At 37.9% G+C, this 72089-nt stretch overlaps 4 protein-coding genes across 6 annotated transcripts; 1 reads left to right on the top strand and 3 right to left on the bottom strand.

The window, feature by feature from the left end:
* Positions 1 to 19137: 19137 nt before the first annotated feature.
* gtpbp1l (GTP binding protein 1, like) lies at positions 19138 to 36580 on the bottom strand. Of its 3 annotated transcripts, none has more exons than XM_036137340.1 (14): positions 36473 to 36580; positions 36008 to 36192; positions 35251 to 35362; positions 33614 to 33794; positions 31474 to 31657; positions 30135 to 30299; positions 29884 to 30007; positions 28542 to 28656; positions 27386 to 27530; positions 24815 to 24997; positions 24483 to 24618; positions 24215 to 24393; positions 23956 to 24093; positions 22052 to 23566 (listed from the first exon to the last, which is right to left on the bottom strand). In XM_036137340.1, the coding sequence occupies exons 2-14, from the start codon at positions 36188 to 36190 to the stop codon at positions 23399 to 23401; spliced, it is 2013 nt and encodes a 670-aa protein (XP_035993233.1). In that variant the 5' UTR covers positions 36191 to 36192; positions 36473 to 36580; the 3' UTR covers positions 22052 to 23398. The 3 variants fall into 3 exon arrangements, with proteins under 3 accessions (XP_035993236.1, XP_035993233.1, XP_035993234.1); XM_036137341.1 differs by having other exon boundaries at positions 36399 to 36492; XM_036137343.1 differs by lacking the exons at positions 22052 to 23566; positions 36473 to 36580 and adding an exon at positions 19138 to 20679 and having other exon boundaries at positions 36008 to 36190.
* A 2484-nt stretch (positions 36581 to 39064) lies between these two features.
* lgals2b (lectin, galactoside-binding, soluble, 2b) lies at positions 39065 to 42216 on the top strand. Its single transcript, XM_036137345.1, has 4 exons — positions 39065 to 39201; positions 40722 to 40795; positions 40964 to 41135; positions 41826 to 42216. Exons 1-4 carry the CDS (start codon positions 39199 to 39201, stop codon positions 41970 to 41972), a joined length of 396 nt encoding a protein of 131 aa, XP_035993238.1. The 5' UTR covers positions 39065 to 39198; the 3' UTR covers positions 41973 to 42216.
* A 1470-nt stretch (positions 42217 to 43686) lies between these two features.
* On the bottom strand, positions 43687 to 45840 carry LOC105937059 (urotensin-2 receptor). Its single transcript, XM_036137344.1, has 2 exons — positions 45295 to 45840; positions 43687 to 45210 (listed from the first exon to the last, which is right to left on the bottom strand). Exon 2 carries the CDS (start codon positions 45081 to 45083, stop codon positions 44010 to 44012), a length of 1074 nt encoding a protein of 357 aa, XP_035993237.1. The 5' UTR covers positions 45084 to 45210; positions 45295 to 45840; the 3' UTR covers positions 43687 to 44009.
* A 631-nt stretch (positions 45841 to 46471) lies between these two features.
* Positions 46472 to 70069, bottom strand: zgc:92360 (ArfGap_ADAP and PH1_ADAP domain-containing protein). Its single transcript, XM_036137339.1, has 11 exons — positions 69898 to 70069; positions 63980 to 64110; positions 61084 to 61175; positions 59521 to 59603; positions 59324 to 59436; positions 56227 to 56373; positions 54628 to 54711; positions 54404 to 54466; positions 51855 to 51926; positions 49587 to 49818; positions 46472 to 47922 (listed from the first exon to the last, which is right to left on the bottom strand). Exons 1-11 carry the CDS (start codon positions 69983 to 69985, stop codon positions 47894 to 47896), a joined length of 1134 nt encoding a protein of 377 aa, XP_035993232.1. The 5' UTR covers positions 69986 to 70069; the 3' UTR covers positions 46472 to 47893.
* Between the last annotated feature and the right edge of the window lie 2020 nt (positions 70070 to 72089).

Raw genomic sequence — 72089 nt, 5'->3', positions numbered from 1 at the left:
TAGGAAATCCTCACCCAGTCTTTATGCACAAAATCCAGGTTTAACAAAGGAAGCATAGGGTGCGTCAAACAACTTGAGCACAAGCTAGTTAAATACAATATTAGAATGATACACAAGGACAAAAAACATAGAAGAAACAAAACTCCAACAAAATCCAAAGCATGCCCTACCCAAGATTCACAATGAGACAGCCATGGCCTGTGATGTGATCCGTCAGCTAATCCATTAGGATCCCCTGGCTTAAGGCTTCAGTAGAAAAATCTATTTGTTTTTTCATATAAATCCAAAGTTATATGGTGATTTTGGGAGACAAAATTTTAATGCTACTGACAAGGCGAAATGTACATTAATCAGGGTCGGGAAGATATTATGTAAATGTGCTCAAATCAGCGGAAAACACACTTTTCACAGGCTGTCTGTTTGCCTTATGGCATTAGACATCTGGCAATACAAAGAGTACCATCCTGTATCCCGTACTTCATCCTTTCATGTCCATATCCAACCTAAAGTTTTACATCATGTAACTTAAACCACAAACAGAACACCCAGTTTTCTCAGATAAAGATGAAACAGTATTTTACTGACATTGTTCTGTGTCAGTGTTGTATCTTGAATTTATATCAAATACACTTTGAACTAAGCATATCTGGTAAATATAATTCTCTACTGAAAGCAGCTGACAGCAGAGTCAGAGCTTTTTGATGCAATGGGAGAATCCCTCTGAATGCAGTGTCAACCTAGAGGAATTACAGGTTTAAAGTAATTGAAAAAAAAGGACAGATTAATTAGCTTTTTCCCAGCATGCTTACAAGCTTATCAAAAACTTGAATCAATTGTCAGACAGGAGCATATTACATGATAGAGAACGCTGATTGATGTCAGAAAAATCTTGCTTTTAATAATTCCTTCCGTATCAAACTCATACCTCAAACTGAATTATGAATGTTCTTTCAAAGTGATGAGAGACAAATTTGATCTGTTCAAAAAGAATCTACAAACTATTGAATCATATACTCAATGGAGTACAGCATAGACACATTTCAATAAATTAGAAAATCTCAAAAAAGCAAATGTCTTTCAGTAAATACAGAAAAATCATACAATATGAAGATTTATTATAAAGGCTTTTTTTTCTTCAAAATGTTGGCATACAGAAAAGTATTTCTATGTACCCCACAGTATATGCACCCAGTAGTTGGTTGAGGTTCCTTTTGCATGTATCAGCAAAATGGTGAGGCATGGAGATCGCCTCCATGCCTCACCAGCCTGTGGTTATGTTAAGGTTTTAAGCTTGTCTGCTTTGATAGTACCCTTCAGTGTATCAGCATTGTTGGGCTTGTCGTCTTACATACTCCTCATTACAATACTCTATAGATTCCATGTGAAGCTTAGGTCAGGCGAGTTTAGCCAAATAAATAACATTGAAAGCATGGTCAATGAGTGACATTGCATTATTTTAGATATAATTTAAAAAAAAATTGTTTGGTGAAGAATTAAAGATATCTTTTTAGATGGAATATGGTATGATGTCACCCACTGTCTCCCTGTGTTGTTCTCCAGTCTCTTGTTTACATAGCCTGGCCGGCAGAGCATGCATGTACGTCCATGTGAACAGCTGCCATTCAGGATGTAGTCACTCCTTGCCCATAAAATGCTGCCGTCAGAGCAGTGTAGCGTAGGACACTAGACATGTTCCGCCGAAAGGTGATGCTGTTTTGCTGTGTATTTATCCTTTGCAAATATGTGAGAAGGGGAGAGGAAAGGGGCAGCCGGGTTGTAGCTGGAGAGGAGGGAGAGAGTCATGGGTTGTCACGCCACAGACATATAAAGAGTAGACCCCATACTGACTGTTGCGGAGCATAAAATACAGCTGCCTTCTTGGAGCGGTCGTCCTGCAACCTTCTTGGTTGAAGCAAAACTGCACAAGGATAGCTGAGAATCAGATCCCACAGTCTTCACATGATTTCTCATGGACTTGTCGATAAAATGACGCAATCATGTCAGGGTTGTTGCTTTATTTTTTAACCTGCTACTTAAAAACAAAATAACAAACTAAACTTTGTTTGTTTTTGTAATTGCCAAGAGAATCAAATTCTTCATTTGAGTCATATCCACGTTAACCTGATGGATATCAGTCAGTCACCAATCACCACGTTCCAACACATCGTCTTTATGAATATTTATGATTTATAAATTATAAATAATTTTGCATTATTGATATGAAAGGATGAAATCTAATTCTGCTGGCCACGTAAAAACGTGGTTCCTGAAAAGATGAGAGCATAGCTAATTAATCTGGTAAAACATAGATTATAACGACATAATAATAACATTTGAGTTTAATCTAACTGAATTCTCCACCCCCAAAAGAGGGTTCCATTATAGTAGATTTTTATCGGATAATGCTGTATCAAAACTTAAAGAGTCTGTCCCCTTCTTAATATCCTCAGTATTGCAGAAATGCCCTGTAGATGGCAGCATTGCTGTTTCTTCCCATTCACAAATCGATACCTTTGCTAACAATGTGACTTCCTCATTGCGTTCCGCATTAGACAATGTAGCTCCCTTGAAAAAGAAGGTGATTATTCACAGGAAGCTGGCTCCTTGGTTTAATTCAGAGCTGCGTTCCTTGAAGCACAATGTTAGGAAATTGGAGAGAAAATGGCGCTCTACACACCAAGAGGAATCCTACTTAATCTGGAGGGACAGACTATTGTTGTATAACAAGACCCTCCGCAGAGTTAGAGCAGCATATTTTTCATCATTAATTGAAGAGAATAAAAATAATCCTAGATTTCTCTTTAGTACAGTTGCCAAACTTACCCAGAGCCACAGCTCTGTTGATCCATCCATTCCCTTAGCTCTCAGTAGTAATGATTTTATGGGATTCTTCATAAATAAAATTGATGCCATTAAAAATAAAATAATTGGCATCCTCCCAAACATGATTACCTCGTCCTCAGTAAGTGAGGCAGCATTGGAGGAATCTTTAGAATCTGCGCAGTGTTTGAACTGTTTAAAAGCAGTAGAGCTTTCTGAGCTATCTAAAATTTTAGCTTCATCTAAACCTTCTACCTGTATGTTAGACCCAATCCCAACCAAGTTGTTTAAGGACATATTCCCTTTGATCAGTGGCACTATTTTAGACATGATTAATCTATCCTTAGTAAATGGATATGTACCACAGGTTTTGAAAGTAGCTGTTATTAAACCTTTACTTAAGAAACCTTCTCTTGATCAAGATGAGTTAGTAAATTACAGACCTATATCTAATCTTCTTTTCTTATCTAAAATTCTTGAGAAAGTAGTTGCTAATCAACTTTGTGAACATTTACAAAGTAATGACCTACTTGAGGAGTTTCAGTCAGGCTTCAGAGCTCATCATAGCACTGAAACAGCTCTGGTGAAGGTCACTAATTATATTCTCATGGCCTCAGATAATGGACTTGTGTCTATACTTGTCCTGTTAGATCTCAGTGCTGCGTTTGATACAGTTGATCATAATATTCTCCTACAAAGACTTGAACATACTGTAGGGATTAAGGGGAAAGCATTAGGCTGGTTTAAATCTTATCTGTCAGACAGATTCCAATTTGTTCATGTTAATAATAAATCTTCCTCAAACTTTAGGGTCACCTGTGGAGTACCACAGGGTTCAGTCCTTGGACCAATTCTCTTTACTATATATATGCTTCCGATAGGCAAAATTATCAGACAGCATGGGATTAATTTCCACTGTTATGCTGATGATACTCAGCTATATTTATCCATAAATCCTGATGAATCCAATCAATTACTTCGACTGCAGTCATGTCTTGATGACATCAAAAGCTGGATGACTTTAAATTTCCTGCATCTAAATTCTGACAAGACCGAAGTTTTAATCTTTGGGCCAGAGTCCTCAAAAAATAAACTTCTTAACCAATCACTTAATCTGGGTGGCATTAACCTGGCCTCTGGTAATAAAGTAAAAAATCTTGGTGTTATTTTTGACCAAGACATGTCATTTAAATCCCATATTAAACAGGTTTCCAGAGTTTCCTTTTTTCACCTCCGGAATATCGCCAAAATTAGAAACATTCTGTCCAGGAGTGATGCTGAAAAACTGGTCCATGCATTTGTTACTTCAAGGCTGGACTATTGTAATTCTTTACTATCAGGAAGTCCACAAAATGCAGTTCAAAGCCTTCAGCTGATCCAAAATGCTGCAGCAAGAGTTCTGATGAAAATCAACAAGAGGGATCATATTTCTCCAATTTTAGCTTCCCTTCATTGGCTTCCTGTTAAATCAAGAATAGAATTTAAAATTCTTCTTCTAACGTATAAAGCCCTTCATAATCAAACTCCATCATATATCAGAGCTCTGATTACCCCGTATGTTCCTAACAGAGCACTTCGCTCTCAGACTGCAGGTCTGCTGGTGGTTCCTAGAGTCTCTAAAAGTAGAATGGGAGGCAGATCCTTTAGCTATCAGGCTCCTCTCCTGTGGAACCAACTCCCAGTTTTGGTCCGTGAGGCAGACACCCTGTCTACTTTTAAGACTAGGCTTAAAACTTTTCTTTTTGACAAAAATTATAACTAGTGACTCATGTTACTCTCAGCTACCTTTATAGTTTTACTGCTATAGGCTTAGGTTACTGGAGTATATCAGGATCTAATTTTCTCACTATATTGAGTTCTACTGTTCTTCAATTATGCATTATGTGTTGTCATTTCTGCTTTAACTTTCTGTTCTCTCTCTTTTCTCTTCATAGTAGGTACACCTGGTCTGGCGTTCTGTTAACTGTGACATCATCCAGAGAAGACGGCTCACCCGCTATTACCATCTAATGTAGAACAGATTACTAGATCAATGTGTGCTTCTGTGCTTTTTTGTTTCTCTTGTTGTGTCTCTGTTCTGTCTTCTGTAACCCCAGTCGGTCGAGGCAGATGACCGTTCATACTGAGCCCGGTTCTGCCGGAGGTTTTTTTTCCCGTTAATGGGTGGTTTTTCTTCCCACTGTCGCTTCATGCTTGCTCAGTATGAGGGATTGCAGCAAAGCCATGTACAATGCAGATGACTCTTCCTGTGGCTCTACGGTTCCCCAGGAGTGAATGCTGCTTGTCGGGACTTTGATGTAATCAACTGGTTTCCTTATATAGGACATTTTTGACCAATCTGTATAATCTGACCCAATCTGTATAATATGATTGAACTTGACTTTGTAAAGTGCCTTGAGATGACATGTTTCATGATTTGGCGCTATATAAATAAAATTGAATTGAATTTAATTGAATTGAATTAATACCAGGTTAGTGACAGTTCTAGTCACTAATTTGTGATCGTTAAAGTCTTTTGTGTTTTGTTTAATCAGTTTTAGCAAATGCATTATTTAATGCATTATTATTTACTTTACATATTCCTCTATCAAAGATTCTGTCACTAAAGTATGCAAACATATTCCCTCTCTTTAAAGGTACATATTCACGTAATTTGGTGGGAGGGGGGTGGGGTCATAAACAATTTACTTATCAGGGAAATAGCATTCTAATGCGTTTAATTTGTGTTCATTACAATGGAAAGATTTTAAGCTTTGACTTTTATTTATGACATTGAAAAAGGTCTGACTGTGGTGCTGTGTCGTTGTTTGTGTTTGATAGGAACTGTAGTTTTCCTCCATGTTGTGGAAGGAGGCTCAGGGAAGGACTCACTGGAACTTGAAATATGAGTATGTCGGGTTGGTCATCGACCACGTGGTGAAGACAGCACAGGGAATTGTGGGATGCCGTCTGCAGGAATTGGTTTATGTTGCACGAGTCCGGAGAAGGGCCAGATTCATTGCCACTGATCCCACCCACCCAGCCAATGCACGGTTTGCCCCTCTTCCATCAGGCAAATATTTCAGGAACATCAAATCCAAAGCTCAAAAACAGCTTCTTAACAAAAGCTGTGAGGGTTATCGCCCCCTGCTAAGAAGACACATCACTGTTACATATCACAATAACACTACTGTGAACACATAATTTCTGCACACTCTTATCAGGAATGTTTCGTTGCACAGTTCTGTATATGAATGTTTAAGACTATTGCACAAAATTTACTGCAAGCGTGAGTGTATCATCAAAGAAGCTTTGAGTGATTAATTCATGCAACACAGTAAATCACATGGTTTAAAAACTGACTTTTATTTCTCACTTTCTGACATTAAATCAGACTAAACATTTCTATGTTAGGGCATTTAGGCAGGAACAAAAACTATTTCTGTTTGCTAAACCCCTGAATATTAAGAGAATTATTTTAATTTTATTATTAATTTCTGCCTTTAAGCAATTTGACAAATCCCACAGGATCTTGTCATGGCTTTGTAAGATTCTGGCTTAATTTGCTTTTAGGTTAAGCGTCACAGAGTCCTAGCAGACTCTAAAGACTGTTTTGCACGCTTGGGCTTCTCAGCAAGTGTGGTTGACCAATGTAGCTAAGTGTATGGCACCTCTGATACTGCCTCTGGTTTAGGAATACTTTAGCTTAAAACAAGAAATGCAACAGTTGTAGTCCATGTCTTATATATCTGCATGTGGTGCCTCTTGAAGCACTATCTCCATCCACAGTCAAACTTCACAAATATGTTTCAAACTATTGAATGGAATTTGCTTCATTCTCCTCAAATGGCAGTGATTATTTCTTCTAATTAAGTTTTCAATGATATGCTTGAACACAGTCCTTTGTGAAGAGCCAGCTACTTCAGCAATTAGAGGGTCAATGAGTCTTTGCTTAAAAACTGTCGAATACGCAGACTTCCCCATTACTTCCTTGATCATAATGTGGCTAAAACAGTAAATTTCTGCATTGATTTCTGCATTCATAAATCTTTTATTGATCTTTTGTATTCTGATTATCTGAGAAACTATAATCAGCTTTGATTATAGTATATATATATATATATATATATATATATATATATATATATATATATATATATATATATATATATATATATAAGCTGTGAGTTTTAATCATCAAAACTAATGGAAGATCATTTAAATATATCACTGCGTGTAATGACTTTGTATGCTTAATTTTTTGAATGGAGTTACAGAAATAAATTACCCATCCAATCTTAATGCACCTGTATTTCATAATCAGGTATGGTCAATGTTCACACATTTTTTCCCCCACATACTAATATTACTATTTTTAAAGATGAACAACTTGTACTGTGACTTTTTGTAACTAACTGTTTAACTGTCTTGTTGTCAGGATACTCTAGCAAAAGAGATATTTGATCTCACTGAGTCTTATCCTGGTTAAATAAAGGTTTGATAGATAGATTAAATTAAAGCTAAATACCTTTGAGTTTTCCTCAATTTAATTTTGAAGGTAACAAACTCTCTCCATAAGATCAAATGAATAAGGTCTTTTATATGACGACTGTTTCTAGACTTGAAAGCACTTAATGCTTGTCTGTTTCACATTTTCTGTGAGACTGGTCTAATTCCTTCAGTTGGATAAAAAGTCTGACACAATTTACACTGATAAAATATAGAATCATATAAAATAAAGCCAATCTGTAGGTGTGATATGTGAGCAATGATATGCTACTTTAATTAAATATAATTTGGCATTTTTTATGCATTTGGTCAGTATTAAAAAAACAGAATGTTCTTTAATTGTAAAGAATAGGTAGTAACAATTTTGTATTACACAATCTTGAGACACATTTTCTTTCATATTATGGTGATAATCTTGAAAGCATAAACTCATGCACAGAAAGGTCCAATGTGAGTCGTCAAATTGTCAAATTCTGGTAACCTCTTTGATCCTGTAAAGGGGCTGATGACCAGAAAAGTAGCTGCAACAGTTCTTGCTTCTAAAGTAACATTTTGCTGCAAAGAAACACACTTAAACAAAATTATTTACAGCCTATTCTGTAAAGTATGTTAAAAAAAAAAAAAAATATATATATATATATATATATATATATATATATATATATATAGTACCTGCCAAATCATTGTAGTTTAATGTAACGATTGAAGTCAAGTAGTACAAAATCTTAAAATTTCACAAAGTATGTTGGGTCTTAAATAAATGAAAAGAAGAACGGCAGCTGTATAGGCTATAGTTGATGCTGATGCTTCCAAAGCATAATGCCATCAGGACCCCTGGAGGCATTATTGACACACATCTTTCAAAATGTGTTGCAAAGGTGTGTTTTTTTTTTTTCGTGTTTCTTGTAGCAGGCCAACTACAACTCATCTATCATAGGGTATCTCTTGAGAGCCTCCAGGGTAGAATAAGTAAACTAAGTTCACAGTCAGCATTTATAGACAGGAGGAGAAGAGACTGTGTTCTGACACTATGGCTCTTGTCTTGAATTTAAAAACACAAGAAACTATATTTTATAAAACTAATGAAATAAGGTCGTAACTTTTGTGTAAAATTCCTCATTTTTCTATAGTTCAACATCTTATCAAAGGAATGGTTAGTATAATAGATTAACAAAGAAACTAGCAGGTGGCTGGATTTGCAGGATTTTTTTTTCCAGCCATTATATCCCTCACCGCTTACCAACAAGTCAGAATCTCAAAAATCTGAGTTTTTTTCTGATCAGTGATTAAACACAAACAGGCCACCCTGAGAACAAGCACCTTTGGTTTGGGTGCTGTTAGTAAATAAATGAGACTCAAAGTTTAACTTTTCTGTATCCGTAGGATGTTATCTAATTAAAGCTGCAGAAGCACAGATGTGAAATAATTTTTTTTTTGTTTGTTTTTTTAAATAAACTGTGTTTTCCACATTTAATTTCTTTGGTCCATTCAGACAATAAGAGAGAAAGACTTTCAGCAGATAACAGAAAGCCAAACGGAATAAAACAAAATTTGCCCTTTTTAACCTTTTGAGTTGTCACTGCAGACTGATTACCTTTAAAATATACTTAAACAAGTTTTAAATGCCAGCTTAATTTTTTTCTAATTTTAGTAAAATCCCATTTTACACCACCTGTTCTCTCCAAATATTGGCCCCTAGTATTAAGAAAATGGGACGACTCTCAACAGTAAGGCTAAAAAAAACTTTGTTACGCATGGGATACTGTTACGGTACCATTTTATGATATCCTTTTACAAGAGAAGTTGGAATTGAATAAAATCTCTATTGCAGGACAAAAGCCTTTAAAAAATGGAGATTGGAAATCCACCAGAAAATTCCAATCAATCTATCTCTAATTATGAACCACTAAATAAGATAAGATAAGATAGGCTTTATTGATCTCACATTGGAGAAATTCACATGTCACATCGGATAAAATAAATAATAATTACATAAATAAATATATTATTACAGTTAAGCCCAAAATTGCTGATACCGATGGCAGATTTATTTTTTAAACAATTTTGAAACAGTCAAGAAATTTGTTTCTGATAGGAAATGAGACACACATCAGTCATGCGATAGTTAAACAATAAAAAAGGAGTAACAACTATGAAATCAATATTTGTTCAGATGTTAATTTTAGCGAAAACTGTATAATCAACTTTCATGAGCAACACAAAGAAAAACTGCTTTTATTTGATGATTTCGACAAAAGCTTTACAAATCAACTTGTGAAAATATAATTGCTCCCCTTGTTAAATTATGAATTTATTCTATATTACCAATTTTTTGGTTAATTTCCACTAACCAGGTCTGTAGAATCGAGAAATCCCTTAAACAGAACATGTCTGGTTCATAGTGTTTCTGTTAGGATTTGTGGCAGTGTGATTTAATGCAGTTTTCTTTTTTTAACTATTTGTTTAATGTAAATATTACTTATTGGCTTTACTGCCATAACATTATGACCACTGACAGGTACAGGTAATAACACTAATTATCTCTTTTTCGTGAAACAGCTTAGTGGGTTGGATAAATTGGACCACAAGCGAACATGTTGCTCAGAGTTGATATGTTAGCAATATAGTTGCAGCAACAAAGAGGAAGCAAAAGAATTTTACCAAGTTTGCCAACGGCCTAAATGTGACGGCTAGACATTTGGCTTGAAGCATCTGCCATGTTCCCAGTCTGCATTCATCAGGATCTATTAAAAGTGGTTTATGGAAGGGAAAGTGGTGGACCAGTTCCAAAAAACAAACTGCGATACCTGAAGGTGCCAATAAATTAATCCTGGTTCTCATGAAAGCGTGTCGGAATAAACAGTGAATCACAGTTTGTTGCATTTGGGATTGCATTGCTGCAAACCACTCTGGGAACCCATGCTAATCCTTGTCGACCACTGAAAGTGCCAAAAATCAACACAGAAGCAGCAGAACAGGACCTTTTCTTTTGCATCACGTAAATGACTGAGAGCGTGTGTCACTCACTAGGGGAACTCATGGTACCAAGATGCTTTATGGGAAAATGACATGGTGATGGAGGCAGTGTGATAATTCAAGTAATCTCCTTGGAAAGCTTGGGGCCTGCCATCCATATGGACATTACTTTTGACATTTCCCATCTACCTCAGCATTGCTGCAGACCATTGACTCCATTTCATGGATGTCTGTTCCCTGTTCAAAAGTTTGAGGGGCAAAACAATGACTGAGTAGTTGACTTGGCTTCCAAAATCCCCGGATCTCAAACCGATCTAGCCTCTGAGGGATAAGCAGGACAAACAAGTCTGATCCATGGTCCTACCTCATAACCTACAGCACTAACAGGACCTGCTGCTAACATGACGGCAGATATCACAGCATACCTTCCAGGGTCTATGGAGTCCATGCCTCAACAGGTCAGGGCTGTTTTTCTGGCAAAAAGAAACCATAATGTTATGCATAATTGGTGTAAAGGCAGCAATTGAACTACAGTCAGAGAAAGATCTTCTTTTTTTTTTATTCAGCTTCATTATGTTGCTAAAATGAAGGAGAAACATTAAATACTCTTTCTCTTTCCTATAACCGTACCTCTGGGTCTTTTTTTTCTTTGCTTATTGCAGCCACATTCACAAAATTAAATGTTCATCACCTGTCATAATCAACGGGGAGATGCCAGATTGAATAGGTGACTTGGTGGATCATCACTGAGATGGATATCAATAAATGCTTACACAACAATGACACCTACTGGTGACTCCGGACCCTGTACTATCATAGAATACACTTTTCAAAAGACTGATGATAGTAATTTATCACAAAAATATTTATTTGTTGTTTCTTGATAAACAAAAGTAACAGTGGCTTTTGATGCCCGTCAATATCTGCTGTGCTCTCTTTTTCTGAACGTCTGTTTATTGCTCTGCCATCTCAGCCATCTCCTGATTTTATTTTCTGACGTTCGGTCCTGCTGCTCCTGACTAACTACCTAATTGGAAATGGTTGTGCTTGATTTTAAATTAGGGAGTTGTAAACCTTTGCAAATGAAGAAACCTTGTAGCTGCAGTAGGGGAACATTTTTTTTTTCTGCAAGACTGATTATCAGCTCGGCAGCCTACTTTAAATACTGTCAAGCCAGGAGCTCTGATAAGCATAAATTATTCAACTTAGACAAGCCAGATCTTTTAACCTTATAATCAAGTGTTTAATATGTAAATAGTGATCATTTAAATGTGATTCTTAAGGTTTTTATTTTTGATAGAACCGCTGAGGGTGTAAAAGCTTTTTATTTTTGAAAGCTGCTAAATTTTAGCAGCAATCTAGGTGTAAAAAAAATGCTTAAAAAGATGTCAGCCATAGTGGACTCTTTGAAGAAGAACTCTAAACAATGAAATTCATCAGAGGTTACAAACTCTTTAAGTCCGGATGACTTGAAATCATAACAAATCCTCTTAACGGGACAAAGGAAAAGCTCAATGGATGGTTATAAAATCCTTCCTTGTATGAGAACCAAGTCTGTGTCCTTGACTGTGTGAATTTGACTCTCTCTGGTTTTGTGCTGAGTGGCTCATTTCACAAGCTTTTATCTCCTTTCATTCGGCTATTCTTCCCAAATCAGCAAGTTTAGCTTCATTGGCTGAAGTGATACACCTGCTAAAGATTAGAGAAAATGTTTCCCAGGTGTTAAAAATCACAATCCCACAGTTACAAGACATCTTTTTTCCCCAAAGACAGAATGTAAGAAGATACTTTTTGAATTTGTGCAAAAAGAAAACCCTGTGTACGACATGAGATCTCACAGGATTTCCTTGGATTGCGCGCTGACTTTCTCGCGGGCTCACAGCAACATCAAACTGGCATTTACCAAAGACAGATTTCCCCTTTTGAAATGCTGGAAAGTACGTTTGAAAGTCCTCTGAATGATACACATTGACAGAGGCTTTGTTTGTATACTTAAAGATGGCCGGGTAACTTGAGAATCAGTTTGATTCCATTTTAGAAGTTATCTCAGAAGTTTGTTCTATTCCTTTGGCTTTGACAGACCTTTTGCTCATTCATAAGGCTTCAAATATTGTCAGTGTGTCAACATAGTGTTACAAATGATTTGTAGATTTGTGAGTGAAGTATAATTACTCTCAACTTCATGTCAAGTGGCTTTAAAAAGATGTAATTTGGCTTTGGTTTTCATCAGCATTTTTAGATAAATAACAGCTTGGTGAATGTATACATTTTCTCTAAATATGCATCAGAGGGGCTGTATGAGTAGATCCTTATATACATACCACAGTTATGCTTACTAGACTTTTGTTTTCCAATATATCTAGCCCAGTGATGCTTATCGGGTTGGGTTGTATTTAATTCAATTAATTTAAATTTTATTTATATAGTGCCAATTCACAACACAGGTCATCTCAAAACACTTCACAAAGTCAAATTCAATCAATTCATACAGACAGATTGGTCAAAATGTGTCCTATCTAAGGAAACCCAGCAGATTGCATAGAGTCTTGACGAGCAGCATTCTCTCCTCAGGAAAGAGTGCAGAGCCACAGGGAACAGTCGTCTGCATTGTCCATGGCTTTGCAGCAATCCCTCATACTGAGCATGCATAAAGCGACAGTGGAGAGGAAAACTCCTCTTTAACAGGGAGGAAAAACCTCCAGCAGAACCAGGCTCAGTGTGAACGGTCATCTGCCTCGACCGACTGGGGCTTAGAGAAGACAGAGCAGAGACACAATAAGAGAGACACAAAAGCACACATTGATCCAGGAATCCTTTCTACTTTTAGAAATTCTAGGAACCACCAGTAGACTTGCAGTCTGAGAGCGAAGTGCTCTGTTCGGAACATACGGGTTAATCATATCTCTGATATATGATGCAGCTTGATTATTAAGAGCTTTATACGTGAGACAGAGAATTTTAAATTCTATTCTTAATTTAACAGCAAGCCAATGAAGGGAAGCTAAAATAAGATAAATATGATCCCTCTTGTTGATTTTCATCAGAACTCTTGCAGCAGCATTTTGGATCAGCGGAAAGCTTCGAACTGCATTTTGTGGACTTCCTGATAGTAAAGAATTATAATAGTCGAGCCTTGAAGTAACAAATGCATGGACTAGTTTTTCAGCATCACTCCTGGAGAGAATATTTGTAATTTTGGCAATATTACAGAGGTGAAAAAAGGAAACTCTGGAAACCTGTTTAATTTAGGATTTAAATGACATGTCTTGGTAAAAAATGACACCAAGTTTTTTTTTTTTTTTTTACTTTATTACCAGAAGCCAAGTTAATGGCATCCAGATTAAGTGATCGATTAAGAAGTTTTTGTTTTTGGTTTGATGTCATCAAGACATGCCTGTAGTCAAAGTAATTGATTGGAATTATCAGGATTTATGGATAAATATAGCTGAGTATCATCAGCATAACAGTGGAAATTAATCCCATGCTATCTGATAATTTAGCCAATCGGAAGCATATATATAGTAAAGAGAACTGTCCCAAGGACTCAACCATGTGGTACTCCACAAGTGACCCTAGAGTTTGAAGAAGATTTATTATTAACATGAACAAACTGGAATCTGTCAGACAGATAAGATTTAAACCGACCTAATGCTTTTCCCTTAATACGTACAGCATGTTCAAGTATTTCTAGGAGAATATTGTGATCAACTGTATCAAATGCAGCACTGAAATCTAACAGCACAAGTACAGATACAAGTCTATTATCTGAGGCCATGAGAATGTCATTAGTGACCTTCACCAGAGCTGTTTCAGTGCTATACTGAGCTCTGAAGCCTTCAAATAGGTCATTACTTTGTAAATGTTCACATTTACAGTACCTTTGAAATGCAATGATTCCTCTAGGAGTTTTCCACATTTGGTCAAGTTGCAACAGGAAAGTTCAAATTATTTCGTTGGGATTTTATGTGATACCAAGGTGTAGTTTTGCCCACAAATCTTCAGTGACACTGAGATGAGAGTGCAGCTCTGAACACTGGAAAATATGTCTGGTTCCTAGGTTTGGTAGAAAAGGAATCAAGTATAAACAAAGTGTGATTTTTATTTCTGTGTTGTGTTTGAGTGGTCATTTTAGTAAATGATGCTCGAAAAAGAGCTACTTTATTGATTGGAATTAAAGCTTTGAGAGGTGGCATGGATATGCTGTAAAATTGTAAAACTGACACGGGATCAACTTCTTTAAAACCTAGTTAATGGTGACTGTTAGTCCCATGTAACTGTTTATCTTTGATCTTACCTAATTGGTTTGCTTTTAGATTTTTGGGTGTTTTTTTATGCACTAAAGCTTATTAGTTAGTTAGTGATAAACACTGAGAATGCTTGGAAAATGTCAGAAAATATATGAGATATTCTTCAAACACATCTCAGAACAAAAATATTTTGCAAGGTAAAACCAATAAGTTCTGTCACAGCTCTGTAGGGTGAGGCTGGGCTCCAAAGACATCTTATTACCTGTGAAAGATGAGGAAAAGGCACTTAAAAACTAAAAAAACTAATCAGGTAAAAACTCTTAATTCCCCACAGCACCAGTCCCACAGCAAACAGACTCATTAAGTAGTTTTGTGTTGCCACTGAGCTAAATCTGTAGTTCAGTACATAAACAAGGTCACAGTCTTAAATCACAGTCCTCCTGAGTTTTGTTTCTTTTAAGTTTCTTCCTCTGTTACCATATATATTCTCTGACCTCAAATCTGCAACCATATTGCACTCCATTGTTCTCTTCTCAATCTCATTCATTGTCTCATTGTCGTTCTCCACTCCCACACAGTTTTCGAATCAATACACTTTTTGTTCTGCCCCTCTTGTTGCCAGTCTGTTTTTCTCCATCTGTCTGTCTGCCTGTTTGAGCTTCCTCTCTGCTCAACTTAAACAACAGTTGGTTTACCCACACTTCATCCCTGTTGCTCATCTCTGGCAGATTGTTGTGTTTGTCATACAAACAGTTGCTGAAAGCTGCTTTTTTTATGGGAGTCAGAAGTCACAGCAGAAACCATTAAATCAAGAGGCAATTAATGATAATGGGAATATGCCTTTCTAACAAGAACAAAGCGATGAAAGATCTGTGATTTATTGAGAATCTTCTTGGCAATATTTTTTTTAAAATCAAAATCAAGCATAACGTGCCAAAAAAACAGAAAAAAAAAAACAAAACACTGGAAAGAGGAGTTCTCTGGAGCTAAATCTATTGCAGGGCTTTTTTTTGCTGAAGCCACTTAGAGACGACGTACGCTTTGATTGCCCAAAGCACAAAACACAGATCAATACTCAGCTTTGAGATTGTCAGTGAGTGATAGTTTGCACCCCTGGATGTCCGGGAAGGACAGAATAATGGTATGTATTATACCCTCCTAATAGCTTGTATGTTTGCACAATCTGTTTAGATGATAGCCAAAAAAGGGTTTTTGCCCACATAAAATAGTAATTCCATGGATATACTACTCAAACTGTGGTACAAAGACCATTGGTAGAACTTATGTTGCCTTAGTGGTACTCTGAAGAAATTTCAATGTGAGCTATTTACATGGTAAAAACACAGTTAATTATGGTTTTGAGCCTGGACAGCGTTAAATACTTGTGAATTGTTTAGGCAAAATAATAAAGAAAAAAGAAAAAGGAAAGAACAAACACAAAGTTGCACACTCAAAGTTTAAGCAGGATCATAAGAACAAGTACTGGTGGCTACTTTAACTTTCATGGAGGAACATGGATCTGGGAAAGACATCAACCCATCTTAGCCTTTTTTCAGCTTCAAGTCTGAAAAACCCTTGGGATGTGCTTGGGCTCAGTGACACCTGCAATTACAGTAGCAATAAAAGCTAATAACAGTCGCAACACTTTTGTTGCATTTTATGTATTCCAAAAATGAATATATTAATTGAGTTTGCACAGTACCGTACACTATATGCTGTATTATGCAAGAATGTTAACCACCTGCACTGCTATAGCTCTAATGGTCGAATTTGCAGTTATACAAATTATTGAACCATTATTGAAAGGAATATATAAACCTCCTTTGCAGCTTGCCACAAGCCCTTTAGGGGGTCACAATAATTACGTGGAAGACGCTGCTCAGGTGAGATGGGATCTACATGGAATTTTTCTTGCCTCAGGGCAAAAACACAGTTTGGTGGAAGACCAACACTGTATATCCTTCTGAACCAATTAAAACGTGATGGTGCCATCATCACGCTGTAGCAAGGAGACCTGGTCAGAGTTGATGGGAAGCTGGGTGGAGCTGAATACAGGGCAGCTCTAAAAGAAAACCTGCTAGAGGAAGCGAACATCTTGATGCTGGTGGAGAAGGTTCACTTTCCAGCAGGACATCAACCCTAAACCTACGTTCAGAGCCATAATCATATTCTCATTATAACCTAGCGCAGGACCCAAATCCAGTAGATAATTTGTAGCAAGAATTGAAAACGGATGCTCTCATACACTCTCCATCCAATCTGCAGGAACATGACCAATTCTGCAAAGAATTGGCAAACGTTTCAGTCTCTAGAGTTGCCAGGCTGGTTGAGCTCCATGCCAAAAGACCTTTCGCTAATTGCTGGAAAAGATGGTCCTACAAGGTACTAATTTCGGGGGAGGGACAGGGTGAATACACACTAGGATTCTTTTGTTAGGAATTTAAGAAAAAAGTATTGTTCCTCTACTTCTAAATTGTGTGCTTCTGCATGTCAGACAATCATAAAATCCCTTAAAACATTCAAAGCAGTCTGTGGTTGTAACAAAACTAAAGGTAAAAGAGGACCAGATTCCACAGAGTGCAAAGATGGCCATAACCCGAGTCAGAGCATTTCCAGTGAAGAATTCAGACTGCAAAACGACTCGGAGGCAAATAAGGTTGCCTTCGAAACATCTGGTTTAAACAGTCTTCCACAGGAAACAGAACGTTACTTTCTGAAATAGTCAATCTTTTTTTGAGTGTGGAGAAACATATTAGTAGCTAAATTTACTCCCTTTGATCAGTGTGCTTTCTTGAAAATTATTCCATAATTGTGCAGATGCTCGATCTTGCAGGGAGGTACATTTGGATGCATGATAGCTTTGATTGGCATGCACCAGCTTCCTGTGGGACTCACATGTGATTTGGGGAAAACAAAAAGGAAGGATATTCATTAGGAGTTGAATATGAATCAGACTCATCGCTGAGGGTTATAAATATTACTCGCCCGTCTTTCATTGGTGGAGAACGCAAGACATTTGCCAGCACATCTTTAATGTCGCTTAGCTATTCTTGTGTTTGATTGCAGAGGTTTATTTCTTACAGTGTACACATTCCTTATAAACCCAGAGTATTTACATGTCAAAAATAAAAAGATATTCAGTCATGCACCAGACACAATCTTGTTGCCTTCATTTTGCATCGACTTAAATATCTTTTTCATGTCTCAAGTTTCTGTTATACCAAATAGAAATAAATGATCACATAAGTTTCAAGTTATTTTATCTGCAAAAATACCAAATATATTTGAGTTTAGTTTGACACGACCATAACTTCAGGGCTTTACTCTGGCATGCTAGATAACAACTTCTGGCTCAAACCCTTACAGATGGCGATTAATTTTTATGTCATTTGGGCTTCTTGCGTCTGCTTATACATCCACTTTGAGAACTGACCACAAGATCTTAATGTCATTAAGATTTGGGGAGTTTCCAGGAAACTGACACACACCATAAGATGTCAGTATGATGGTGGCTCGTTTTTTTTTTTTCATTTCTTTTTCTCTGTGACAAGAGTGCACACTCATACAAAACAAAAGTAAGTTGTGTTGGGGATTGCTAGATGTTGCTTTTTTTTTTTTTTTTTTTTTTTTTTCTCCGCTCCATTTAATGCAACATTCTCAGGAAAAATTCTAAGATACCTTTCTTGTATGAAAAGCAAGTCCAATCAAAAATTGTTCCAGGATTCATTACTTTTACCCCTGGACAAGTAGACCCCACCTGTTTATCTTCAGACAAGTAATCTTCCAGGTGTCCCAAATAATTAGCTGAACGATTCACTGGATAACGTAAATTTGCACCAGTTTTCTGGAGTCATTCAGGATTTTTATGTTTATTTTACTTTACTTTGCGCACCGATGCCCTTGCAACCACCTACTGCCTATCCCAAGCGAGCGCTGCACTGGAGGGATCACAGTTCTGTAGCGAACCTCTCAGCAAGTTAATGTGCTGGTACTTGCAGGACACTCTCTTACTGAAACGGCAAAGAGTTCCTGCTAGGGTTGCAACGTCATATGTATTCTCCATTGCCCCTGATTAGGTTGTGTTTATGGAATCAGGAAACTATTGTTACATAATTATGGTTTATGCACAGGAAGCACATTAGGGGAAAAGGTGGGCATGTTTGACGTATGCCCACAATCGTATTAATTACCAGCAGTGAGTTATGAACTTCTCAGCTTCCTAATTTCACACAAAACAAGTAAGACAAAACATTAACTTGTTGATAGTAGAGCCTGAATCCCAGGTGGACTAAATATTTATGAAATCTAAATCTTTTGATGATGCATAGCCTCTTCAAGGATCTCTAATATGTGCTTCAAGGTCATAAGATAATCAGTTATAAACAGGTTCAGCTTTGCTTTAGGTGTTTTTATAGTAATCAGTTATAATGCTAATAAAAGTAAAACCAATAACAATTCACCCACATCAATGTAATGTTTTTTTTAGTTCTTCATTCTCTTGACTGGTGAACATCTAAAATTATTCTGTTAATTGTTAAGAATGTAAATATTGTTTGCATTTACAATTAAAAGTTTAAAGCACATAATTCAATAAAATGAAACCAAGTCATTTATCTCCAGCAAATTTATTGAAAAGGATTAACATAACAAATTGGCACCAATTAAATTAAGTTGCTCCTTTTTTATCCTCCCACACCACCTGCAATCTCCAGTCAAATATAGTCTACTTGTAAAATGTTCTGGCTGTATAACATTTGCTTTTTTTAAACAAATTGCAGAAAAAAAAATAGCTATATGTGTTGCTTTTGCTGTATGTTTGTGACATTTGTTGACAAAAAAAACGCTGTCATCATTAACCAGTAAACTGTGTTTTTCTATTTAAAAAAAGGGGTTTGTACATTCATGTATGAAATCTGAATTATAGAAAGGGAATAAGCCTACCGGTGTATTTGTTTATTGAAGAAAAATACTGAACCATGTATGTCAGCATTTAAAATCCCATTCCCAAAGTCAGAAAACGGCTGCTTCTTGCTCATTTGTGTGGAATACAAAATTAAAACGAGCAGCTACAATTTGGTGACTCAAATATGTTCTTCCTTGGCATTTGATGCAAGTTGTTGCATCATCACAGTGAGACCTTTGGACCTATGCATTATCATCATAGATCGGTATTAAACAAAATGTGCTCTAGTTCCCACATCAAATGGACAAGCAAAAGACGGTTTGCAACTATTTCTTTAAAAATAATAAAAAAAGAATTTAGGTGAGCTACAAGGACTCCAAAAGAGGGTCAAAATACTTCAGTACAAAACATGATCAAACCTCAGCAAGATTTTTTTTTTTTTCAAAAGACCAACTTCTTTTCGTTTTGTGGTATCAAATTCAAAAAAAGCTAAAATTATCTAGCATTCAGGTGCTTGCTATTCAATTTCCAAAACATTGCCAAAATCAACACAATCTTCTCACACAGTACATTTTCAGCAGGGGTCCTTGAAAACAGCTACCATCCATGATAGTAGAAAGGGCAAACTAACAAAGCACCTACACGTATTGAGCACTTACTGTCAGGGCTCTACAACAAACTTTAAAGAACTTCGGAACAACGAAAAATATACCTGCTCAAATTTGCTTGGTTCCCTTTGAACGGAACCAAGATGGTAACTTGGTTCCATTCAAAGGGAACAAAGAGGGCAGGTAAAAGTGAGCAACCTTGGCCAGTGAGCGGGGGGAAACTGTTTTGCAGACTGAAGGTTGGGCAAAGCAAGTGATGCATCCGTGGAAGTTCTGACAACAAACATGATGAACATCTCTGAATGCATCTATTAAAATGGGGCGTTATCCAATGCAATCCACAAACATGTTTTTAACTTAGTGCGACCTTCAACAGTCCATGGAGAGTTACACCTTGTATTGAAAAAGCAGGAGATGAAGGGCCAATGTTTTTTTTTTTTTTTTAGATAACCAGCAAAGGGCTGATGATGAGGAGGATGGTGCAGCATATCTTGAGCCTCTAGGATGAACCTGTGGCTCCTGTGGGCATTGCTGAAGACAGGGGTGCAGCATTTTGACCTTTCCCTCGATGTCTCTGACCACCTCTTCGGCGGCCGCCTCCTCCTCCTCCTCCTCCTCCTCCTCCTCCTGATTTCAGCTGCAGACAGACATCAACACCAGGCTTGATGTTAAGAGAAATCGCATAAAGCTGGTTGGTTTTAATGGGAAAATGCATTTGTGGGAAGCTGTGACCTTAGGTTCGTCTTTAACCAAAAAAGGTTAAAGCATTATTAAAATTGGAATACTTTTGACACGAATAGAATTAACCCTAGAAAATGTATAAAAGCCGTTTAAAGTCCAGGGGCCGTCAATGTGTAACTTGCTAATGTTGGCTTATGTAGATTCCACTACAAGGATCACACTGGAAGCATTTTGGGTTATGCTTCTTTTTGGTCATTTGCAAACCAAACACCTACTTTTTTAGATGTATTGTATGTTCTGTAATCTACAGAGACCAGCCAGTGTCAGTGGGTAAAACAAACTAAGCAAGTGAAAATCTGTGCCACACGCTTTAGTAAACTGTACACATGAATTATTAAACTGTGCTCCCAGTTTATGAAACCGTGTTCACGGTTTGATAAATTGTGCACTTTGTTTTGCAATCCATGCGTGCAGATTACTCAGTGAAATCTGTCAAGAGTTTGGACGCACGGCCCACACCTTTGCAGGTATACTTATTGCAAAACCGAGCGCACAGTTTAGTAGAGCGTTAGCACAGATTTCCACCTGCTTAGTTTGTTTTTTTTTAACCCACTGACACGTCACATAGTTAAAGCACTTCCCTGTTTTAATCAGCACACCTCACAGCTTGTAACATGACTATTTATTTCACGCTGAGACGAGACGTTTAAAACGACACAGGTGTCTGCCATGCGTCCGAGCTCTCGACAGATGTCCCTGAGTGATCCGCGCGAACGGATTGCAAAACCAAGCGTACAGTTTATCAAACCGTGCACATGGATTACAGAAACTGAAAGCACAGTTTAGTCATTTCTTTTACCCGCCGGGCTCCGTAGAACTCAAATTAAAAGGAGCATAAGTTCTAGGATTTGTGCAGACGTCTGCTCCGTCTGGCGACAAGCTGAAATGACACCAGCGTTGCGCTCGTGCATGGGAGAGGAGGAAAAGAATCTCTCTCTGCGACTGCACAGGCCTTTCCTCTAGAGGCGTGATGTCTTCTGAGGTAAGAAAGCTAGAAATGTTGATGTTGGCCCATGTACTCTCGCTAATGGATTAATGGAGACTAGACAACGAAGCCACAACCACGCACCGAGAGAAGTCGAGCCGAATCACTCTCTCGTGAACTGACTAATCCAGCCGATAGAGGCAACTGTGGTATATAGAGGAAAACCCATTTTACACTTCGGGCAATTGTCAGAGCAAGAAAATAAATAATATTTAGCTTCAAAACATGCATTATGTACCTTTAATAATCTCTAAATTAGCCAATTTAGTTGTTAGATGACAAAAAAAAAAAAAACGGTTCATTGTCTGGGTGTGTTATTATACATCTTTTCAAATGTCTATGTGAAATGTATCTAATTTTTTATTGCTATGTAAAATTATACTGTATTACTCAATATACTATTTTAGCATCATTTTCAGCTTGGAATCGGATCAAAACACGTTTTTGCTTTGAAATTCTGTGTCCATACGGGTGACTGTGGTATTTTCACTCAAGGTTATCATACTGTAGGAATTTCCAATTTACTGATATTGAAAACCTTGTTCTTGAACAATTTGCTTCCCTTACAAGAACCAGCCACATCAACTCGAGTCAAGAGCAACCAAGCTCTCTGACATCAAGTTTCTCTCCAACTGTTTCTGTGCGTGGGCAGCTAATGCTGCATGAACGAGATAACGTGCACGACTGTCTGCATCCAAAAAGGCAAGGGTGCGTTAGGAAAACAACCTCTTGCACGCACTCTGCGGCCATCCACTTCACAAGCAAGGGATCTGCCCATGGAAAAAGATTTCTCTACTTGAGAGACTGCGTGGGCGGTGTAGCAAACAGTTGGTATGTGCTAGCTGATATATATGTGCAACGTGTGCATGAGACCTGATTTGACACCGTCTCTCAAAGAGATTTCTTGGTGCAGATAAAGACAAAGCTACTTGCTCTGGGACCCGTTGTCAGTCAAAACTTATTACTCACTAAGCTACAGCAGACTGAAGGCTCACTAATAATCCAGCAACACAGAGACAGGATGACTCTCCTCTGGGGTCTGTAGGCTGTTTGATTGACACAAGGGTGTACTGTCACCTCTCTCACACTTTAACTATCAACACTGACACAGCCACACATTGTTGCTTAAAGATGTGCCCCTTTGGTAGTATGTATGCTCATTGGGCCGATGTTAGATACTCAAAAATATCAACCTAAATAATTATATATAAAGCCTGGGTGACAAACACTAGCAAGCCAATGTTTGCATTAAATAAACAGGGACATTTTGGTCAGTTAGTAGCATCTCAGCTACTAAAAAACTGCTTAATACCAGCCATTAAAATGTTTGGATCAGACAGCAGGAATACTTTGGCTCTTAGGGTTCCCAAATGGCTATTAATTAAGGATTATTTGGAACCTTCTATTTAAGCCAACTTTAGTAATTATGAAAGGTCTGTGTTTCACAACTCCCTATTTTTTTTAATGCATTTCTTATTACTTTTAACACAATTTTTCAACATTTCAGTTGAACCCCATAAGCAAATAACTGAACACAGAACCACAGATAGCTGCAAAGATTGCTGCTGCTTCTCTAAAAGGATATTTTGAGAAAAATACTATCCTGCCCTCACCCGCGAGGTCTTCGATATCATTGAAATACAGCCTGATGCAGCGTCTGTGCTAATTTGTTCACTTTCTCGTCTCTTTTTGTACCTGGCCAGTACCACATCGAGTTGCTGTCTTTGGAGCCCGCCCTCCTCTTTACCTTGTTTTCTTTGTTGTCATCTTTACAAAGAGCCTCCTCCTCTGTCACTGTCTAACGGAGCATGTCAAGACAGTGAAGATGATAAGAGCGGGAAAATGAGGCAGTAAAAGCACAGATGATTACGAATGGCAGAAATGAGGGGATATAAAAAGCACAATAATGATAGGGTGGTATGTGTATGTATATGTTAGGGAAGAAATAGAGAATGATGACAAAAGAAGGTTAAGATAAAACATGCGTGCCAACCCAGGATTATGGGAGGGAAGAAAGTGTAGAAAAAAAAGAGGAAAGCACAAGAAATTAGCAGACAGATATGGACAAAGTCCAACTTTCTTACTAACTTTCTTACTGGTAAATGTAAGCTTAGGTAGATTTCTCACTTATTCAGGTCACAATTTTCCATAACAGTATGGTGCTGACGCTAGGGACTGATGACTCACCAATGTTGTTGGACTTTGTGATCGTGCTGTTGATCCAGCATCCTCATTTCCTGTGGTTCCCTCTTTAGAGGGCTTCTTACTGGCCAGAGACTTTAATTGCTGGCATTTAGCAGCTTGTGTGCTCACTGATTGGAGAAGCTACAATTGTGAACATGGTTGGTTAGTTCCATTTGCTAAACCCACAAATAAATAAATCAATCATAATAAGCTGTACTTCATTTACAGGCGAGAACTAAACTTAAATAACAAGGCCCAGTACCTTTGTAATGGTGCCTACGGCTTTGGTACGACCTTCCCTGAATACAAGCTTCTGATCACAATGTAGATACTCGGGTGTCTTGATGAAGCGAAAATGGACTGAAGCCTTGTCCCCTGTCCTTAGGCAGTCTTTGTTCATAGTCAGGATAGTGGCAGTCTGCCTGATGCTGCCACAGTGGACTAAGGGTTGGAAAAAGAATAACAGATTTAGTCAGAGTAGTAAGTTTCACATGAGGGAAAAGGGATGTGTCTACAACACTTTGACTAACCCATGGCCTGGTATCTCGGAGATATTGTTGTTGGATGGTGAAGCACCAAAATTTCAGCCTCAAATTCCCAGGTAGCCTGAGGCATTAGCTTTGGAGAAACCATCACCATTCCTTTCCTTATTGATGACCTTTTTATCTAAAGCAATGAACGAAGAGAAAAGACTGATTTTTGGTAAAGAATTAGAAAAAAAAAGAGCCAAACCTTTACTCTCAGAATTTCAAAACCCGATTTAAGAAAGAACTGTTTCAAAATGTTTTTTTTTTAACTACTTAATCAGAATTTATATTTTATAAATTATCCTCGATAAAGTAGAAAACATTCCCCTACAAACCTTTTTTAGCGCAAAGGATGCTGTCTGTCCACCATGAACTTCTTTAACAGGCATCCTTTTGCGATGGATGGACTTCACAGCGATGGGGATGAAGATGCCAAGTGGGTCTGGGCCTAAGAGTAACGTGTCGTTGAGTCGTATTAATCCACGTAGTGTGGTACCAGAAACTACAGTACCCACGCCCTGCCAAAGAAGATCAACATCAGATCAGGACTAGATCTAGTTGTTGCTGTACAAACACTGCCACCGGCTTACTGTAAACTGCTACCATCCAAAGGTTGGTGTTTGCTTTGCCGCTAACAATCAATGCTAAACTAGAAGACTATGTAGCATCGTCTTTTATTTACTAAGTCTCAACAATGATTTGCCCTGAGCAGAAATCTGTGAATGTACAGTTTTCGATTTCTGAAACTTTATTTCACAGGTGAAAACACAAATAATAGCATTTTCAAGGCTTTGTCACCTTTAGGAACAGCTTGAAAACAGACAAACATATTGCAGTACATGGACTAGTAAACCTTGGATTATTTTGTTATGTCTACAATTTCATCAAACCTTTATTTGTAATAGTTAAAAATGGTGAAGTCCTAGTTTTACTAAGAAATATGAATACATCTCAGTATCATGTTTGTGTAGGGAGGTATATCAATTATTACACCACAATATAAGATCAAATCCACTTCTTTCATTGTTTATTAAGCCTGCTACATACTCCAAGAGAAACAACACATTTGCGAACGTCATTTTGTTCTTACAGCCCCGTCTTTTGGGGGGTTTCACTGCTTGTTTTTGACACCAGTTGTCACGGGTTGTCCGACTAGTGTACTGTGATTGGACAGAACTGAGATGTCTGTGTTTAGGTCGGAAAAGCAGATATGTCTCATGCATCTGTTGAACTCAACACTGTTGGCGGTGCTGGTAATTTACCGCATTAACATTTTAACATGTTTTATTTGATATATACGTCACATCTGACTATAGGTTGCACGTTTTTTTCATAGTTTGGCTGATCATGCGACTTATAGTCAGATGTGACGTATATATCAAATAAAACATGTTAAACATGTTCATTCATACGGACCAACATAACCCAAGGGGTAAACATTACCTTCTATAGCTGCAAAAGGTGCTCTAGGCTTGTGAAAAGAATATGCTGCTCCTGTACCACTTAAAAATGAATGCATTCACGCAGCACAGCGTTGCGTGGTACAGCTCGAACAGGGTCCCAAACCGTGACAAAACCCCATCACTGGGCTGACCGCGAACATAATAACAGCTAGCATTAGCTTATGTTGTCTGAGCGGTTTACAACTTTTCTGATGCACGTTCAAGAGGTATGTGCTGGCGGGAACCTTGCCGGTTGGAAGTGTTGGCTTTTTTTTTGGCTCATTTACCCAGTTACACTTCAAAAAGGTATCTTCCATGTTATTCAGTTTGTTGTGAATGTTATTGTAATTGAACACGTTGCCCTACCAGATTAAATGTCAGTTTATAGTCTTCGATTTTGTGAAACAAATTTCTAAACAAATGCGACTTATAGTTTTTCCTCTTTATGGCAAATTTTTTTTGACTAATGCGACTCATATTCCGGAGCGATTTAGAGTCCGAAATATACGGTAAGATCCCACTTCCACTCACTTGCAGCAATCCCCCTATAAATTATCCAAGCGGGGCAGTCCCACCCCCAAAGCATCGCACACCCCTGGTGTTCGCAGTCTTTCCAAGTAGTGCCAGGGGACACTGTGAGCCATTATTTCTGTCTGCTCCTCTACTTTTATCTCTCCACCTGCCCTATGCCAGGCTCCCTCTCTATGTCCCCCTAGCCTGCCTCTTCATCAATTGCAAATAAAGCTTTAAAGTGGGTGTGACATGCACTATAGTGGGTGGGACTTCAGCAGCTGAGTTTCTTGTGAAGTACAAATGGGCAAACCCAAAACAACCTTTTTTTTTTCAGGTTCTTGCCCTGACAACAAAAAAAATAAATTCTCGGTTCTCGTGGAGTATGTAGCAAGCTTTACTCATTGGGAAGCACTCTTTTCTGCAAAGAAAGCCAACACCGGGATTTTTTTCATACAGTTAATGTTAGTGTGGAAACTGCAATTTTGTATGGAATATTTTCCATCAGCGTGTAAGATAACATCTGTATTTCATTTCCAGAGTGCCCATCTTAGCTTTCATGCCCATAGTAGACAAAGAAAGTGAGGAACAAGCGTGCAGCCTGGCTGGGCCTGTCAAATTACTCTGACCTCTATGTCACTGCTGCGACAGGCACATGCACTTCAAGGGCTAAAGATATTGACACCGAGTCCATTCGTGCAATTCAGAGCTTAATTTGTTTTTCTACATGACACTGTGGGTGGTATACATCAGAACTGACATCAGCAATCACCTGTAACAACAGTGTCAAACTTTGACTCGCTGCGGTTTTTAAATTGGTTCAAGTTTATTGTTTGGAACCGTTTCTGCCCTCGCTGCCTCTTCTGAAAATCATCTCCTAACTTTAAAATACTCACAGGAGGGGAGGGAAAAAAGCCTGAGAGTGAGCAGCCGAGTGTGCATCGAATTGCTTACCGGTACAGAGTATGTGTCATCTATTTGAAACTCTGCAGGCTCGTCATTGCTAAAAGTGGTCCTTGGGGAGAGGAGGTTCAAGAACATCTTCAGCAGGTCCATGTTCTCTCCCGTCACGTTTGAGATTTGGAAAATAGGACACATCCTTAAAAATGTCAGAGAAGGTCGGTTAAGAGCAGAAAAAAAAAAAAAAAGTATAGATACTTTTGTACATTATTCAGCAGCACAGTTGATGTAAGAAGCATTGATACTGAAGAATATCTGTGTGTAATGATTTGGTAACTAAAGTGAGTTTCCGCAAATTTCGGCTAAATCTAAAAGGGTTTATGAAAACAAAACTGAAGCCCGTCTCAAGCCCAGGACTTGGTTGTGGATCATAAAGCATTTTCACTTAATTGTTCAAGTAAAATCTTTTAACTGTTTTCTACAGTGTTAAAAGCAGATTGTACAGTTAAGAGACTTTTTTTCCCCTATGGAAGCTAAACAGCTAAGCTGTTAGCAAAATGCATGCACTAAGTTACCCACACCAAGCAGTTTTCTTCATCCTGCATGGAGCACAGCGCTGCACTAGTCCTAACCCACCTGATCATGTGTAATGTTAGTCAGCCGGCTGAATGAAAGGTTTGGATCTTTTCGAGTTTTAACCCTTTAGAAAATCATATAATTGCAAAAAAAAAACAAAAACACAGAGTCATGGTGCGGAAACTAAAGTTGAGGCAACAGTCACTCTTATTTGGGCCATTTTGTTTTAAAATTATTGACTGCAGGCTGGCTACCTAAGCAGATAGCTCGCCTAACAATCCAATTAATATCAGCTTGTAATTCTTATGTTACTTAAAAAGACAGGAACAGCAAGAGGGTCCTCTGTAGAACAAGGACTTAAAAACTACAAATAAATGCTGTCAATAACATTATTATCACTGTAGCAATGAATGTTATATTTTGCTAGCAGCTGCTAGCAAAAGCAGCTTAAATAAAAGTAATAAAAAGGTAATTTTTGTTTTTAACTTTAGTGTAAATAACACAATGATGGTAGTTTTTAATCATACCTGGTCAGTAATCCTTATAATTACCCATCCGCTCCTCTAAAATATTCAGATTAACTCTCATTTAACCAACTTTAACTGATCTCCTTCTTTTAGCTCTTGACTCTTACCTCTCTGAACTAAAGTTGGAGGCTGTGACAACGACGTCATCCTTGTTCTGGACTAGCACAGGAATTTTTCTGCAGCCTGGCGACTTTAATAACCTTTGTAGTAATTTTAGTGTCTCTGTTAATAGACAAGTAACAAAAAAAGAAAATAAATCAAAAAAATAAACGGGACAGGTATTGTTACAAAGTGTACAAACCCCACAAACTAAAAACAACAGGCATGCATGCTTTATAATGTGTATTAAAGCAATAAACATTTTAAAGGCATGGTCAGGGAGATAGAAGCTGTTTAATAATAGAAACATGTTTTTAATTGTAAAAGAAGCATTTTAAGTTTTACCTTAGAATGGAGGCTAATGAGTCAGGACTTTACATTCTATAATTATGCCAAAACAACCTTAAAACATATCCTAGTTTTGCTTGATTAACTGGTTTTATTTCCAGATACTATTGTACTGTAACTGCTGATTACCACAAATGCCACCACATCATTCAAAAGCTTAGAAGAATTCATACGATTGGCCATCATCTTCAGTATTAGATGAATATTGTGGTTTAGCAAGATGAACTCTTATAAAAACTGCTTTAGATTGAGTGATGTTAGTTATTGAAAATAACCTTACAGGTTTTTAAAAACTGGAAATAAACCAAAATGGATAACCTGGTGAAGAAAAAATGTGTAAAAAAAAAAAACATCCATGTCCTTTCTCGATAGTAGAGCCACTGCTTCTCTGCATTAAAAGAAGTCAGTTGAGGCGGTTTGAACATCGGACAAGGATGCTTTCTGGATGCAACCCTTTGGGGTTAGGGGTCACCAACCTTTCTGAAACTGAGAGCTACTTTATGGTTGTTGTGTCATATAAAGGGCTACCAATACTGACCCCTGGAACTAGAGGAGTCAGAGTTCACCTTAACTTTATGTAAAATAAACGCATTTTCATGCTTTGTTATATATATGGTCATTTTTAGATCGAAATAAGTGCAAGTGTGAATAAACAAGAAGAGTAACGTAATAAAGTAAAATTTTAAATGGTTGTGCTGTTTTCAGAACAGGCACCATGTTGGTGACCCCTGATTTGGAGGCTTTCCTGGCATATCTGGGGTTTCCCTCCTGGTCCTGTTTCCCCCGCGACCCAATCTCAGATAAGCGGAAGACAATGGATGGATGGATGGATATGAATACCCAAAAGAGCAAAAGACTGATGCTTATAACTTTTAGGCCATCAGCAGGCTTAAGGTATATGCAATGAGTTCAAACTAAATGCTAACTGCAGCAAAAAAGTACATAAAAGGAATTTGTGTCTCTTGCTTAATTATGCATTCATGCTGAAGAAGGTCTCCTTACCTTGCAGGATGTTAGCTGGACACATATCTATCTTCGTAACAACTACAAACACTGGTACATTCAGGGCTAATGCCAGACCAAGATGCTCTTTAGTCATGCCAACTATGCCAGCGTTACTGCCAACCTGTGAAGAGATGTGGGGGAAAAAAACTTCAACAAATAATAAGATGCTGTCACTTTAAAAAGTGCGATTGGCTATTAATAACAAAAGAAACAGAAAAATTAAAATGAAATAGAAAAACAAGACTCACCATAAGCATACAGAAATCTGGCATGTGGCCTGTCATGCCAAACACAGTGGTTTTGAGATATTTCTCGTGGCCAGCCAGGTCGATAAAAGTGATGACCTTGGAGGACTTCTCACAGATCTTCGTCCAGTCTAGACCTCCTCCGTGGCTGTCTGGCTTGTTAACCACCTAAGGAAACAAAAGTACACAACTATCAGAAAACACCCTGTGCAGCAGGGGTGTCACACTCATGTCAATATTGGGCCAACATTGGCATCATAAAGTCATTAAAAAGGCCCGTTGCACGTGTATAAATTATACTTTTGATTTCATAATTTCATTTTAGTTCACATTAAACAGAAAAAATGCACAGTAACAAAAGTAGCACCCTTGGGCCCAATTTATCTGTAAAACGTTAATATTGGGGTAAGTTACACTTTAAACTCATCATTCTGCATTGCCTTTTCTGTTAATGGAAATTTCTAGGTTGTTTTAATGTGTTGTGGGGAAAGTGACATCTAATGGCAGGATGCTGTTACTACACAGTAAAAAAAAAAATCAACATTCACCACAGGGGGCACAGTTTTAGCTACTTTATACAATTTAGAAGGATACAAGTCTCTACTTTATGACATTTATCTGGCTCTTGAGGGCCAGATAAAGTGCCTTGATGGCCGGATTCGGCCAACGGACCTTAAAGTTTGACACGTGTTCTACAGTATTTGATAAAGTTGAGGTAGAGAACAAAAAACACAGAGATAGAAAATCTAGAGTACTTAAGGAGCTACTGCATGCAGCGTTAGCCCCACCACGCCGACAAAATCGCCCGCCCCAAGGAGGTCACGGCATGGACAAAATTAGTATACATCTGTAGGTGTTTGCGGTTAATTTTATCAAAATGAGCCTTTCTATATAGTGGAATGTTGGTCTTAGCCAATCACAGTATCAAATGAAAATGTCAAACAGCAGGCACCATGGGAACCCACAAGAAGTTAAGCTGGTCAAGATGCGTTTATTTGGATAGCAAAACTCGTTACAACAGTGGATTGTGACAAAACTGATGAGATAGCAGCCGCTACACGTCCGTCCTCCTGTGCTGCCGTGTTTATGTTGGTTCGGCTGTGGGGTCGGCAGCACGCACGTCCCGCCTTAAACCATAATGCTGCAACGGGATTGGCCCGAACCCTTTTTGGTTCAGTCACAAAAGGCTGAAGCCAGTGCGATACAAGACGGATTCCCGTGTGTTCGTGAACGCACAAATACAGCGAGAATTCAGCTTGCAGGCAAGGTTACCTGACTGATGGATTTGGCAAAAGTATGCAAATGATCCAAATATGAGGATAATCCTACTACCACAGCTCACCTGTCCCTCCTGGTCAAAGCCCAGGATGTCATTGCCCACACTGCTGGTCCTGCCGCTCTCCATTTCGTGCTTGTGTCTGAAAAGCTTCTGTCGGGCGAAGCCTCTGCCGTTGTCCAGCTCGCCATGGGTCAACACACCAAGCAGGGTGCTCTTCCCAGCATCCACATTACCAACAACTGCAACTCTAAAGACGAGAAGACAGAAAGTCAGGAGTAGAGAATAAAGATTTCTGCTCAGAACAATATCTACTGACGTATTAAATTCCTATTTTCCATTTTTTTTAAAACTCTCCAACAGTAAAGCCTGCTATTTGGAAGGGTGTTTTTTGTTTTCTTTAGTCAAAGACTGTAACAGATGAGAGGATGTGACTGAACATACATAACAGAATATAAGAGTTAAATTGAATAAAACTCTTCAATAATATAGTTTATCTCTCAGGCACTGAGATGAAAAAAGAATAAATCTAAATCAAAATGAAACAAGCGCTAACAGCAGGAAAGCCAGGAAATAAATGCATCTGTCAGTTTCACTCAGGCCACAGGATTTATCATCAATAGTGTTGTGTATACATAAGTCAAGCTTCTTCGATGGAAATGTGGTCAACCTATAATCACACAAAAAGTAAAAATGAATAAAAACTTATTACAAAACACTCAATATTCAGCAAGTCAGTAATAGCAGTGAAACTGCACATGGGCCAGTATGAAATTGTCAAGGTATGATAAAATTCAGAACTTATACCAGCTAATATAAAGTCATTAAACAGCTTCCTGGCATACTGTTGATATGTTTTTGGCCTCATTAAAATGTTTTGCACGTTGAAACCCTCCTCCGTAAGAAAAAGATGTTTACTGTGGATTTTATGACCAGTGCTGTTTTACTGTCTTTAACTGTGGTGCAGCTCAGAGGGTTAAAACCTCTGAGCTTAATGAAGGTCTCTTATTAAAGTCCCACATCATTTATCCTCATCCCCGTCTTCTCTCATACTGTGCCTGTTAAGCCACACAAATGGGCTCATAGAGTGTTTGTCGTCTTAATAACGCCACAGAAATGCAACTCAGATGAATTTCAGCAGTGCTGATGTTAGAATGAGAACACTGTTCAAATGATTGATCTATGTAGCTACAGATCTGATCAGCTGATAGCCCACTCTGTGACTTGACAAAGTTTATTTACATGTAAAGCTGGTTAATGTGATCCCATCGGTCTAAACAGATTTTAATTAATTAAAATTAAAATACTATATAAATAAATATAAATAAATAAATAAATTTGCCTTAATGGTTGGTTTTGCCAACTTGTTATAACCAAGTTTTAACGAAGCCACAAAGCTGAGTAATCGTTGATACTTCTGGCTTTATTACATGACTTTCTATGTGTTGTTTTTTTTTTGCTACTGGAAATATTCCTATAAAGCTGAATTTATTTTTTTGTTTTTTTTTCCAGGGAAAGGTGAAGTGGGTAGCTTCAGTGTTGCATTACTCTATAAAAACCCAGAGAAATGTTGTACCTTGATACCAGTAACCACCCCATGTCCAGTTAAAACAAGTCACCACCAACAGCTCGTCTCACCTGCTTCATTTGTGACGACACACATTTTACTTTGAGTTGTTTAACATTTTGTTTTTGAGATGAAATGACTCCACCCATCCCAGCTGACAAGGAGGTAAGAGGTTTGGTACACCACTGCAAGACTGCCAGTCTTTCACAAAGCCAACACAGAGATATTTATGCAACCTCCTTAATGCAGCTTTAACATTTTTGGCCTGTGCGAGATACATAGAAAACTATATAAAACTCACAATAGCATAAAGAGAACATCTGAACTTCGCACAAAAAAAGGCTCCAGCTGAGGTTCAAGCTGGGAGCCATCGTGCTGGGAGGAGACTATGTCAAAATCATGAATATTTCATAGAAGCTATTTGTAAGCAGTGGAGGATGGAGAGAGAGAAAAAAAATGACACTGGAGGACAAACTCTTAAATGACATCAGAACAAACTTCACAATGTCTAGACAACTCCAAAACTTTGTCTGAGCTCCCGGACAAAAGCACTCAACCCGACATTATGCAAAGATGTAGCATGACAAGGCACGGATTTGTATTATTCATTCAGTTCCAAGAATCTGTCGTTATTTATACCTGACTTCAAGGAAATCCTGCTCCCCCACACGCCGGCGGATGAGGTAGTCCCGAATCTTTCCACCACTTTCTGTCCTCTCTCTCAGCAGGATTAGGTCGGCCTCTATCTGTTCACACAGCGACTGCACTGTGGCCACTGATGCTTCCATGTCCTTCTCATCCAGACCATAATCACCTCCATCTACACAGAAATTGAAGGAGCAGTACTTACTAAGCAGCAGGACAAAGTCTGAAAAATGTAGCCTAATAAACAATTATTTGCTACATAATTTTACTAAAGGTGCTTTCTTTGCGTTTTCAGCAAAGAACTATTGGAAGGCTACCCCTCAAGGGTTTTTTGTCATGCCGACAGTCCAAAAGAAAAGTTTTGCAATGACATGCGCATGAGAGAGGGGCAAAACCCAACTGAAAGACACAAGCGCAATAACATGGTGGCAGAGAAGATTTATGCGTAGTCAGGGAAGAAATGTGAAGACTTCAATTACTGTAACCATAAAAAAAAAACTTGAAACAACTTAATTATAATGCATTATCCTAAAACAATGTCAAAGAAAACCAGGATTACTGCTTTTTTTTCCTCTTCTTTTTTTTTTTAGAAACCCAAGAAGTACATACACTTAAAAAGACAATTTTCCCATGACAGAAATGTATCATCTTGGAGCAAGGTTAATGTAGCTACAATGTTCAACTGTAAGCAAGTGAGGCTGCTTTACAGTGAGAAATGAAGACATTTACTCATGTCAGCTGCTAATCCAGACAGAATATGAGCCATACACACCGACATATGTTTTCCTAAACAAGTGGCAGTCCTCCTGCACAGCACTGGTAAATGACACCCTTTTACATATGCACTATTCCCCCATCCCCCCCCTCCTCCAGAATGCCACATGGGTCGGGCATGCTGCTATAACAGAAAAAAAAAAAAAAAAAAAAAAAGGAAGCCTGTTTGCCAACAAAGGCCCTCGTGTATGTGTGTGGAACAGAGGGGTTCAGAATGAGAACCAAACACCAAACAAACAGGATTAACCATTGTAGGGGGCAAAGCAGACCAAAGTGACAACTCTGCTACTTTCAAATGGGGGCTGTGCTGTTTGCATATGGATTAAAACCTGTTACCTGCCAATTGGTATAAATCCCAAAAACATATTACATCTTCTAAAACCACATTTGAGTAAGTCAGGGGAGATGCCATAATCAAATGGCAAGATATTAAAACCAGATAATATTTAATTAATTTACTGATTACTGAACGGCAGGCTGGTTATTTTCCCCGCTACACATTAAATACATTAATACTAGGAACACCCATGCCATAAATGATTCAACAAACAGTATGTACTTTTGTTGACCTTTTTTTGGTATAAAAATTAATGACCCGTGTGCTTACACACCATAAGCTTTGATATTTAAATGTGAATATTCTTGTAATCCATTAATGATCTGTTGTTCAAAGCTCCTACCTCTATAAAATAAAGGTCAGCATATTTTTTTAAGTCTCAGGGTTGTAACCCTAAACCTAATCCTTGGACACCATAGATCAATACAGGATGTGTAAAAGTCTGCATTGAACTACATGTTTGTTTGTTTTTTTGCTTAAATACATGCTTAAACACAAACTTCAAATTCATCCATACTACCTGAGCCCATCCCAACCACATAGATCGTCTCTCCGCAGCCCTCTTCTATCCGCTCTCTCAGTTGTCGTAGTAACGAATCGTACTGTTCTCCTGTTGGGCTCACAAGAACCAGCTGCAAATGAGAAACAAAGAGCGAAACAAACGATATTTGAAATGTCTATACAGCAAACCGCATAAAACCTTTCGGTCTTCTTGGGCCTACAGTTCAAGTGTTGATGACTTTAAATTTCCTTTTGGTTCCTCATGATTTAATTTAGCATAAAGTAGAAATATCCTTTATTAACCCAGAGTGGGGAAATTAAGACGTACCAGCAGTAAAGTGAAAGCTAAATGGATACAAAAGGTTATATATATATATATATATATATATATATATATATATATATATATATATATATATATATAAATAAAAGAATAGAGATTGCCCCTCGTTAGGGCAAAAAGTGCAACATAAAAAAAAATCTATACAGTATGCTAAGGTTAAATAATTATGCAACTTAGTATTGTGATTTTTTTATTATTATTTTTTTAACCAAACGTGCATCTGTATTTATTCATGAAAAAATAAAAACGTCAACAGTTAATGTTTGTACAGATGATACACGCCGTGTGCATGGAGGTGTCTTCAGGTCTGCACAACTGACTCAAGCTGCATCCTGATTTGACATCGCTGCTCTCCAAACTATTTTGTTTTTAAGAAATCAACCCCCCCGCTCGGCTGCAGCGCCTCTTAGATGCACCTGTAAACGCGGCCTACCTTGTAGCTCAAGTCTAGATGATCCACAGACTCCCCGTTTGTCCCTTCGCCGTCCGCAAAGCCTTCTGCCCCCATTGGATCTTCGGAACATCCCCGGTCCGGTGCGAACATGCAAGCTGGTACTATGGACTCTGGTGGTGTTGCGACTGGACATGTCGCTGGCTCCGTCGCCGCTGACGCCATATCTGGAGACAAACCGCGCAAACAATAATCAGGATTAAATTAGTTTACATAGCTCCTAAGCCGTGCCTGACTGGACATGACTGTTTGACATTAGCAAGAAGAAAACTTGAAAGTTAGGCTATCGTATGGAGCTAGCTAACGCTAACCAAACACCGAACTTGGAAGTGAGAGAATAATTCCATGCTCAAACAAACGCAACACAACGTACACGTATCAAGGCTTTTTTTTTACTTTTATTTTTGCATTAAAAACAGACTGCTGAGTGGGTCGGTAGTAGCATACCAGTAGATAAGAGCTAGCCGTCAAGCTAACTTTGTTGTTTATTCTGTTTGGCGATTTCTGGGCTCACAACTTTTGCCTCGCCCATCATGAAAATAAAGGCAAATGATTGGCTCCAACCCGACACGTCATACAACAAATGGGTTGTGTTGCATTTGTTGAACACGGAAAAACTAATTTTAACCTGCATTGCCTTGATAAATTAATGCTAAACGTATGAATACGTGGTGATATCTACGAGTGAATGGCCTATAACATACGTTCAATTTTAATCCTCACTTTAGAATGTAAAATAAATTATTTTAAAGCAAATCAAATACTAAAAATGTCTTTCATATTCTTTATCTTAAAATAACCACGAAAAAACGAAACTATTAACTTGAAGATTCCTAACCTCAAGCTAACTTAATTCCTTTAAAATAACAAACTAATAAGCAAAGTGATATCTTGAGAATAGGGATTTTAATCTGTTCTTTGACCATTAAAAAGAACGGTCTGGCAAGTAAACAAATGCATTGAACGCAGCATAATGTAAAAGCCACGCCCAATTGAGTGGGCGTCACCCTTAAACCACGAGTCCATGACACGTAGACAACCCATGCATGGCGTATATTGATAATAAACAACAACGAAATAAATTTAAGAAAAATTAACATGTCATAAAAAATATATTGCCTTTTATTGGTTGCAGCACACTTCTTTTATGGATCTCAAGTACTTCTACCACTCGTTTACTGTTACTAAAGTAATTCTAAGGACAATTAGGGTTGTTGACTGTAAGGGACGTTTGTGAGTCCAAAAGTCGTAGAAAATCTGGGATGAATATATTTAAGCCAGAATAGTAATGTAACGAAATGAATAGGCAGTACCAGGGTTTTTGCATTGACATTTTATCTATTTATTACTAAAGGTGGCGATGTTGCTTTGCAGCAACCAGTTTATGCGTTCAGATGTCTGTATGGAGTCTTTCTGCATGGAGCTTCCATGTTCCCTGTACATTTGTGGGTTCTCTCCTGGTACTACGGGTTCCTCTGACACCCCTATTAGGTTAATTTGTCTCTCTAAATTGCGCTTAGGTGTGAGTGCATGGTTGTTTGTCCTGTGTGCCTTTAGTTGGTCTATGATGGGCTGGAGTTCTTTTCTGGGTGTGACCTGCCTCTCTCCCAATAACTGCTAGAGATAGACACCAATTGCCCCTGTAACCCTGCATGAATAAGTGGGTTTAGACAATGGATGGCTGAATGGATAAATGGATGAAATACTAATAAATATAAAATAATAACAAATCTTTATTTGTCATTTCAATACACACTCCAAGAATGCTTCACTTTAACCAGATGATTGTACACAGGTGTACAGCATACTGCAAATGATCAGGGCAGGACTGACCTGTTTTTAACCTATTCTACTCATTCTCTATTTTGTATGCTCTGATGAAGGTCTTTCTGACCGAAAGCTCACATTAAAACGTGAAATCTTGCACAGATAAAGTGTGTGTGCTTCTTTTGTTTGCTTTTGGACAATTCTTGGCTTCCAGAACCATTGCTAAGAGATATTCAGGTTGAGCAGTAGACTTGCTACAACACACATTCACACAGTGGGCTACTGTACTACTGTGCAGCCCCCAGGGACTATTGTGGGGCTAAGGGCCTTGTTCGGAGACCCAGAGGTGCAATCTGTGGGATTCTCACCCGGATACTTGCGCCATGCTCTAACCACGACTCCACCACTCCCCCAACATGTGCATATAATAAAAAGCTGATTATACAGTGACAGCTTGACCAGATGAGCAGCCATGATCTTTTTCTTTTTTTTGTGAAGTCAGTGTGTCAGGTTAATTCCATACGCCAGCACATAGGAATTGTATTTAAATTGTTACTTGTTTTCAACATTTTGGCTTCACATAAGAGGTACAGAACGCCTCAATATAATTACATTTTATTTAGGCATTTTATTATTTACATAGTTCATAATTAAACTAAATGTCCCCGGAAAACACTAACAAACATCACAACAAATAGTACAGTATGTATGAATATACAGATGTTGGAGCACTACAGCAGAATTACTTTTAGCTCTTGGTTGTTTAAATGAACAATGAATTTCCCGTTTACTGTTTAAACCTAGAAGAACAATCTTGTTTCTTTGTTTCTATAAATTATGCTGCTGCCAAATAATTTTCCAATTCTTGGATCAATAATCAATAGCACATCTGATCTTATGATATATGGCAAAGAATAGGCTCTGCTAACATGCAAACCTTGCATTGTTATACTTAAAAGCAGTACACCACTACTAACCTCCTGCCAAAAAAAAAAGAAAAAAGTAAAAATTGCCATTGTTTAGAACGACCAATCAAAAAAACAGCAGTGTGGGAGGGAAAGGGTATTGCTTTTATTCAATGCACTTTCATTATTTGGAGTGAAAATTATCTGGGCAAAGTGAGTTAAACGTGTGACAAAATTGCATCTAATTTCAGAATATTAAGAGTTGGCAACCCTGGTAAAATGATGTCCAAACTCAAAAGACGAATTGTGGTGCCTTACACCAAAAGAAGTATTTGTACCCTTTACACTTGAAAAGTAGTAGTAGCACTATACCTGCTCACTTTTACTCCTCCCCCCAATAATTGGCTCCTTCCTTCTCCTAACGTCACAGGCAGTATATAAAGAATTGACCTGCATGCAGAACCTTCTCACTCGAGAGAAAACCCACCAAAGACTGCCAAGATGGTAAGTAGTGTGGAAACCCACATTTTTAACATTGAGGGATATGTTTAATTGATTTTAAAAAGACATTATTATTTTTTTAATCTAGCAAAAACTCGATTCAGATTAATTTAGTCTTCAATTTGCGATGAAGTTTGAATATTTTCTCCCTTTAAAATTATATAAACTGCATATAGAAAAAAAGCATCAATTATCTTATAGGTATTTGATTCAGTGTTTGTACATTATTGTTCAAGCAAATATGGAAATGTTTGAAATGTTCAAGTGTAATGCTAGTAAGATGAACAGAAAACCATTCTCAGACACTTCCTTTTTATCTGACTAAAACATACCGGAAGCCTATGTCAAAAGTCACTGAGACAATTAAAAAACTATACTGATTCCAAAATGTAACATTCGTGTCTTGCAGTTTATTTTATTTCATGAATATTGACAAAATAAAATAAGAAAAAAAGAAAAAAAAAACAGTTAGCATGTCGCTTCTTGATAGTAAAAATATTGCTATGCAGTTTAATCGTCATTGAAGTCAATAGAATATTTGTACCGCAATTCAACTGTTACAAGTTGTAACTCAAGCCATGTCCTGTGAAGGGAGGGAAACAGGTAATGTTCCGTTTTTTTTTTTTTAAATATATAACTAACATCGCCACAGAGGTCAATGCTGAATATTGTCCAGCACCTTCTCTGTAAAGTCAATGATAAACCAGTTCTAATCTGACAATGGGGTTGTATAAAGTGAGGCAACTATGGGTGCGGTATAGATATAGGGGACAAAATGTTGAAGTTCATGTTTAAACTGTGCACCCAGGACATAGGATGTACAAGTGGGAATGGGATTTATAGCTTTATTGACTAGATAAACAGCTTCATAGAACTGAACAGTCATCCCTGGAAAGTCTGGGCGACTTTCCCGATTACAAATGCATGAAATTAAAAATTGCTCATTTACATTTTTAAAATACATTTTTACTTTCTCTACTTGTATACACACACTTATTAGAGTACATTTATAGATGTCTCTTCAATATGCACTGTATAGTATTGGAGAGAGTCGTTTAGTGGGGGTGTCCTTTTATGTTTTTACTGCATCTACATGATGACCCCATGTCTCTGAACAAATACAGCACCTTCCTGCTTCCTCCTTTTTAGCAACCCTTGTTCGATTGTTTTAATCCTGGTTAATCATCAACTGCTAAGATAAGATGAGAGCTTCTCTTTCTTTTTCTCATAACTGAGTCTCAGCATATAGATGTAACTCACAGAAATCCTGCTGATAGTAGCTGAACGGGCATCATATGACTGACTCGAACATAAAAGTGCTTATGAATGCATAGACGCCTCTTACAAAATAGATTTTTACTTATATGGAAGAGAAAAATGTCATCAAAAGGATCCAGTTTTTAATCAATGACAAATGCTTTTTTTTTATCTTTGCTAACTATGAGTTCAGTGTTTGCCCTAGTAAATTAAACACGCACAATTGCATGTATTTCATAATAATGATATATTTTTTTTTCCAACAGAAAGTCAAGGACATGACATTCAAGGAAGGGATGGAGTTTAAGATCCGTGTCAGGCCGGATGACAACTGCAACAGGTATACACATGCTTCTCCTCCAGCTCAGTAATGCTTTATATGCTCCAATATATAGTTGTATGTTGACTTTTTATCAAGAGGAAGCCACACTGTGTAATACAAATTTATGGCGATGTGCTTCTTCCCTTTTCTTTGGTCTCTTCTTACCTGTTTTTGCTTCCACCACAGCTTTGCAATCAACATTGGTCATGATTCTGACAACATCGCACTGCACTTCAACCCTCGCTTTGACAGCGGAGGAGTCCAGAATATCATTGTCTGCAATTCCTTGTCAGGAGGTTGCTGGGGCGACGAACAGCATGAGGGAAGCTTCCCCTTTGTGCGTGGGGAGGAATGCAAGGTGTGTGTGTGTGTGTGTGTGGAATCATTTTTAAAATGTCAGCAAAAAGACACATAGACTTAAGTTTATCTCTGAAAAATGTGAAAACAATGTTAAGCACCCAAGATCTAACACAGAAATAGGTTAAAGAAGCCCTTTGTATAGGAGGCAAAATTTCCAGCTGTCAAAAGAATATTTGCGACTAATGAGAAAAACACTGGATACAAGAATCGATATAAGCGTTTTTAGGTAAGAGTAAGTTCAATTGCAAAAAGTGGACACACTATAGTGGTAAATGCCAAAAAGGAACATGTTACTTTAGTGGCCCTATAAAGAGAAAGTAAAAACACAGACTCTTAAATTTAAACAGTCTTATATTTTAGCTAATATCTGCAGAAACATAAAGACCACGCATTGTTTATTCTAAAATTCTGAATACTAAGCAAACTGATCTTTGCGTATTGTAATTCCAGTGCATATCTAAAACGCCTCCTTAGTTATTTTCTCCTTACGGAACAATGTTTGTGAGAGCCTGAAACTCATCAGTTATAGTAGACCTCAATATAACTGACAGAAGACGACTGAATAAGATAAATGTGATGCAAAAAGTCTGAACCAAAAGAAATGTCAGAATCTTTAAACATGAAAACATGATTTAAACAAAAAAATAACTTGTGTGATTCCTTCCTTCTCTCTTTTTTGTTTCTGCAGTTTTACATCAACTTCAACAACGAGCAGTTTTATATCAAACTTCCAGATGGCAGCATGATGAACTTCCCCAACCGTCTGGGAGAAGTCAAGTACAAGTTCTTTGACGTCAGCGGCGATGCAAGAATTGTGGGAATCAAGCTCAAGTAGAGGATAAACTCCTCTCTCGTAATATTCTGATCTGAATCCCATCACGTTATTTGCTGTTTGCAGAAATAGTCTGTTTCATGGAGCTGAGCTCAGGCCAGATCGCTGGTCTTTTATTATGCTGAAAAACAATCGTGCACTGCTTGTAATGAGAGGGAAAAACCTAAAGATGGAGCCAAAGCACATGTTATTTCACTGCTATTGCCTTAACAGGTCATCAATAAAGCTGACAAAGGAAAAAGCTTGACTATTTGCTTTTGCTTTCCAGATAATTAATAATTACTCTGATAATGAAAAACATTTGCATGATATTTGTCCTGCAATGTACACAAAATTCACACAACAGCCATCGCATATTCAAAATGTAAAGACAGAGAGATCTGCTGGAAGCTTTGAAAGAAATGTGTAAACTAGCCTGCTTATGTTTGATTTCATTAATACAATCTCTGCTCAAATTGATTATTTGATAGCTGCCAACGGAAGCTGAAAACGTTCTAAACGATTACGACTAAAGAAGCAATCGGAACCAAGCTTTAGTGTTGAGCATCATTAGCAAAACATTACAAATGGGAAGAGACAGACAGTAAAGTGTAAAGCATTGTAATGTGAAAGAAGGGACTGCATTTAGCAGATGTTAGATGAAGCACTCTGTCAGAAACAATTTGCAGTCGGACTCAAAAGAGCCCTGTAGAGAGTGACTGAGGAATGTAACACAATTTAACCACATTCCCTGTGAGGACACGGAACCTCATTTACAAGTTAAGAAATGCATTCAATACAGCTTTAACCAATTTAGAGATACACTTTTTTTTTTAATGTTGCAAACCACTAATAAGAATCAAAACAGGAATAAAACCACTATACACATATCTGTTTCAAGCTAACTAAATTGTGGTACTTGTGATGCTCTTGCTTTACTTCAGAGGAGCTGGAGTTCAACATTATGCCATACAATATCCATCTGCCTCCATATGTGCTGGGCTGTCTAAATATGTACCATTGATACCCATCACGTGTGTCTCACATTTAAGATCTGTCACGTGGAAGACATTTAGAAATGTAAAACAGGAATCATCTATTAACTGCAATTAATCACGAATATAAGCAGAATAAGTCAATTTCAAACCTCTGCTTTAACATCATAAGTGGGAAGGAGGAAACACCTTTTTTACTGTGAGGAATTTAAGGAAGGAGTTATAATTCAAATGCAATCAAAGGTAAAATATTTTAGAAATGGGGATAGGAATGGCCCACAAAAAAGTCATTGTACAATATACAAGATAAAAAATGTGGTTTCCTGTATATCTTGTATTTCCAAATATGTTTATTTTATCAAAGTGTCCTGTGATTAATATGGTTCAGTTTAAAGAAAAATCTAAGACCAGTATACAGTTGGGTGGAGCTGCCTTGTAAGCTGCTGCCATTTGGGCAACAGGAATTGTGCTATAAATGAGACATTATTGATGGCAATTATTTCATCCTTTACAGTATGAAGTTATGGTTGATGTATCTGAAAAGTTTTCTATTCTATTATTACTATTTTTACCATTTTGCGTTTGTTTAGTTGCACCCCCTTAGACAAATCTGTTTATTAATTTAGCTAAACTTGGTAGTAGATTTTCTGCTTACATACAGAACATTTTGTGCAATAAAAAAAAGAAGAGAAACTCTCAGGAACCTTCTTTTTGGAGAATCACACCTCTTTACACACTTTCACCCACTTTTTTCACCCACTTTTTTACAAAATCTTTCAGGGTAAAAGAAATGATTACTGACGGAAAATATTTGGGTAGCTCCAGTTGGAGCACTGGCTCTCTTATTTCCTCCAAGAAGATGGAGAGTAACTGCCCCCCCCCCCTTTTGTTCAGCCTTATACTGTAGGATCGTTTAATGCTTTTGGCTGATTTGAACCTACCCAGTTTTAGTTTTAAATATAAGAAAAAAATGTCACACAGCATGTTTAAACATAACATGTCTAACAATGTCTCTCTTGAGCTGATGAGTCAAATATGGTCCTTTGCCGAACTGTACGGTGATCCATCAGAGTTCCTGAAGAGGTGTTGTCACGGCTGTCCCAGGATCAGCCTTGCTTGACCCCCCAGACTGACCCTTCTGAGCTAAATAATCTTTATAGTTACGAGTCAGAAGAGTGTAAAGAAATGGATTGATGCAGCTGTTCCCGTAGGTAAGACACGTGACAAAGAAATTGACATAATTGTGAGCTGCTGCGGACAAAGCTTTGAGGGAATCTGGAGAGAAGAGTTTAGCGAGCTGCCATCCCCAAAAAGGTAAGAAACAAGCCCAATAGGCTACTACAATACTCAGTATCATTGATAACACTTTTTGTTTGAGTCCTTTTCTCCGGGCTGAGCGGCTACTACCCCCTAAACTTGCCTGCACTGTCCAGTAGCGCCTTGCTAGCCCTGCATACAATCCAACGATGATCAATCCAGGGAGTAAAACACTTGTGAAAAACAGTACCGTGAGATAAGCCTTGAAGGCCTCCGGTGTCCAGGTAGGGAAGCAGATTCTCTTAACAAAGCCATGTGCAGTCGGCTTGCCCACCCTGAGCTGTATCATAACCATCATGGGAAGTGTTAAGATGAAAGCCAGCCCCCAGATAATTCCTGCAGCGAGTCGTCTGTTGCGAGAAGACGATCTGTGGGCGCTGAAGGGCTGGGCCACGGCACGGTAACGTTCCAAGCTCATCGCAACCAAAATGAAGACGCTGGCGTGCATGGTGAGGAGATCGAGGCTCAGAAGGACACGGCAGCCCGCCTCACCGAACAGCCAGTCGTGGACAAAGTACGTGCAGACAACAAAGGGGATGGTGGAGAGGTAGAGGAGGTCGGCCAGAGCCAAGTTAATGATGTAAACGTACATGGAACCTGTCCGGCACAAAGCAGCTGAGCGTGTAATGATGAGTGTGTAAATGTTGCCTGCCAGTCCTATGGTGCACATGAGTAAAAGCATGCCACCAAGCAGGGATGTCACCCAGAGACCTCCGCTGGCGCCAGCACCACTACCACCCGCTTGAGAAGTTTCATCTCCAGCCCCCGGGGTCAGACCAGGTCCCAGCCAGGGAGTGACGGTGGCATTGGGAGTGCAGTTCATTGCAGGTTTATAGATCAAGCATTAAAGCGGCGTGGCTCTCTGTCTGACTTTGTGAGAACATCTTCTAAAGCATCCAAGATGAAATTATCAACTCTTGACAGTTTGGGATGTCTGAGACTAGTTAAACCTGACCAAAGAGAAAACAGAAAATGACAATAAGTGTTGGGGACAAGACAGGATGGTATAGAGCAGACTTAAATGCAATACTCACATGACTTGAGTCCCAAAATTGCAATGTTCTCACTGACTGCAGAGATCTCTCCCTCTGGGTCTGGGTTAAAGTAGAACCGACATGATTCGTGAGCAGTAGGGAAACACAGCCTGTCAAATGGAGCAGACTGTGTTTTCAAGTCTTTGATAGTGCAGAGTTGAGCTCTGTTCTCAGAAGCAGTTTCTACAATGGAGAGGTGGGGGGGAAAAAAATCCCTTTTAATTTGAACGCAACTTGTAATTTTAAGCCACTCCAACTCATTTAACTTGTCTCGAAGGCATCAAGATAGTCTTGCATCCATTTAGTGTCAAACGTATCTCTGTCCCTCTAGACTCCTGTCCCAACATTGGCATTTGAAGCACCGAGGTAAAAATCCTTTTTTTCCATATTATCCATGGTAATTTCCTGCTGGTCTTGTTCATCTGTGTGGTTTCCCATGGTGGCAGAGGAACCCTCCGTTTCTCCTAGTTTCTGAAAATCTAGCTTTGACAGAACTGCTTCCTTTGAGGTTTTCTTGGTTGCAGTCCTCTTCTCGCTCCTTTCACATCTTTCCTCCCTCTTTCTCACCAGGGTGAAAAGCTGGCATGGGCCTATTGATTTATGGGGTATTCCTCCCTGGCCTCAACCTAATATCTCTTAACACCAAGGTGTGGTTTTAGACACCACAGGCTGCTGGCAGGGGCAACCATTGTATAGTGCAAGTTAGAAGTTTATATACTCCCATCAAAGTTCATGTAAACTTGAAAGGTGTTATTTGTTTGCTTTTAAACTGAGAGCTTTGTACCATTCTTTTTTTAACATGCTATCAACTTTAAGAACATTTTAAGAACCCTTAGCTCTTATGCCACTGTCACCCCTGTAATACGGTGAAGGAGGAGGACTACTTGTTGTTTTGACATTGAAGTTCAATTTAATCAAAAATAAGAAAATATACAGCTCAAACTGGGGAGCAGTTAAACTTGTGCACAAAATTATTTCTGTAAAAAATGGAAATTTCTTTTTGCAATTTCATACAGATGATGAGTATAGAAATGTCTGACCAGCAAATGTGAGGAGTAGTCATATTGCCACTTGAAACATCACATGTTATGGTAACGCGTGCATATTAGTAAAAAGAAACTGACTACAAATCTATGAAGACTATAAATATCAAACCACAAGTTGAACACACAACCCCTTAGAATACTGAAATAAATTTTATTACAAGTTTTTCATTAGTTAAATTTCTTTGCCAGTCAGCAATTGGGAAAACAATTACCTTTACCTTTAATTTACCTTTAAAATACCTTAAATGAAAAGCAAAATATAACAGTGAAATTGGTACATTTTAGAAATATATAAAAATTACAAGTATTATTAAAAGGCAACCCTTACAGATACAGTAAAAAGAAACTACATCCCTGTCAAATTTTTCCGCTTCTGGTGTGCTTAGTTTTGTCTTTGTTCTAAAATAGATAGGTATGTGGATATACTTACAATTAGATTTCAGTTATTTTAGAACATAGTAAAGAGCAGCTCATTTTTACAAAAAAAAAATCGAATTAATAGAGCATGGGGTTTCTTTTTAACGTGACTGCAGGTGTTATCCAAATACATTTGGAAGAAGTAATAAAAAAAACAAAAAAACAGTTGTACCACATGGAGGTGCTGCTAAACCATGAAACTGCTACCATTTTTCAGCACCTTGCTTGAAATTAATTTTCAAAGTGCCTTCAATAAGAGCTTTTTTTTAGAGCACTTAAAAAAACATGCATGTATTTTCTTCTGGAATAAAACACAAAAACAAAATACTGAACTTTAGACACTAAGATGTAGACAGTAACAATTATATATATTGTTGATATATTATTTTTTCTTTCTCTGAGGAGTTGTACTTTTTGACTCAAAGAAACATTGCAGTACAGACATATTTCCTCCCTGTAACTTACTGTACAGCATATAACCAAAGCAGCTAAATACTCTCCAATAATGTATAACGCTTGAGCATTTGCTCATCCCAAAAGCTTAGATCATAGTGTTTCCCACCACCTTGCATATTGTATTACCTGCAATTTTATCAGCAGTAAAAATGAAATACTTGGGCAGAAATAGACACTCTGGCACAATAGGAACATGTCTTCAATTACAATCTAAATATATATAAAAAAAACTGTTATAGCACTTACATGCATTAAATTAATTATGTCACAATTTCATACAACATTTGTTTGTTTCATGAAAGCTTTGCCTCTAAAAATGTAAGTTGCTTGGCACAAAAAATTCTGCATGTTATTATTCAATATGAGGAGTAGCCACAAGAATAAAAAACAGAAAAAAAGTGTCCTCGAGATTTAGTCCAAATTCGTAAATAATTTTGGAGTCCGATAAGACTGTTCCACAATTCAAGAATGAATTAAAAAAAAATCTAGTACTGAAATGAACATACAATTAATCTTTTACAACAATGCTTTAATACAATTGTTCTCAGTTTTAACCTAAAGTCCATGTTTTTGGGATTGTGCCACAAACTCCGGCTTGCGAGTAGCACTGTTGGTGTTGAGCCTGTCAGACTGTTGATGGGCGTAGAGGGGAGGAAGAGGTCCCGCAGGCCTCTGATCTGTCAGTGTCTGTGCTTTAACAAGGCCTCCACTTGAACACAAACATACATCTGAAGTTAGTAAAAACACTCAAACTTGCTTTCTGCAGAAAACTACCTCCATCATCATTAGTGTAATCCGGTCAAGCATTTCAGATATAATGAATATACATTTTTGTTAAGTAAATGACTTTGCTAATGTCCAAAATGCAGCAAACTTAACATTTTAAATTAATTATATTTGAAATATTTCATTTCAAAACAACATCCCTGCTAACATGATAAAAGGTCAAGGCAAACATTGCATTTTAGATATCAATTTGTAAGCAGTCCGTAAGTAGTCCTTAGTTTATTTTACTATAAACATTTGCATTTAATGAAATGCAAATGTCACGCCACATGACTAGGATCGCAGGTGCTCTGCAACATGATTTTAGTAATATTTTAAAAGCAACAAAGAAGTTAATGGGGATTTCACATTTTTTAACTGTCTTTGGAATCTTATATTCCAGATTGGTGTGATTTTCACAGCTAGCATTACAAAAGCTGCCGTCTTCGAGTGTAGTCCCTAAAGAATGTAGATCAATACCATGAATCTGAGATATCACTCATATTCAGTATGTTAAAAAAAACATAAAACAAAGCAGCTTTTCTGCACTCTCTTCAGCCTCGTTTGCTTTAAGCCTTAGTCTCTACTATTTCTCTTCTGATACTGAAAACACTATTGAGTTTTCATCCCAGACTTAGAGGTTTAAACAGGCAGTTTCTGGTAAACAGGAATTTCTCTAGCAATTTTGGTTCATACCAAAATTAATTTCTTTAGATCATAATTTATTTATTTATTTATTTATTTATTTATGTTTTACAAAAAAAGACTCATCACTATAGGACTCATCACTACAGGACAAAGAGTCTTCCAGTGCTTGTCTGGAAATGTTTTGGTTTTATGTATGATTATATTTTGGCATAATGAAACCAGAAAGCCAACTTTAATTTCTATACTACAGCCACTGTAGTATAACTTTGTGGATGAAAATTTCCATTTCTGTCAAATTCTAGCAGCAGTAAACAATTGCATCTATCTGGATAGTAAGGATCCAATCTTTGGTTTAAACTGTGCTTGAATTATTTAGACGTTTGTAACTGCAGGCCAGCTACTTTTTCAGAAAATGTTTGTTAAGATTAGGGAACAGTAGTTGAAGAATACAAGCCAGTCAGTACAAAAAAGCCTCACTTTAACACAAAACACACTACAGGCGGTTAATGTGACTGTAGTCAGGTAAAGAACATAAGCCTGTTGTAGTCTAAGGAGACAGTGATATTATGCCTACTTATTCCAATCTTTTCCTCAGGGTGAAAAGTTTGATTTCATGATGAAAAGTATGGGCCTAAAAGCATTACATGACTGAAACATTATTAGTTAAACTTTGTAGTCCAACTGCTTTTAATATTTGCTTTTAGTTTCTATTTTCCCATGTTTAACTTTGTTTCTACATTTTATTCCAACTTGCTTTTATTCTGTTTTATTCCCCTATGTTTTAATGATGTAAAGCACTTTGCATTGTCTTTGTACTGAAATGTGCTATACAAATATATTTGGCTTGCTTAGCCTTACTTCTTTTTTTATTGATATAGTGCCAATAACAAATACTGTAAACAAAAGATGTAAACTTTTTTTTAACCAATTAAAAAATATTTCAAAATTCTGAGTCCTTACTTGTGTGCTCCTGAGGGGTCATCTGAGCGTCGATAACGTCATTAAAATGTTTCACCCAATCCTGTTGGTCACTCTCTGTCTCACAGGTAAACAGGAAGCAACGGTCCGGTGTGTCTATTGTGATGCCATATTGCCAAGCGCCGTTACAGTGGACCCCAGCCGGTAAGCCGGCAGAGGCGCTGTAACCGTTGGCCCTGTTCCCAAAGAATATTTCACCTTTAGCAAAGGCATCCTTCAGACACAGGAAGAATAAAAGAGAGGCAACAATTATAGACAACATTCTTTATCATGCCACATAATATGATTAGCAATTTATATGGAGAGGGATCTTGTTGCTCAATGTTACATTTAGAATTATGTGGTACACCAGTATGCGAGTTGTTAAGGTAAATGCAACTTTCAAAAAGATATAGGCAGGTTTTTAAAAATAAAAATCTGAAAAGTCTAGTAAGGATATGTAACCGTCTTCTGAAGTCACCTAATTAGAAAATCAATTTTACCTTGGTTTAACTTATTATTGGCATACATACAACTGATCCTTAAAGGCCTTGGACGTTTGTATGACATTAAAGAACAAACAGCATTATGAATTGCCCAAGCTTTGAAAAACTGACTGAGCAGTGCTCAAGCTATGTTCTGAATATGGAAAGACTATTGAGCAACTGCAAACCTACCAAGACATGACAGTCAACCTAAACTGATAGGTGTGGCAGTTGGAGTTACCGATGGAAGCTCTTGAGAAGCTTCAGAAATTCACAGTTCTAGTGGATAGCTCTGCTTACATAATACATAATGCAGTCTGGGGGATAAAAGAAAATTGAACAATGATTTTTAAGTTTTGTGACAGATTCTCAAAGACGCTATCCAGTCTGACTAAGTTTGAGCCATTTTTCAAAGGAATGTGCACAGACTTCTAATCTCTAGACTTGATAGGGATGTACCCTTGCAAATCTAACAACCGTATTTGCACAGAAAGGGGGGGTTCCTTAACGTACTGGTTCAGCATTGCTTTCAAGAACAATAATAAACAGGAGTGACTTTATCCATTTCACAATTATGCACTACTTTTTGTTGTTCTGCTTCATAAAAATCGATTGTGGCAGTTGAGAGTATAAGACGATGGATAGACATTTATCTTAGTTCACAGAAGGGTGTAAAATCATTGCAGTTCAACAGATGTCATTGTCTGTCAGAAAAACTCCAATCACCACAACCAGCACATAATTTTCCTCCATCCAAGCTGTGCTCTACAGCTTCTCAAACCAAGATGATGACTATAATAACCAAGCAAAAAGACCAAGTGTCAATAAATGGAAGGGTCTGAAAGAAGCATGGTTTTCAGGAATTTATCATGAAGAAAATGCTCCTTTATTTGTAATCTTATGGTAAAACTGTTTTCCTGGTGTTGATCAGGACTCTGGCAGCAGTATTCTTGATAAGCTGCAGACAGCTGATACATTTTTGTAAACACCAGAAAAAAATACTGTTAATGTAATCTAACCTACATAAAATAAAAACATTGACTAGTTAGTCTGTGTCCTGTTTTAGCAGGAAATTCTTTGTTCTGGCAATATTTTATGATGATAATAAGTTAATATAATAACAGACTAAGTGAATGTTAAAATTTAAGACCAAAAAAGCAGTCTTGTTGAGCACTAATATACATTTTTGGGACCAAAAAAAAAATCATCATCATTAAGCTGGGATAAATTCTGACCTACCCTCTTATCAAATCATAGATGGTAAATAAAAGTGGCCTTGGACAGGACCCTTGAGGAACCCCACAACTGCTTTTTATTTGTCCAGATCTATAATTGCCAAGTGATACAAAGTAGTCCGGTCTGCTAAATAACATCTAAACCAGTTTAGCACAGTACCAGCCAAACTTACACATATTCCAGTCTATCAGTTAATAACTAGGCCACTTCTTTCAGTGTTTAATTGCTTGTCTCTCCAAGACAATGCTATTGGATGATACTACACACGTAGTAGCTACTGTTACTATGTGTGTGCTCTTTCATCCATAAAGGTGGACTATAAAGGACACAACTCACAGCAATAAGGTTAGAAAAATTATTTGAATGCCTTTTTACATTATATTATTGTACTCAACGGAATTGACTAAAATTGCTATTGCCAAGTGATTTAAAAAAAAAAAACTGGGATAGGAAATCAGACACAAAATACTGACTGGTAGATCTAAAAAAAATTACAATCTTTCACTATTTATGGTTGTAAATAAACCAGTGTGACCACAGATTGACATACCAATGGATCTTTGAAGTACATCAGTCGTCTGTGATCCAGTGTGAACCAACGTTTCTTGAAGCCCTCCGTTTGCTATGCAGACATTCAAGGAAACAAATCCAGAAATAGAATCAGGAACACAGAAAGAAAGCAGCATTGTGCTCTCATCAATAGTGCTGTCTGTGTATTTTAAACTGAAGCGTACTCTGTTATTTGTTTAAAGAAAGTGCTTGCTGGTTAAAGCAATCCTATAAAAATTGTTCCAGGGCTCCAAATTCTTTAGATACATTTTTTCAAACCATCAGTAGATGCACACATCTACTGATGGTAGTCCTTAGTTTATATACAGGAAAGCCTTGTTCTTTCAGAGAAATTCTAATACCATAAATAGTCATGGACAAAATATTGAAAAAATTATTGACACATTTTTAATTTAGAAATAAATATATTCTTCCATTCATTGGACCCTGGACGGGTCACCAGTCTAAACAACCATGCACACAAACACACACACACACACACACACACACACACACACACACACACACACACACACACACACACTCACACACACACGCCTAAGGGCAATTTGGAGAGACCAATTAACCCAACAGTCATGCTTTTGGACTGTGTGTGGCAGGAGGGAAGAGTACCTGGAGAGAACCTACGAATGCATAGGGAGAATATGCAAGCACACTGCAAAAAGACCCCAGGCTGGGAATCAAACCCATGACCTTCCTGCTGAGAGGCAGCAGTGCTACCAACTGCACGGCCTGTGAATTGATACAAATCTAACTAAATCTACTCAAAGCAGCAGGTTAGTGATTCATTTCATCTGCCTGCCTAACAGAAATTAAACTGACAGTCTGTGTCTGGATGACAGCAGAACAGGTTGGGTCACAGAGCCTCAGATGGTTCAAAAGCTTCCTTTGATGGAGCCTCTGTCTGAGTCTCCTGCGTGAAAGCAGCTCTAGGTATAGCCAACATTACGACAATGGTACATTTCTGGATGATTACACAAACTTTTTACAAATGCTTCTTTGTGTGTTTGCACAGCACATGTATGCATTTGCATTTGAGAGATGAGAATGAAGACAGTTCTCAGAAGGAAGCCTTTTATTTACTCAGTCGGACTGATAGACAGAGGAAAGTTAGTCAGTGGGTAATCTAAGCAGCCTGCCAGCCAGTCAGACAGAGGGGAAAATCAGTTACGCTGACAGCTGAGCTAGTTCTCCATTTAGCCCTGCTTTTTTCAATTAAAGACAGGAGAGCATAAGCTGAAATAACAGGAGGCAGTTGAACTGTGTGTTTATCTTGCTAAGGGCTGATCCTGAAGCCAAGCAAACTGACAATTACTGTTTATTCTGAGTTTTGGCATGCATGACAAATTGAACACAGTTTAATTGAACTCTTCGGTTTATTTGCAGTAATGGGGAGGATCAGATAACAAATAGACCAAAAGCTGTTGTGGAATATAGGACAGGTTGCTTTTCACAGTAAGCAAATCATCATAGAATTTAGGAGCATCTTTAAAACGTTAATGTTAAATGGAGAAAATAAATTAGGAAAATCTATGTTTACCTTTTTTTTTTTTTAAATAATGACATCTGCTGGAAATTTAAGAGGCTTTTTGGTGAAGGAGTAAAGTAAATAATTTATGGGTGGATGGGTTAAAGCAAAGGAAAGGAAAAACAGTGCATACACAAACAAGCACTAAAAGGTTGTTTTTCCTTTTTTTAAACTGTGTGGTAAATAAGACATACAAGGCCAGTAAGATCTGGTGAACAGACACAAATACAAACAAAAGTGTGTGCAATTCTTATAATTAAAGAATCCAGTGTAGTTTGTTAACTACATTATGCACAGTACAGTACATGTGTTGATTCATATGGTAAATAAAGGATATATACTGCTGGTGAAGATTCTTAGTTATCCAGGACACGGCAAATCAAAAATATGGTTAAAGAAACTAAACAACTGGACTTCAGTTCCTGTAGACATTTCACTCTTCATTCAAAATCTCTTCAATTCAAAGCCAGTGAGAGAGAAGTACCAAGTTTTTAAGATATCTATTGTGCATTTCTAATCTCACATTGAATTGGTCTCTCCTAACAATAGGATGTTGTTAGTGCCGTTGTTAGCCTGGATCACAGAGATGTTTGGTCACATGCAAGAAGGTGTGCATTGTTCAGAATCTGACAGGACATTAGGCTTAATGCTGGACTTGATGTATTTGGAAGCAGAAATCTAAGCCCTCCATCCAGTATAAATATTTTGGTACTGGAAAGAGTGTTCCTTATCCATGAGGTGAAGGTGTACAGCCAGGTCTTGTCCTGAGGAGCTGGCTCTCCTGTGTTGAGCCACTGTGGTGAGGTTCTTTAGTTGATTAAGGTTTGGACATTCCTCAGTGCACTGAACTGCATACACAACACTGCTCAATTTGTGTTTGGGGACTTTGTCTTTAGGGGGAACCAACCTCTGTCTAAGAGCTCATTTTGGTTGGAATGCACTGGGATGGACAACAAAAGTTAAGAGAAAAAACTGGAAGTGTGTGTAATACGTTCACTTACCCTGGGGCCTGTTTTTTCCATGTATCCTTCCTTGAGAAAGTTCCTGGTAAGTTTGGGTATGAGCTGAAAAAGTATAATGAAGCTTTTCAGTACCGTAAACCAAGGAGCAGTTGTCAAACAAAGCCCAGCCTTATGAGCAGTATGTTAAAAAAGTTATATTGCTATTATTTTAAAATGACAACAAAATACATTTTACATAGGTTAATGTATTAAAGTACATCTACCTCCAGATCAGTTGCAACTGGAAAGGCCACTTTTAGATAGTGAAGCTGAACGGCCCGAATTGAATTAAACCAGTCAACAATTTCCTAAAATGAACAGGGAAGCAAAAACATAAGCATAACGAAAACATAAACAGTAAGTTAAGAATATTTATTCAGCAAACAATTTAAAGCATTCAATTCCACATAGTGTTTTACTTAATTGACCAAAAAGTTTCCTTTTCGTCTCAACTGACCTCTTTCTTCAATTGTACGATGTCTGCTACATGGCTTTTAGCAAATAGGACTTCTAATGCCATTTTTTTTTGCACTTTTTCATAAAGGCTAGATTTGTAAGATGCACAACTAATACTTGTCCTGTAAAGAGCTTCATCCAGCTGAGCCATCCATCACTAAAGCTACCCCAGAGTTATCCTGTACCTCTCTGTAGTTCTCTGATTAATGCTCTTCTTGCTATCATGCATCTTAGGTGTTACCATAATGACATTTTTGATGGGACAGATGCTGGATCAAAATGCACACACATTACTCAGAATATGCAGACACAACAAAACATAATCTTTCCAAACCTTTTTTTTTCATATTAAAAAGGGAATACATTTGCATACCACACTTTTTTAAAAAGAAGTTTGAAAAGCTAGAATCCTCTTTCTTCCACTGCCAAGTTGTGCACTACTTTCTATCGGTATATGATATAAAATCCCCCAAAATCCATTGTATGATTGGAACTGTGGCAAAATGTGAAAAAGCTAACTTATTCTCAAGATTTTGGTGCAAAACATTTTGGCATTTTTTTGGTAGGCATTTGAAAACATATTTCAGGGTTCACTAAATGTGGGTTTTTAAGCGGCTCACAAATTTGGTCACAGTATTTCTAATTTGAACCTTTGAATCTTGAGCTTGCCACGAATAACGGCCACTTTATTGTAATTCTAATTAGTAAAAAAAAAAAGAAACATTGTGCACACAAAAATTGCCTATCAGTGCTGATTAATATAATCAATGCAATTCAATAAGAAACAATCAACCACTGATCAGAAACAATGTTTCATGCAACATTCAATGGTTATGATATTTTAACTGCAATTACAATTTAAGGGATCACACAATTACTCCTCCATACATAAAAAAAGGTTATTTGTATGCCGTTTCTCTAAATACTGTTGCCACCTGCCTCCTCTATAACACTTCCTGGAGTGGAAAGTCAGCTAAGCAACTCTGCAGATCTCCACTAATACAATGACGGTAATGTAATTTTGCAGCAAACTCCCTACTCCCAGATGCCAGACAGCAACAAATAAATCTCATACAAACACAGAACTGCTCAATATATTTCATTGTGTTTATGGATGACAGAGAATGATGGATGTGATGCTTGAATGTCATCTGATAATGGAGTCTACTGGGAAGCAAAGACTGATACAAATGATTTGGTAAAGGCTTGAAGCCTCTCCCACAACAACAAAAGCTAGATAGTTATAAAACATCTATATCTTTATATAATAGATACATAATTTAAATGGCACTTTACACTGTTTAAGTCGGCCCTCTGCTTTGCACTCATTACTAAATAATCACAAACTAAGTGTGTGCAATTCTCACCTTGCCACTCTCGTGATAGACAAAGATATTGCGGGTGCTGTAGTCTTTGAGGTAGGTGATCTGCAGGCCGCAGGGATTTCCTATCTTCTCTGGCTGGAATGTTGCATTAATAGTGTCCACCTTAATCACTGCTTTGGGCTCCTTAGCCTAAACAAAGGAGAAGAGAGTTTTTAAAAAAAAAAAAATACAAATCTAGTCTCACGTTGTGATTAATATTGCTTTATGTCCATTGATGTCAATTTATGGTGCATTCAGATTTGAAGACTATGTGTATGACAATACGACTGTTAAATATAATATGGCTGTTAAATATAATCTATTCTAAGAAAGGCAATTTTTTATAGGAGACAGTGAAAAGTAAGTCAAAGTGGTCAGTGCTGGTTGCAAATGACAGCTTGATGTCACTACAATCTGCACACCATATGATTATTCGAATCCCTGTTGTTTACTGCCATGGCTCTTAACTATACGGTACTGTTACCACTGCTGTTACCACTAAAAACACTTGAGTTGTTTTTAGTGGTACTCAGAGGAAACGTTTATATCAATTATTGTCAAGCTAAATATGAATGAGTCAACTATGATGTAAACCTATGAATCAGCAACGAGCAAAAAAAAACATTTATAATAAGAATTGTGGTGGAAAAATAAATTCTAGAACCTCGCACACAAACTCAAGTGGAAATGAGTGAAGCAGAAACAAGTGCTGCACTTTACTGAGGCTGCATTCCATTTATTCAAAAGTCAGAGCTTTGGTCTGGAAAGTAGGTAATACTTAATAGGTTGCTTGTCAGCTTAGCGTTACATAGAGCTACACTACAAAAACTTTGTATAGATTGTTTGTTTACAACAATAAACTGTTTATTTCTGACTCATCAAACTAAAGGCACACATAGAAATTTACAGTCTGTAAATGTAAGCATTTTTTATCAGGTTTTGAATGGAAATTCTATTTGCACTGGTAATAAAAAGGTAAAGGCTGGTTCACACGGCAGGATTATAAAATAGTCAGCCGATTTTCAAAGCCTGAGAGACACCACAAATAACGATAAAAAAATCATAGATGAAACAATTTTACTCATACAGTGCGTGGTGTCCGGTCAGACGTCAAGCTCAACACACCACACACAAACAGATTTTACTAAAGATCATTCAGATGTCAGACGTGAAATCTTGTGAACCCTCGAAAGATCATACGTGAGTTCAGAGTAAATAAACATGGACGACCAGGAAGAATAATGGCGATAGTCTGTGGACTAATTTTGACAGACAATATACATAAGAAAGAGAAAAGGCATTGGTTATAAATGTGGAGACAACGCAACCGGGAGCTCTACACTTGCTGCACAATGAAATGGAGGCGAGTTGTTTGTTTTATTTTCTCTGGAGGTTCCCTCACCTTACTATCTGATTGGCTACACGCCACATTTAACAGGCTATGTACTCAATTGTCCTAGGGGGACACCAAATACGCTAGGATATCGGGGCAAGACAATCGAACATACTGAATATCCCCGATTTGAGGTCGGATCGGTCCCGACGATCCACCGAGCGGACCAGACCGCTCTTAACAAACCACACACTGCAGGAAGATCTCTTAAGATTATCTAAAGAGACACTCCGATAATCGGTGCCTCTCAGAAGGGGGAGATCGTGGCGATAGTCGGGCTAAAAATCCTGTCACGTGAACCAGCCTTAACCTGGATACTGGGCACAAAAATTAAGAAATAGAGTTTATGAAACCCAGATCTGAACCCTAACTTCTGAAGCAAATCAAAAGCAACATTAAATAACATTGTTACTTGGGTGAAAATACTTCTGTCTTTAATGAGAACAGGCAGGAAGAACAACTAAAATATTAAAACTATAGTTATGTATGTATAATATCCTAAAACACACAAAGACCCTTTTGTTATGGAAACATGAGCTACTTTTTTTTCTTTCTACATCCAGAGTTTTTTTTCTTCCAAGCTTCTAAGAATAATTATTTTGGATGGTGCACAGTTCTGTGAATCAGCCTCTCTAAGAGGAGGTGTCTCCTCAGTAAGGAGCATGTCGGAGCATGCACAAATACAATGGAGAAGGCAAACACTAATTTTGCTGTCACATGGAAGTAATATATACTTCTAAGTCAACTGTTTAACCATTAATTTTATGCTGTTTCTAATGTTTTTTTTCTGTCCATACATACGACACTTGAGCAGATGTTTCCGTGATCAACTGTGCCTTCTTCCTGGAAATGGCCATCAGAAGTGCTACTGCTGCCAATAAAAACATGTTTTCTGTCTACAGATGATCCACTTGAAACTGTAATTCTGTGTTTAGCTTCATCTTCTTCCTGGGCAACCCCATTCAGGTCGGTATTGCTGCAACCAACAATATGTAAACAGTTTTTCATTCTAAAGATAGCAATACTGGGTCAGAAGTTATCTATTTAGCTGTGTTTCTTTCCTAGACAGAACTACTGCTGCCATTAACAGGGGTTACTGAGGTTTATTTTAATGTATACATTACTCTTAGACACAGTGCAGCTTGTTTTTCTGTGTACTTAATCAACCTTTTGTCAGTTGTGGTAGATAACCAATTATTCAGGTTTTGCTGGAGGTTTCTTTATGTTAAAAGAGCATGATTTCTTTCCACTGATACCACGTGCTTGCTCAGACTGGATGATTGCTACAAGTCAATCAATCAATGAAGCTGTCTGAACTGAAAAATGTATTTATAACTAGGATCACACTGGAATGCATGTTATGGATAAGAATCTGACTGTAGGTTTTTATCTGTACTGATTTGAATGTATATTTCTGGCTATGAATTGCATGCGTTTGTCTTATAAAGCAAGAAGTGATGATTGATGTCAGTTGGCACTAAATAGACAAACTGAACTCAACTGGAATTGAGTTGAACTGAACTTACTTGTGAGTATGAGACAAAACCCTAAATGATACAGAAATAATTCCACATACTTCTTATTTTAAAGTCTGCTGTATTTAAAGTATTTGCATTATAGATCCACATGTATGTAGACTAGAGTAGAGCACGTGCTGGAAAGTTGCGTTTCTTCAGCATTTATGGGACTGGATTCTCAGCTGCTTACGTCATATTTGGTGTAGTACTTCAGAGTGCCCTCTCTTTCAGAAAGGACAAATCGCCTGCTAAAAAACTGCCCATTGTCCCGTCCCCTTTTCATCAACATGCCCTCTCTCGTTCCTGCAGGATGCAAGCAAACGTTACTCAAGAGCAAGGACATTTTAAAGTGCATGTGGGTATTTGTGAGTGAGTTTGTGCATTCACCTGATTCATATGTTAAGCTTTCCACAGGTTCAGAAAACTCTTTTCTCTCATACTTTGCTCTAATCCACTGCTCTCTCAGCACTCTGAACAAACACAAATAAATTGGAAAGATATATACTTAGAAAAGTTTATCTATCAAGCGACAAGATATTGTTCTAAATTAGTTATTAGTTAAGTCTGTATCTTACTACGACTGTTTTTAACTCCCACCAGAGACAGAATCAAAAATGTTTGGCTGGTTACAACTTAAGCACAGACTTCAGTGTCACCTTAATGACCAATTAAATGACTTGAAATTTCCAAAGATACGCCTTCAGATACCTAACAAACCTTCACCCAATGTTTAGTTTTTTTATTAGAACTTTTTCAAATGTACATTTATCAAGTTTCTCCTTCACTAGCTCACCAAACCCTATAACTACAATCAATCTGGAACTTAAAAAATAAACTGTAAAGCAAAGCTTATTCAGGTACTTTTCCCTACCAACTATACATTTTTGGTTACAATTTAGCTATTGTAGTATAGAATTCAGACCGAAAAATGTAATGCTATTCATAGCTCTTCAACATGTTATAACCAGACGTCTAATGTATTGAATTGTGTGCAAGACAAACGTAAAGTACTTTTTTGCAAAGTGGAAGAAAAATTATACATCATAATCAACATTTCTTACAAAAAAACTGAAAAGCATCGTGTGCAAATGTATTCAGTTCCCCTGAGTCAAAGATTTGTAGAACCGCCTTTATCTCTGACTATTCTGAGTCTTTTGGGGGTTTGCTTTCCAAACATTGAAATACTCAGTAAATGATCTTTAAATTGGCTTCAAATAATTTAGAATGCAGCAGCAATAATCTTAACAAGGACTAACAGAAGAGAGCACACTACCCCTGTACTGGGCTCCTTGCACTGGCTCCCTGTACAGTATAACTATTCACTTTGTGATTTTAATGTATGAGAAAGGCGCAATAAAAATTATTTTTACTTCCTTAACTTAAATCTGCTTTTAACTTCCCTACAGCTTTATTGCTGATCTGGCTAGTGTGAGCTCCTTGGGTCTTTATTATGCTGTTTGCTCACTTACATTCATTAACAAATCTCTGAGGCCTTTACAGAACCGCTATATTTATAATGAAAAAAACTTACACACAGGTACACTCTCTTTAGTAATAAGATTACTTCTGATGGGTCTGGCTTCCCTGTATTTTGTTTAGGGTGTGTCACATTAAAAGGAAACTGAATACATATGCAATTGACATGTTTTAGATTTTTATTTGCACTTTATTCAAACCATAAATCCTTTTCCTTCCACTTCACCTTACTAGGTACTACTTTTTCTATAATACAAAATCTTAATCAAATATGCTAAGGTTTCCAGTTACAAAAACAAAAAGAATCTGAAAACCTTTAGTGTGAAAACTTTTGCAGGACACTGCAGTGAAACAAGAGCATCAAAGTGGTGAGGCAAGCATGCAGAGATCACATACATTTTGTATAAAATTACACATTTTTTAAATGCACACTGTGAGATGTGATGTGTTGCATTTAAAACTGTGGTTACTCACTGACAGTCCTTGTGGGTCGGTTTGTAGTAATAGACTGGAACAGCAGCTTCATATTTTTTCTTCATTAGATCATTTCCATTCTCAGCCATGAACTATCATGCATACACAACACATACAAATAACATTAAAGTATGAACGATGCCTCAGTACATGAATGAACAGTATAGTAGCTGGACATATCATTAGGCAAAATAAATTCATATTTTTGTATGAATTTATGTACGTTCTCCCTGAGAGAACATTTCTATGAGCATGGAAAGCAAGCAACGCATGTTTTATATATCATATTTTAAAATTTGCAGATAACTTAAATTATATTTCTTTCTTTTTCTCAAAGCAAAATAAAATACAGTCAAGAGGAAAATAGAAAACTTGACATACATATAAACACACACACACACACAGCAATGTATATGTAGTGTATACACTACATATAGTCAATATAATCATATAATCAATCTGATATCTTAGACTTTAAAGCAAATTTTAATTTAAGTATGACTATAGGAGAGGACAGTTAAGAAGTATTTCTGAAACCCTATGTGAAAATAATAATTATCCTGCCTGCTCTGAGTTTTATTGTTATTTATCATACCTAAAGTATAATGCCAACTGTTCCAATTGCAGTTTGATAAAGTGGGATTTTATTTCACCTTTTCCATAAATTTATTGCAGCGTTGACGCTTAGTCTGTTTTGATTTGTTTGCCAACTTCAAGTTGTGACAGCCAACTATGTTGCATGGCATGCACTCCCTTGCCAAGATCTTCTGTGCCAAATATTTTGCCTTTCTGTATGACTACATGTGCCATTCCAAGAAAACTCCCCTCTTCATACTGGGCAAGAGGAGTGTTTTAATGTAGAATTGAACATTCATAACAATTGGGCTCCTTAAAACATGTAGTGGGTAAGTTTGTATTTATATATTTGTGTCCATTAAATTACCTTCTTAAAAGGAGCAATAAGCATTTTTACACCACTAGCTGGGGCTTGAGCACTGTCTGTAGACCAAAACAAGATGTGTATCAAGACACGCTTCTCTCTACTTCTGCTCCAGCTGCAACAAGACACCCATTTCCGCTCAACGTCTCACCTTTCACCTCATATGCGCTTATTTGCAAAAGACAAACACAGCAAAAATCATTTCAGAGGAACATGTTTTGTGAATGTTTTGATCAGCTGGGCGTGTTCTCCACCATTTTGTGCCTGGCGGCAGCATATTATGGGCAGGGAGGGGCTAAGCTCTGAGTGGCAGCTGTTCACATGGATGTATATGCATGCGCTGCCAGCCCGACCTAGTAAACAAGAGACTGGAGAACAACACAGAGAGCTGATGTGTGACGTCATATCATTGTCCAACTAAAAAGATACCTTTAGTTCGTCACAAAAGATTTTTTTTGTTCTTTCTATCTAAAACAATGACATTCCTACTAGTCCACTTGTGGTTCCTAGTCTATAAAAGTAGAATGGGAGGCAGATCATTTAGTTATCAGGCTCCTCTCCTGTGGAACCAACTCCCTGTTTTGGTCCGTGAGGCAGACACCCCGTCTACTTTTAAAACTAGGCTTAAAACTTTCCTTTTTGACAAAGCTTTTAGTTAGTATGGCTTAGGTTATCCTGAACTATCTCTGTAGTTATGCTGCTATAGGCTTCGGCTGCTGGAGGACATCAGTGTCTATTTTTCTCACTCAGCTGAGTTTCCTTATTGTTCTCTAATTTGCATTGCTTGTTGTCATTTCATCTTAGACCTTTTTGTTCACTGTCATTTTTGTTTCTTCATAGTAGGTACACCTGGTCTTGCATTCTGTTAGCTGACATCATCCAGGGAAGACAGATCATCCGCTATTACCATATAACGTAGAAAAGATTGCTGGATCAACGTGAGCTTCCGTGCTTTTTTTGTCTCTGTTCTGTCTTCTCTAACCCCCAGTCAGTCGAGGCAGATGACCGTTCACACTGAGCCTGGTTCTGCTGGAGGTTTTTCCTTCTTTTTAAAGGGGAGTTTTCCTCTCTACTGTTGCTTCATGCTTGCTCAGGGTGAGGGATTGCTGCAAAGCCATCAACAATGCAGACGACTGTCCCTGTGGCTCTACACTCTTTCGTGAGGAGTGAATGCTGCTTGTCAAGACTTGATGCAATCTACTGGGTTTCCTTAGATAGGAAACTCTTTTACCAATCTGGTTGAATTTGACTTTGGAAAGTGCCTTGAGATGACATATATCATGAATTGGCACTATATAAATATAATTTAATTGAATTTCACTTATTGCTCCTTTAAATAGCCTGAGTGTTTTTCTCACATTTGTTAAGATTTAAGAGAATCCCACATGTACCTTCATGACCCAAGATTTTGGCAGGTCACAGGTGTGAACTTGAAACAGCCAGATTAATAGTAATTTAAACACGTAAGCAAACAAGAAGTAAATAACCACTGTATTGGCCTCTCACCAAATCTCTAAAATGGTTCCTCATCCAGGGAACCACAAGTCTCAGGAGACAAAGAAAAGCCCAACCCAGCTGGGATATGTGGAAAAGCCAAGCATTTACAGCTTAATACAACATAAAAAGAATCGGGCAGCAAAGCTAATACTTTGTGGGGGTAGTCAAAGTAAACATCAGTATATGTGCAGCTTTGGAAAGAGCTTTATGGAACATCAACAAAATCAATAACTTGGTTAATTGCTCTAATAAGGTAGGAAATTAAAAAAAATACAGTTTTATAGCAGAAATATGTGCATGTTTTTCTCTCAATTTTATCTACTAATGGTTCTAATTTATGATACATGGGGTCTTTACAAATTTGTCTCCTCATTTACTCAACTTTTTAACATATTTTCCCCCAAAAGAATTACCACAAAAAAGATGAAACCTTAGGAGTTGCTGGCTTTGGCCTCTCACCTTCACCTCATGGTCCTCCCAGTGGGACAACCCCAAGGATTTGACCTTGCTGATTTCAGGGATGTTACGGTGGATCCCAGAACAGGCCAAACAGATGAACACTCCCAGGGAGCTTGATCCCCAGCTAGGATCTGCAGAAAGGAGGGGAGTGTAATAAAATGAGTATGGTAACTCAAGGAGCAAACTGTAGGCCCTGCTCTAGATGTACAGAAGCCGATTGCAGCTTTAAATTTGAAAAGCTTGGGTGCAAGATGTAAGTACTAAATATGATGGTAAATTAATAATTTCATACCCATTGTCTATATTTTTTGTTACTGGGAATCAGAGTTGTATAGTGTTTTCAGTATGTTTTAATTCTAAACAAAAATTTGGGATGAAGCAAGAACAATTCCTCAGGCTCACCAAGTGCCATAGGGGAACAGACAAGTCATTTTAATATAACAGACAGCTTAATTATCAGTGTTCTCACATCAAGAGCACTTTAAAATAATCAGCACTGCTAGACATAAAATCAAAGTAGTTGCAATCTGAGAATAAGATAAGATAAAATAAGAATAAAACACTTAATTTCACAAAAGCTTTTAATCCATGGGCCTTACTTTAACCGTAAGCCTCTTCTGGAACAATACCTGACAATAAATTAAATCTTGCAGGTTTCTCTGTCTATCATGTTCCACTCTTGGCCAAAAGATTTGAGAAATCCTTTCATTGGCCTAACAACGGCTAGCTTGTCTTTCCAACAACCTCTCGACAGCTTGCCAGTTAACAGAGCTTGTTTGTGAAAGAATGTCTCATCCTTATCAGCTCAAATTACTGATGTCTGTGCAGGAAGAACATGCTTTTATTTTTTTCAAATCGTTACATGGGGATTAGAGTGCGAATGTGGCTGGCTTGTCAATACTCGTGCCTGGCTGCTCCCTAAACCAAGGTTTGAGCTTACTTCTAAAATGCATGCAGAGTGGCACATTTGTAGTGTGTAGTTTTCTGTTTAAATCCAGTTGTTAAACAGGTTTTCAGGATTTCCTTTTTTCAACTCCAGAATAACTAATCCATCCATTTGTTACTTCAATACTGGACTATTGTAATTATTTATTATCAATAAGTCCACAAAATACGGTTTAAAGGCTCCAGCTGATGCTGACAGCAAAAGTTCTGAAAATTAACAAGAGAGATTATACTTCTCCCATGTTAGCTTCCTTTCATTGACTTCCTGTTAAATTAAGAATATAATTTAAAATTCCCCTTCTCACATATAAACCCCTAATAATCAAGCTCCATTATATATCAGAGATCTGCCTATATGTTCCTAACAGATCACTTCACTCTCAGACTGCAGGTCTACTAGGGGTTTCTAGAGTCACTAAAAGTAGAATGGGAGGCAGATCTTATAGTTATCAGGCTCCTCTCCTGTGAAATTGGTGGTATATAAATGCACTCAATTGAATTGAAACTGATTGTCTAAGTTATAGCCCCCGCCCCCCTGGAGAAAGCTCCACCAGCTTCCACTTGATGACATGTGCTGTGGAGTGGAGCCACATAAATAACATTTAATTGAATTCTCTATAGACAAGAGCCTAACCTTGACAGGAAAGGTTGATTCTTGGAGGTAGGAAGCCAAGTTAAACTTGCTTGCAATTTACCATGTTTAAGTAAGTAAAACTGTATTTACAGCACCTTTCAAAAATAAAAAATCACAGTGCTTCACAAAACGCATAAGAAAAACAAAGCAAAATAAACATTACAATTAAATAAAAATTAGCTAGTACAAAAATTAATAGATATAAAAATCAACACCACACTACATCACTGGGACACTATAGTAGAGGTAGAGCTGCATTAAATATAATCAAAAGGATAATTTATTCAGTATTTCATTTCAAAAAATAAAACTCATCGCTTAGTTCTTTCAGTTTTCAGTCTTAATAATCACTTACACCCAATTAAGACTAATTTGGGTTCTCAGGAAATGAGAATGCTACAAAAGACCAGTCATTAATTTGAAAATACAATATTTGCAGACTTTACAGTTATCCAGCTGATAGGCATTAACAGCCTCCACAAAGATCCTGGCTACACAGCCAAAGTTGTGTCAGAGTATCATTAGGGAAAGTTTAGTGGAAGGAAAACACACGGCAGAAAAAGGTGCGCCGCATTTTCCGGATCATAATGCGCACCGGATTAAAAGGCGGACTAAATATTCTTTCCCAGTGTGTAATATCACTCCGCCCATTCACGTACACAGCTCTCTCCTGAAAGACAGAGATATCCGTCTCTGTCGGGAGGGCAGAGTAGTTGGACTACACTGCCTAGTTTCTAACATGAGGCCAAAATAAACATAACTTTTACATTGAATGAACTTACTAGGTTTGTTGTTGCTAGTGCGTACTCCGGGCACTGGCTGCCTAAAGGCTCCCACATACTTGGGTGTACTGTGTGCATACTGTGAGCTGCACAGACTCTCTGTGGACGTTTTACCCTTCATAGTCGAGCGTACTGTTGCCTAAATTTCTTGTGGCAAATTCCTATAATTCCCACACTTTCTGCCAGTGGGATGAAGCGGCGGAACGAATGGTAAAATGTGTGATTAGCTAGTTGAGCACCTAGAGCTGTTTCTTTTACTGCAGGCTCCCACCACACACCTGTCAGTAATCATGCTTCCATTACAAATGTGCGCAAAACATTGTCGATATTCTGCTAATTTCGATAAAACACATTTTCGCAATTGCGGTGTTTCCATTTAATAAGAAATGCAATTAAAATCATACGTTAATACGTTGATTCACACAAGTATCTCGTCCATGAGGGTGGTATTTCAAACAAATTTGTATCTTTTCCACCAGTGCCACTTTTTCGAGCATTCTCTTCTACGGCAGGTATTTCTGTTTCAGAGTTTTCGATTTTGAACGCAAGATTTGCCATGGCTTGTGGAACCCCACTTCCTTCATGACCACTTTAAGATCTTGGTATATGCTTGCATTTCATTGCTGTTTTGAATCTAGTATGCTGGTATTACTCGTCATGAACTTAATGTAATGTGGTCTCCTCGTGAATCCAAACATGCCGTGCCTGCTACTACTTCCTGTCGTCTTCTTCGTCTATTTTACCGGTAGTGACATCCGGTTATTGATCACGTGACTCGTGTGATGTGAAAAAAACAGTTTCCATTACAGTTTTGCAAAGTATTACCAATTTCGATATGACTGAAAAACCACCTCATCCTAGCTCGGTGTCACATATAAAACAGTTCAATGTAAAGAATTCTTGCCTCTGAAAACTTTATAGTGTGACACTGCGTATGCGGTCGTAAAAAAAAATTGTTCTGCGCATACCAGTATGCACGCAGTCCACGCAGAGTCCGCCTTGAATATGCCTCGAGTACGCGCAGATCTCAGCGAAGTGAGGTACGCCCAAGTATGTGAGGGCCTTTACACAAATGCACGTTGACATTACAGTCAGGCAGTCTTGCAGACCGCTGAGGGGGTCCTATCAGGTAGTGACACAGTGTACCGTAATGCTTCGAATATCCATCGAGCGAAGCGTTGCTTACCAAAGTTGTACTTACACATTTTAACGGATTTTTGAGCACATTGTACCACATAAAATCGCTCAGTAAGCACAACGGTAATCATATATAAGGTGTACCAGATTATAAGGCGCAACATAAATTTTTGAGAAAATTTAAGGATTTTAAGTGTGCCTGATAGTCTAAAAAAGACGGTACATGCAACATGAAGAATTGAAGAAGGATGCTATTTTTAAAAATCTGGTCTTCAATGCAGTAAGGAGTAACTGCAGAGCTGTGGGGGCGTTCCGACTGTGGGGGCGTTCCGACTGGGGGCGTTCCGACTGGGGGCGTTCCGACAGAGCGGCCATCTTAGGTCAGACCAAGGTGCAGTCAGACACAATACAAGTCAATTCAGGAAAATGTACTTTATGTTTTCAGACACTGAATCCGTTCAATTCTCACCCGTTTTCCAGATAAATCAACTGACTGAAAACGTCACCCCTTTAGGGGCTACATAGGACCAATTGATTGAATTCAATTATTGTCTAACTTAATAAATTATTTCGAATTTGTATTGAAAGTAAGCAAACTTCCAGAGCTCCGTCCGAGGATGCCCGATTTTTGCTCCGCTTATGGGTGCGCAAATAAAAGGACACTTGTTTTTTATTAAACAAACCATACATTGAAAAATATTGCAGAGTTACACAAAAGCATCCGAACCTTTCGTCCGTTGAAAGGCAGGTGACAGTCCGGATTTTGAATGCCCCACACGCATATTTGTCCTTCTTTTTCAGGCTTTATGCTAGGAAGCGGATTTTTTTCCCCCAACTTTGCTTGGCTCCATGCAGCAAAATGTCCAATCGCCTACTCGCTCGGATCTGGTTTTTACCTGGGATTACATATAATTAATACGCTGCGCTGCAGCTGTGTGACAGAAGCAGCGCTGTCAACTCTGCCTCTGTATGCTTTCTTTTTTTTTCTACAGTCGCTGGTAAATTTCGTGAGTTGTTTTTTTTTTTTTTTTTTTTTTTTTTTTTTTGTTTTATTTTTGAATGTGCAGTCGCATATTTGGGGTGTTTCTCCAGTAGACGCCCTTATCCTGACAGGACAGAATTCTATCGTAGGCTACTACATATAATAGTCATAATAGTCCTCGCGCTGTTGCTTTCTCCTGACACCGCGAGCCGGTTAATATCTGTCTGCATACAACGCCGTTATTATTACAAATCACATGTGGTCCCTAGGTAAAACTAATACCCTGCGATAGGGATTTTTTTCGTCGGGACGGATTTTTTCAGCGGGACGGACATTTTTCGTCCGTCCTGCTGAATGAAGGAGATGGAGGGAAAAAATATATGTATTGAAGTGGGCAAATCAACGAACCAATCAGCGTTTGCGTTGGCGTGTGGGCGTTCCGACAGTGGGGGCGTTCCGACAGTGGGGGCGTTCTTACGCTCTGCAGTTATACCCTTCTCCTTCAATGACAGCTCTGCAGTGCCACCGGCTGAATGAAAATAGAAAAAGCCCCCCCCCCCAAGTAATAAATGCATCTGCTATGCAGGACATGGACATACTTTTCAGGAAGCCAACATTGCTGAATTAAAAGTGCTATTTTTAATGGTCTTGTGCAATAGTCCATTATCTCACTTTTGATCTATACATTAGTTGATTTCACGCAACCTTTCATTTTGGTGTGCCACCCAAGGATTATTGGTGGCCCCCACGTGGTCACCCCTTACAAAACCTTTTGGACTTGCCCCTGGGTGCAGTGTAAAACTCGGAATTTCTATTTCTCCAGAGGTTTTTAGCAAAAAAAATAATTTTTTTTTGATTTTCTTTTCCATTCCAAATACAACCTTTGAATAAACCTGTGGAAATAAAGATGAAAACAGATGCTTAAGTGCGAGCCACCAGAACTGTCTGGATAGAACTGTCTGAAGACTCGAAATCTTTTCAGAAAAAACTGAGCGAAAGTGCCACCGGTTTATGCCTGTTCGCTATTGCGATGACCCGGATGACAGCGAATTTGCGCAGGAAAAAAAATAGACCCTGCTGTTTGAATTTAAGAAGGGTGTGCACTGTGCAAGTTCTACGCTGCCCTACACCCACGCATGTGAAGACTTGTTCGAGTCTCATGGTTTCTTCTCCTGGATCCTCCACGTAGCATACAACAGCAGAGCAAGGGCCCTAAAGCTTCAACTATCCTATGATGTCTCCTGAAAGTAAAAGCGCATTCTGCGGAATACCTAACTGTCCTTGTCACACATTTCCAAATCAGAATGACACCAAACTGTAAGGTTAATTCATAAAAAAAAAATGTCAGCCTGTTGATCAATGTAAAGATATTGCATGTACATGAAATACTTAATTGGTACAGTCTACCTGTGGTGTAACGTTATAGTGTTTAACCTACCCAATGCGCCACAGTCTGCGCAGGCATTATTTCCCGGTCGTTGTAGAATTTCTTTTAGTGCTCGGGTTGCTCTTTCATTTGTCGACATTTCCGCGTATATGCGCCTTATCACCCGTTTGCAAAGAGAAAGAGACGAGAGTGAGCAAGGGAGCAAAAAAGGAAGAGAGAGAGAGAGACTCAGAGAGATAGAGAGAGAGATAAACGTAAAAGGCAAGGTATGCCTTGCGTTTCACCCGCCCCCTTTTTGAGGTGCGAACAAGTCCGCACAGGTGGGCCTATGTGTGGCCACAGACAATATCACTCCAGGTGAAGAAAAAGCAACCTGAACTTCCTTGTGCTGTTACACGGTGAAAAAAAAAAGTTCAAAGTTTTCTATTCTCCAATTATACACCTTTCAAGTAATCATTGGTCCTTAATGAGAGGCGTGGCCAAACTGCGCCGGACTGCACGCTCTGAGCCGGGGGAGGGAGGTAGATGGCACATAGGAAGTGAAGTGCAGAGGTTGTTCTTACAATGCGGTTCCGCATAACATGATCTCAAATCTCTCCAGCAGCTGTGTGTGTGTGTGTGTGTGTGTGTGTGTGTGTGTGTGTGTGTGTGTGTGTGTGTGTGTGTGTGCGTGTGTGTGTATGTGTGCACAGCTATTCAAACGTTTTGCTTTTTACCCGTGACCTGAGCTCTTCGATGCGATTTAATCAAAAGGGTGTTTTAACTAGCCTATTACTGACAATAAATCACAGCTACACATTCATAAATAAACATAAGAAAATATAACGGGACGCGTTTGAAAAAGCCAAAGTTGCATGCAACGACTACCACAGTCACGTTTTGCCACCCATGCACTCCCCCAGTTCAATATTTACAAATTTGAGAATTTAATACTTAACGTCTTTATTGGACAAAAAAACATTCAAGTGTTTAGAGGATGTGTTCTTTAAATAAAATACATTAATACTGGATTAAGTGTTGCAGATGTATTTTAAGTTGCCATGTTATGCAGTATATGTAATTCAGTGTTTTAAGTCAGAAAAAAATGTTTGAACCCTACGATAGATAGATAGATAGATAGATAGATAGATAGATAGATAGATAGATAGATAGATAGATAGATAACACCTTTTCTACCACATATCTTCCTTCCCTTTGTCTCTCTATTAAAGTGCTTGGACACAGAGCTCTTTGAACAGTCAGCCTCTTTAGCAATGACCTTTTGTGTCTTGCACTCCTTGTGCAAGGTGTCAATGGTCGTCTTTTGGACAACTGTAAAGTCAGCAGTCTTTCCCATGATTGTGTAGCCTACAGAACTAGACTGAAAGACCATTTAAGTTAATTAGCTGATTGTGTGGCACCAGGTGTCTTCAATATTGGACCTCTTCACAATTTTAACATTTTCTGAGACACTGAATTTGGGGTTTTCAATAGTTGTCAGCTACAATCATCAAAATTAGAGGAAATAAACACTTGAAATATATCAGTCTGAGCGTCTTGAATGAATATAATATAAAAGTGTGACTTTTTGAATAGCATTATTGAAAAATAATTAGCTTTTTCAAGCACCTGTCAGCCTCGTGTACTGCACCTGCAAGCCTGCCACTTTGCTGCTCAGCAATCAAGTTAAAACCACACACCATTTTGCCTGCTCTTCATAAGCTCTGCACAGACAGCAAGACAGCACCAGATTATTGAAAGCTTTTTGTTTGTAAATCGATGTCCAGCGGTCCTTTCACGCCTGATCACCACGTCTCACACAGAAAAAAGCCATCATTTCAGGATTTTGTTCTACTGTTGTGGTTAAGCTGCCTGTAGAAAACTATCTTAAAGACCTAAGTAAATGCCTACTAAAATCGTTTGGTTTATTGCTTGATTTTTAATGTTACTAATGGTCTAATGTGCATAGACCAATAACAGTACAGTTAACATTTTAAGATGAATAACAATTCCTTTTTATTGTGTTATTATATTAGGAATAAGGTGTACATTTATTAATTTACTGAAAAACAAAACAATTACTAGGGGAAAGTAGATATACTGGCAGATACAGAGCACAATAGAAGGACAACAAGAACCGCTGGCTGTGGCCACCCCTGGCCACCCCCTGGTGGCGCCATTGAGTAAGCCAGTTCTGTTCTCCACCAGATCTCCTGCTTCCTCTTGTAGATATTTCCTGCTTGCATCAGGTTCCTGGTTTTTGT

Source organism: Fundulus heteroclitus, chromosome 5 (assembly GCF_011125445.2).
Source record: "Fundulus heteroclitus isolate FHET01 chromosome 5, MU-UCD_Fhet_4.1, whole genome shotgun sequence".
In the NCBI taxonomy this organism is placed as follows: Eukaryota; Metazoa; Chordata; class Actinopteri; order Cyprinodontiformes; family Fundulidae; genus Fundulus; species Fundulus heteroclitus.
This window is presented reverse-complemented; position numbering and strand designations above follow the sequence as displayed.

Bases quoted from the DNA above. Each gene is read 5' to 3' on its own strand.
- lgals2b (XM_036137345.1), top strand. The intron at 40,796-40,963 runs GTATACACATGC...CTTCCACCACAG, and splicing joins CCGGATGACAACTGCAACAG to CTTTGCAATCAACATTGGTC. The intron at 41,136-41,825 runs GTGTGTGTGTGT...TTGTTTCTGCAG, and splicing joins TGCGTGGGGAGGAATGCAAG to TTTTACATCAACTTCAACAA.
- LOC105937059 (XM_036137344.1), bottom strand. From the start codon at position 45,083: ATGAACTGCACTCCCAATGCCACCGTCACTCCCTGGCTGGGACCTGGT.
- gtpbp1l (XM_036137340.1), bottom strand. From the start codon at position 36,190: ATGGCGTCAGCGGCGACGGAGCCAGCGACATGTCCAGTCGCAACACCA. The intron at 35,363-36,007 runs GTAGGCCGCGTT...TCTCATTTGCAG, and splicing joins ATCTAGACTTGAGCTACAAG to CTGGTTCTTGTGAGCCCAAC. The intron at 33,795-35,250 runs GTAGTATGGATG...ATTTCTGTGTAG, and splicing joins TGTGGTTGGGATGGGCTCAG to ATGGAGGTGATTATGGTCTG.
- zgc:92360 (XM_036137339.1), bottom strand. From the start codon at position 69,985: ATGTCGACAAATGAAAGAGCAACCCGAGCACTAAAAGAAATTCTACAA. The intron at 56,374-59,323 runs GTAAGCAGCTGA...TCCTTTGTTTAG, and splicing joins AGTACTACACCAAATATGAC to GCTAAGGAGCCCAAAGCAGT. The intron at 47,923-49,586 runs GTAAGGACTCAG...TTTGTGTTCAAG, and splicing joins GACCCCTCAGGAGCACACAA to TGGAGGCCTTGTTAAAGCAC.